This window comes from Bos mutus, chromosome 22 (genome assembly GCF_027580195.1).
Source record: "Bos mutus isolate GX-2022 chromosome 22, NWIPB_WYAK_1.1, whole genome shotgun sequence".
NCBI lineage: Eukaryota > Metazoa > Chordata > Mammalia > Artiodactyla > Bovidae > Bos > Bos mutus.
The window spans coordinates 69813066-69885154 of record NC_091638.1 but is presented as its reverse complement, the minus strand read 5'-3'; the positions used below and the strand labels follow the sequence as shown (position 1 = coordinate 69885154).

The window sequence follows — 72089 nt, the reverse complement described above, 5'->3', positions numbered from 1 at the left end:
ATAAACCTGCATTAAGAGTGAGAAGGATTCTCTTCTCAGCCTTCAGGCATCTTAGATAAATGTCTTATGTTTCCTCAGGGAACCCCTGGCTGAGGGAGGCTAAGGTCTGAGACTAGCCTGGATGCAGGGGAATGTGTTCCCTCTTTGATGCTCCAAATAGACCTTGGAGATTCAAAAGCCTTGAAAGAATTACAATCACCCTTATATTTTGTAGGGACTTTGGTTTATGAATCTGGTTGGAGAAAAAGGACACAAACTCAGGACAAGGCTGGACATCTCTGGGTCCCAGATGATTGTGAGTTGAGTTCCATCCACCAGGCTTCACAGTCAGGTGCTGATGTAATTCACAAGCCACCTTTGAGGAAGCAAAAGAGGAAAGAGTTTTTGGGCAGAGAGCAGTGTGGTCAAAGGGCCATGGGATTCACACAGGGCAAGATGAAACAAGAGTCATTACTTGTTTTTTTGCTCTATCAGTTCCTTGGCATTTCTACTCCTGAGAACAAGTACATGGAGATAGTCAGAGGCATTGGTGGTGCCCCTGGCACCTGATGCTCCTGGTGATAACCAGTTTGTGGACACGTCCCTGAGGTCCAGAGCATATTCAGCCTCGTGATAGCCCCAGATTCTCCTTCTTGGGAAGGCTGAAATGCCTCATTTCTGCTAACTCACAACTGAAGCATGGGATGAGTTCATGGTGGTTGACCTGTAGGCCAAGTTCCAAGCATGGAATAAAGGTTGACAGTGGAAGGGTAGCCATTCATTAAACTTGGTTACCTTGGTCCTTAGCAGGGGCTACTTCCCACATCTAGAATGTTTTTCTCCCAGGATTTTGCATGGCCAGGTCCTTCACAACATTTAGCATTATCTCAAATGAATCTCTCTCAGGCTTGCTTTCCCTGGCCACTGCACTCTCACAAAAACAGACCCTGATCCAACAAGTGCCTAGACACCCCCTCCATCAAAACAGTAATTATAGTTACCAATGTGGAAAGGTGGAAGAGGGATAAATTGAGAGTTTGAGATTAATATATGTATACTATTTTATTTAACAGATAATCAACAAAGACCTACTGTACAGCACAAGAATTCTGCTCAATAGTCTGTAATATCCTGTATGGGAAAAGAATCTAGGAAAGAATGGATACATGTCTATGTATAAGGGAATTAATTTCTCATACAATTAACATTAATATAATGCTGTAAATAAACTATACTCCTATATAGATTAAAAGTTGATTTTTTTTAAATGCTTACATGTAGAGACCAATGGAGTTTTTTAGACTCTCAGGATTTCAGATATGATGCTGGATATGGCAGAACGGGTGCAGAAATCTAGACATTTTCTGAGGTTACATTTTCCTGAGCTTTGGTGTCTTTTGCTTCTAGTGTCACCTTTGATTTGTCTTTGGAGGATCTAATACGAGGGCTTGGAGACACCAGCTGGGTGTTAGTTGAAGGATGAGAGGGAGGCGCTAGTGGGAGAGTGAAATCCCAGCTCCCTAGCCTGCATTGCAGAGAAGGCAATGGCACCCCACTCCAGTACTCTTGCCTGTAAAATCCCGTGGATGGAGGAGCCTGGTAGGCTGCAGTCCATGGGGTCGCTAAAAGTCAGACATGACTGAGCAACTTGACTACCACTTTTCACTTTTCACTTTCATGCATTGGAGAAGGAAATGGCAACCCGCTCCAGTGTTCTTGCCTGGAGAATCCCAGGGACTGGGGAGCCTGATGGGCTGCCGTCTATGGGGTCGCACAGAGTCGGACACGACAAAGTGACTTAGCAGCAGCAGCAGCAGCCTGCGTTGGGGCACGTTTGAGGCAAAACTTACATCCCAATTTCCCTATGAAAACAGGCTGTAGCTTCCCTCTCGATGACTTGCATGATATCAGACCCAGACTGGTTTCATCCTTTTTCATGTCCTGCTTCCCCTGAGACCTCACTGGTTTCTCTGGGAGAATATTTTAATATATATTTATTTATTTTAATTGGAGGAATTTTTTTAAAACATTTTCGCTTCACTAAGTTTTCATTGCTGCTCAGGACTTCTCTATTATCAGCGAGCAGGGGCTACTCTGTAATTGCAGTGCACTGGCTTTTCAATCCTGTGCTTCTCTTGATGTAAATCACAGGCTCTAGGCACTCAGGCTCAGTAGTTGTGGCCCACCGGCTTAGTTGCCCTGGGGCATTTACAATCTTCCCAAACCAGGACTCAAACGCATATCTTAAGCACTGGATCAAAAGGGAAAATACTCTGGAAGGAATTTGAAATAAATCACTTTTACATGAAACTTGGCACCATGGCCTATTTATGAGGAGAAACATAGAGGATTGTCCCTGCTTCAAGCAACCTCCTGAGATCAGGACTGATTGAGGTTCCCCTCCCAAGGGTTCCTACAGGATCTTGAAACTGTCCTGCCATGTGGCTTTGTTCTTGCTTGAGTTTCTGAATCCCACACTAGACTGCAGCTTCCAGAGGGCAGGGCTGTCACTTGACTCACTTCTAAGTATACGTTAGTAGATATTGTCTCATTCAGACCCTAATGTCAAGAAAATGCTAACACAAAGATCAGTTATTCTGAGTGTTAGGTTACAGGTTCAACAACGACTGCAATCAAACCCTAAATAACATTGTCTTAAATACAATACAATTTCAATTCTCTTTCATATAATCTTAGTGCAGGTCTCTCCACAGAGATGAGGGCCCACTTCTTTCTTGTCACATCTTCTACCTGTGCTACTTACCTCTGGTCTAACATGGCTGTTCCAGGCTCCTGTCATTACATGTGCATTCCAGCTAGTGGGACAGAAAATAATACTTCCATTTGGAACTAACATATCACCTCTACTCAAATTCCACTGGCTGAAGAATCTTCCATGGTCATGGCAAACCTGGGGGTGGTGGGCACACAGAAGGGCAGGGGAACGTGATCCTACTGAAGAACATTCATGATGAGTAGCAAGGGCCACCAACCTTCATTCATGTCCCTGTAATTCATTCTTCTTTTGTTCTCCCCACACAGCTCTTGGTCTGTTTTGGCCTGCAGATATGGATATAGATGAGGTTATGAGAGGAGATGGCCCAGGCTGTACAAATATGGAGAAAACAAGAAAGGAAAGAAGATAAGAAAGTATAAAAATGAGATCTAATCTTACTGCATTATGGTCAGAAAAGATGCTTGGAATGATTTAATTTTTTGAATTTACCAAGGCTAGATTTATGGCCCAGGATGTGATCTATCCTGGAGAAGGTTCTATAGATATCAATGAGTCTATTGAGAAAAAAAAGGTGAAATTCATTGTTTTGGGGTGAAACGTCTCCTATTAGATATCAATTAGGTCTAACTGGTCTATTGTATCATTTAAAGTCTAAATGTTTCTTTGTTAATTTTCTGTTTAGTTGATCTATCCTTTGTCTTTTGGTTTGTTCATTCAAACATTTATGTTTAAAGTAATTGTGTGTGATCCCATTTACTTTATTAAAGTTTCTCCCACTATTATTTGTTTGTGGGACAGCAAAGAGACACAGATCCTTGCTGGGTACAGTAATCTGGGCTGTAGGTTATTTTCTTTCATCACTTTAAGTATGTCCTGCCATTCCCTCCTGGCCTGAAGACAGATGTATCCTTTGATCAATCCCTTTTTGTGCTGTTTCTTTGCTGCTTTTAATACTTGTTCTTTGTGTTTGATCTTTGTTAATCTGTTGGATATCCTGTTTGGGAGGGTTTCTTGGACTTGGGTGATTATTTCCTTCCCCAAAAGGTGGGATGATTCTTTTTTGTCTTGAAGAAATGGCATTGAAACATCATTTCTTTTAATTTTTCATATAATTAAAAGAATCTTCTGCCTGTCTAGATTCTCCAGGTGTTTTTTAATCTCATTTATTGCATTATTCAGGATGCTTTCTTTCATCTTCTCAATCCTTGTCTCCAGGTTGCTGGGATGACCCAGATTCTTTATCAGGTAGATGGTATGGGCATTTATCCTGTTCCTTTACCTGCTGCATATTCCTCTGGCTCTTCATCAGGTTTATATTGTTGAGTTTAGGGGAACACATTCACCACTACTATTCAAACACCTCAGAGCAGAAAAGGATTCACTGTTTGTTGTTGTAGGCAAAACCAATACAGTAAAAGGATATAAATAAATAAAAATTTAAAAAATAAAAAATAAAAAAATAAAAAAAAATTTAAAAAATGCAAAATCTAAAGAAAATATATATTAAAACACACTGGAAAAGAAATCAAAGGGACACTAATAGATGGAGAAACATACCCATGGTTAAAATACTAATCTTTGCTATCAATACCAATTTTTTAGAACAAATAATTTATACAAAAAATGCCAAAGCAATCTTGAGGAAGAAGAATGGAATCAGGCTCTACTACAAAGCCACAGTCAACAAGACAATATGGTAAATACAAAAATAGAAAGATCAATGGAACAAAATAGAAAGCCCAGAGATAAATCCACACACCTGTGGACACCTAATGCAATGGAGAAAAGATAACATTTGCTGGGAAAACTGGTCAATAAAAGAAAAAACAAACACCATACACAAAAATAAAAATAAAGATCTAAATAAGACCAGAAACTATAAAACTCCTAGAGGAGAACATAGGCAAAACAACATAAATCAAGCAGGAAAAATGACCCACCTCCCAGAATACTGGAAATGCAAAAAAATAAACAAATGGGATCTAATTAAAATAAAAATCTTCTGCACAACAAAGGAAACTAAAAGCAAGGTGAAAAGACAGTTTTTGGAATGGGAGGCAAAATTAAGCAACTGACAAAGAACTAATCTCAAAACACTCCTGCAGTCAATTCCAGAAAAATAAACGACCCAATCAAAAATGGGCTAAAGAATAAAACATTTTCCAAAGAATTAAATTTACTAACAAGTTTAGGTATGTATGGTATACAATTTAGGTATAATGGTTGATGAATCAATTTATAAAATAAAAATTAAAAAATTCACAAACCCAAAAAAAAAATATAAATATATTCACTAAACCCAACAAAATAATAAGGCTAAAAATAAAAATGCAAAATCTAAAGGAAAATATATAATTTTACATTTATCATATTAAACACATAGTAGTATCAGGATTAAGTTTGGATGCACATTGCAGTGCAAAAAACTAAAAAAAACAACTATAACTTTAGCAAGATAAACTTGATTTTTCTCTCCCACTGAAACAAAGCTGGAGGTGGGCCAGCCAGAGCTTGGGTGGTATCCATCTCCAAGGTTACATGATTGTCCAATACAACTGCAGGAGTTCCAGCCATCAAAACTAAAATCCAGACAACAGTTAGGAAGTAGGTGGGGAAGGGAAGAGTCCCATCTCTCAGCTAAATCAGCTCCTTGAAAGCAGTCTTCCAAGAAATCCCTCTTACAGATCTGCTTGCATCTCAGTCACCAGTCATGACTAAGAGCATGGGTGGGCAGGAAATGCAGTCCTGTAGCTACTGGGCTCATGGCTATATAACAAACTATTTTCAGTTTTGAAAGAGAAGCAGAGAATAGATCATTTTGTAGGTAGCCTGCAGTGTCTGCCTTAAAGAACAAACCTTTTCTGAATGGATTAGGCTGAATGGCTGGGCACAGTGTGGGAGCCAGGAGGAAGGAACAGCAATGAGAAACAGCTAGATGGATCTGAACTGTGCTCCCAGAAAAAAAAAGAGGCAGACTGGTCAGTAGAGATCTTCTAAGGACTGAAGTGAGGATTATACATACCACATGACCCAATTTGTTTTGAAAACTGCTTTTCCAACTCAGGTCCCAAATCTCTCTCAATTCTTCAGCTTCTAAATACCTTGTCTTTGTTACCTCACATTCTGACCTACCTGTCTCACCTTCCTTATTTCTGTTCACATCACTTCTCCATCTAGTCCACCAGCATTGCAAGATCCAGTACTGAGGAGTTAGCAACACTTTCTAGAAGTGGGTAGAAACACAATGACTATTTCTACTTTAGTATTTGTTTGTCTTTATCAAGGTCTTTTGAAGGACTGAGATGGCTAGAATTATGGAGATCTCACATTTGAGGCTTTTAAAAAACATTTCTTGTTACATTGGTCTGTTGGTGGTGATGCAGTCTCATAGTTGTTGTAAGTCTGAGAAAGTATTTTATCTTGTTTTTGATATGTATTTTTCTTGGGTATAGAATTCTGAGTCAATTATATTTCTCTCAGCATTTTAAGATGTGGTGCCAGTGTCCTCTGGCTAACATTGTTTCATATGCCTAATCTGCTGTCTTTCCAATTTTTTGTTCTACTGTGTCTGTTTTTCCTTCTGGTTACATTTCTTTGGTTGATTGTTTTAAACAATGAATTATCATGCACCTTTGAATAGTTGTCATATTTCTTGTCCTTGAATTAATTGAACTTCTGTGTTAATGGGTTTAAAGCTTTCATCATATCTGGAAATTTTTCAGCCAGTAATTATGAAGTTCTTTTCTCTATTCTCCTTCTTTCACTTCCTGTGGGATTCCATTTACATATATTTTAGTATTCTTAAAGTTGTTTCAAATTTCTGTGATGCACAATTAATTTTTTCCCACAGTCTTTCCATTCCTATTTTCCATGTCTCTATTTAACATACTCAATATTCTTCAGCTTCATGAATATAAGGATTATTATTGTAGTAAGCATTTTAATGTCCTTCCCTGCTAATTATGTAATGTATATTTTAACTGTGTTTTTACTAATTGATTTTTCCCTCATTATGGATATTTTCTTGCTTCTTTATACATTGGAAAAAATTTTTTTTTTTTAAATTTATGTATTTATCTTAATTAGAGGATAATTACTTTACAATATTTTGATTGACCTAGGACAAATATTTTCACAATTCATATGGAAATTTTAAATTGGATATTGGATATGGTAAATTTTACCCTTTGGATGCTGGATATTTTTAATTTTTATAAATTATTCCTGGCACTGTTTGCAAACACTGTTAATTTCTTGGAAACAGTTGTATTTTTTGAAGGCTTGCTGTTCAGGTTTTTTAGCTGATATAAGACCAGCCTTTAGACCAGGTTTACTATTCCCCACTAGTAAGGCAATATTGTCTTCAGGGCCATACTGATGTCATGGGAATTATGAGTAATTTCCATGCTGGTGGGTGGGGACACCATTAGACTTGGCTGCAATTTGAGACTCAAGGATTGTTCCCTATAATCCTGACCAGTACTATCAACTCTCTGCTGAAAACTGGAAGGGTATCACCTGTACACTCCCACAGTTCTCTGTGTGTAGCTCTCTCCTGTGAACTCTAACTATCTAGAGTCTCAAATCTCTCTTCTTGAGGAGACCGTTTGTCTCTGCCTAGATAGCCCTTCCATGTATGTGTTGGAAACTATTTCTAGAGTTGGGGCAATTGTAGAACTCACCTTGCTTGCTCCCCTGCCTCAGGAATCCATTCTCTGCTGCCTGACATTTTGATGTAAAAAACTGCTCTTTCTTTTATCTCTTCTACTTTCAAGTTGTTTGAGACAGGAGGATAAATGTGTCCTTTGCTCCTCTATGTCTACCAAAATGGAGGTCCCCCTGCAATCAGAACTCACTGAATGCCTTGTGAATGCTAGGCAGTGACTTCTGTGCATGGGTGCAGACTAACTAGGGATATGTGTTGGGGCCTTTGGGGAGCCCTGTCTTGCTGGAGAAACATGACAATTACAACTAGCATTTGCTATGGGGTATGTTCAGTTCAGTTCAGTCACTCAGTCATGTCCTGACTCTTTGCAACCCCATGGACTGCAGCACGCCAGGCTTCTCTGTCCTTCACCAACTCCTGGATCTTGCTCAAACTCATGTCATCGAGTCAGTGATGCCATCCAACCATCTCATCCTCTGTCATCCTCTTCTCCTCCTGCCTTCAATCTTTCCCAGTAATAGGGTCTTTTCTAATGAGTAAGTTCTTCACATCAGTTGGCCAAAGTATTGGAGTTTCAGCTTCAGCATCGGTCCTTCCAATGAATATTCAGGATTGATTTCCTTTAGCATTGACTTGTTGGATCTCCTTGTAGTCCAAGGGACTCTCAAGAGTCTTGTCCAACACCACAGTTCAAAACCTTCAATTCTTCATTACTCACCATTCTTTATGGTCCAACTGTCACATCCATACATGACAACTGGAAAAATCATAGCTTTGATTATACTGAACTTTTTCAGCAAAGTAATGTCTCTGCTTTTAAAAATGCTGCTAGGTTTGTCATAGCTTTTCTTCAAACAAGCAAGCATCTTTTAATTTCATGGCTGCAGTCATCATCTGCAGTGATTTTGGAGCCCCCAAAATAAAGTCTCTCACTGTTTCCATTGTTTCCCCATCTATTTGCCATGAAGTGATGGGACCAAATGCCATGATCTTCATTTTCTGAATGTGGAGTTTAAGCCAGATGTTTCACTCTCCTCTTTCACTTTCATCAAGAGGCTCTTTAGTTTCTCTTCATGTTCTGCCATGAGGGTGGTGTCTTCTGCATATCTGAGGTTATTGATATTTCTCCCAGCAACTGTGATTCCAGCTTGTGCTTCATCCAGTTGGGCATTTCGCATGATGTACTCAGCATATAATTTAAATAAGCAGGGTGACAATATACAGCCTTTACATACTCCTTTCCTGATTTGGAACCAGTCTGCTGTTCCATGTTCAGTTCTAACTGTTGCTTCTTGACCTGCATACAGATTTCTCAGAAGGCAGGTAAGATGGTCTGGTATTCCAATCTCTGTAAGTTTTCCACAGTTTGTTGTGATCCACACAGTCAAAGGCTTTTGCATGGTCAATAAAGCAGAAGTAGGTATATTTCTGGAATTCTCTTGCTTTTTCTATGATCCAACAGATGATGGCAATTTGATCTCTGGTTCCTCTGCCTTTTCTAAATCCAGCTTGAACATATGGAATTTCACAGTTCATGTACTGTTGAAGACTTGCTTGGAGAAATTACTTTGGTAGCATGTGAGATGAGTGCAACTGTGTGGTAGTTGAACATTCTTTGAAATCGCCTTTCTTTGGGATTGCAATGAAAATGACCTTTCCAGTCCTGTGGCCACTGCTGAGTTTTCCAAATTTGCTAGCATATTGAGTGCAGCACTTTAACAGCATCATCTTTTAGGATTTGAAATAGCTCAACTGCAATTCCATCACCTCCACTAGTTTTACTCGTAGTGATGCTTCTTAAGGCTGTCTTGACTTCACATTTCAGGATGTCTAGCTCTAAGTGCGGAGAAGCCAATGGCACCCCACTCCAGTACTCTTGCCTAGAAAATTCCATTGATGGAGGAGCTTGGAAGGTTGCAGTCCATGGGCTTGCTGGGTTGGACACGAGTGAGTGACTTCACTTTAAATTTTCACTTTCATGCATTGGAGAAAGAAATGGCAACCCACTGCAGTGTTCTTGCCTGGAGAATCGATCCAGGATCAGTGGGGAGCCTGCTTTTTCTGCCTATCTTATATCTTTTTCTTACAGAGTCGGAAATCATTTGAAGTATTTTTTTTCTTCAGTGAAACACCATCATGGTTATCTGGGTCATTAATATCTTTTTTGTATAGTTCTTCTATATATTCTTTCAACCTCTTCTTAATATATTCTGCTTCTTTTAGGTCCATGCCATTTCTGTCTTTTATTTGGCCCATCTTTGCATGAAATGATCCTTCCCTACCTCTAATTTTCTTGAGCAGATCTCTGGTCTTTCCCATTCTATTTTTTTCCTCTATTATCTTTGCACTGATCACTTAGGAAGGCTTTTTTTTTTTTAAAAATCTCTTCTTGCTATCTTTGGAACTCTGCATTCAGATTGGTATGTCTTTCTTTTTTGCCTTTTGCTTCTCTTCTTTTCTAAGTTATTTCTAAGGCATCCTCAGACAACCATTTTGCCTTTTTTGCATTTCATTTTCTTGGGGATGGTCTTGATGAGGTATGTACAGATCAAAAAATGAAGATCACTGCATCCAGTTCCATTATTTCATGGCAAATACATGGAGAAACAATGAAAACAGTGACAGACTTTATTTTCCTGGGCTCCAAAATCACTGCAGATAGTGACTGCAGCTGGGGAAAAAAAAAAAAAAAAAAAAAGACACTTGGTCCTTGGAAGAAAAGCTATGAAAAACCTTGACAGCATACTAAAAAGCAGAGACATTACTTTACCAGCAAAGGTCTGTATAGTCAAAGCTATGGTTTTTCCAGAAGTCATGAGTGGATGTGAGAGTTGGACCATAAAGAAAGCTGAGCACCAAAGAATTGATGCTTTTGAACTGTGGTGTTGGACAAGACTCTTGAGAGTCCCTTGGACTGCAAAGGAGATCCAACCAGTCCATCCTAAAGGAAATCAGTCCTGAATATTCATTGGAAGGACTGATGCTGAAGCTGAACCTCCATTACTTTGGCCAATTGATGGGTAGAACTGACTCATTATAAAAGACCCTGATGCTGGGAAAGATTAAAGGCAGGAGGCAAAGGGGAAGACAGAAGACAAAATTGTTGGGTGGCATCATCAACTTGATGAACATGAGTTTGAGCAAGCTCTGGGAGTTGGTGATGGACAGGGAAGCCTGGCATGCTGCACCCCATGATATAGCAAAGAGTTGGACATGACTGAGAGACTGAACTGAACTGATGTACAGAGGACAATCAGGGAGCAGGCAGAAGTCTTTAAGGAAGGAGGAAGGAACAATTCCTGGATAGCTGACAATTTTGGGTCAGCAGGCCATTTCAAGCTGGAGAAGCTCTAGGGAAGCAATTCTATGCCAGGTGGAGAGAATGGTAAGAGAAAGGCAGGGTGGCAGTGCTGGGATTTCCCAGAGGACAAGATCCCTGTTCTACTAAACTTTATCAATGCTCAATATTGTTAGGTGATTGGAAACATGAGTTTTGTTTTGGAAGTGGTAGAGCAATATTCAATGGAAGGACTGATGCTGAAGATGAAGCTCCAACACTTAGGCCATCTGATGTGAAGACCCAGCTCTTTGGAAGAGACCCTGATGCTGGGAAAGATTGTGGGCAGAAGGAGAGGGAATAAAAGGATGAGATTGTGAGATGGCATCACCTACTCAAAGGACATGAGTTTGAGGAAACTCCACAAAATAGTGAAAGACAGGGAAGCCTGTTTTGTTGCCAAACATGTAATCACAAAGAGTCAGACATGACTTAGCAACTGAACAATACCAATGAGGACACAGGGTCCAGTGAAGGCTCTGGTCCTGGTTGGAGTGGAGAAAGATTTAGGTGGAAGGGGAGGCTTCCCATCCTCTGGTGCAGGTCCTTGAATCCAAGGCAAGGAGCACAAGATTTTGAATGTGTTACCAAACATTGTTTTCTAAAAAAAAAAAAAAAAAAAACTGTTTTCTGCAGGAGAGAGAGCTTTGACTGAGTTTGTTCTCTAGATTTTACTGAGGGATTGAAGGGATCTGGGGTGGGCTGAGTCTGCAAAAACCAGGTGACCAGCTGCTGGAGGGTGAGGCTTGTGGTAGACATTCTGCACTAGGTGGAAAACGAATCCAGAAAAAGTGTCCCTTCTGGAGTGTACATGCCAATGTATCACATTGTTTCAGCAGATCACTTCAATGTTGTTTTGGGGCAAGCAAGAAATGGATGGGTGGTTTGCTTTTGTCAATTCCTGTGGGTAGTTAGATGACTAAATGTCTGGTTACTTCATTGCATGGTTGGAATCATGCTTGGGAAAGAAAACTAGATCAAGTCCACACATATTTGGTTGTTAAACAGCAAGCATAGGAAGGTTTCTAAGGCAACTGTAGGTAATTTAAACATGAGGGGCCAAATGGGGACAGTTTCATTTAACAGGCTGAGATTGGACTGTACAGGTTGCCATAGTTGTTGCTATGACAAGAAGCCATAACAGCTACTTGTTGCTATGCTGGAGATGTGGGAAACTGAAAAGAGACCAAAAGCCTTACAACTCTCCTTGCAGTGTGATTTCAGGCTAGAAGTAGTTGACAAGGAAAGGCTGACTGGTAAGGCTGAGGAAGGAGTAATCTGAGCCAGTAATCATTAGCTCTTGGGGCCCAGAAAACAGAAGCATCAGCTCAGTCAGAGTTCTGTGTCATGGTTCAGAGATAGATGTCATTTGGCTTGAATCAATATTTAGCCTTGGGGATGGCAGCCATAACCTCTAAACAGAAGATTTCCTTCTCCCCAGGTGGCAGAATAATTCATATTTGTTCCAGACTCAGGAACCCAGAAAGCCCTCTCAGGGCCACTTGTTCTTAGCAGGCACACATGCAATCTAGAAGGTGGAACTATCATCATGGTGCCCATTTTCCAGATGAGAAAACTGAGGTTAAGGGACTTGATCAAGGTCACACAGCTAAGCATGTGAAAAGCCAAGCACAAACCCAGGGTAACAGTCCTCAAATTGTGTGTTTTTGCTCCACACCCACTGGGAGTGGTGGGTGGTGATCTGGCAACAATGCTTAGGCAGAAGCAAGCAGTATTCAGGCTTAAATTGAAGTAAGTAAGGAAAACCACTAGAACATTCAGCTATGACCTAAATCAAATCCCTTATGATTTTATAGTGGAGATGAAAAATAGATTCAAGGGATTAGGTCTGGTAGCCTGAAGAACTATGGATGGAGGTTTGTAACATTGTGGGAGGTGGTCACCAAAACCATCCCCAAGAAAAACAAATGTGAGAAGGAAAAGGGGTTGCCTGAGGAGGCCTTAAAAACAGCTGAAAAAAGAGAAGTGAAAGGCAAAGGAGAAAGGGAAAGATATACTCAATGGAATGCAGACTTCCAGAGAATAGCAAGGGGATATAAGAAAGTCTTCATAAGTGAACACTGCAAGAATTAGAGGAAAATAATAGAATTGTAAAGAGTATAGATTGCTTCAGGAAAATTGGAGCTACCAGAGGAACACTTCATGCAAGGATGGGCACAATAAAGGACAGAAAAGTCAAAGACCTAACAGAAGCAGATGAGATTAAGAAGAGGTGGCAAGAATGCACAGAAGAACTGTACAAAAATGGTCATAATGACTGGGATAGGATGATGCTTGGGTCACTCATGTAAAGCCAGATATACTGGAGTATGAAGTCAAGTGGGCCTTAGGAAGCATCACTACAAACAATGTTAGGAGAGGTGATGGAATTCCAGCTGAGCTATTTAAAAATCCTAAAGAATGAGGCTGTAAAAGTGCTGCATTCAATATGTCAGCAAATTTGGAAAACTCAGCAGTGGCCACAGTGCTGGAAAAGGTCAGTTTTCATTCCAATCCAAAAGAAAGGCAATTCCAAAGAATGTTCAACCTATCATGCAATTGTGCTCATCTCACTTGCTAGCAAGGTAATGCTCAAAATCCTTCAAGCTAAGCTTCAACACTACATGAACTGAAAACTTCCAGATGTACAAACTGGTTTGAGGAACCAGAGATCAAATTGCCAACATCCATTGGATCATAGAGAAAGCAAGGGAATCCCAGAAAACATTTCCATCTGCTTCACTGATTATGCTAAAGCCTTTCACTGTGTGGACCACAACAAACTGTGGAAAATTCTTAAGGAAATGGGAGTACCAGATCACCTTACCTGTCTCCTGAAAAGTCTGTATGTAGGTCAAAAAGTGGCAGTTAGAATCAGACACAGAACAACTGAAAGATTTAAAACTGGGAAAGAAGTGTGACAAGGTGTACATTCTCACTCTGGTTATTTAACTTCTATATAGGATACATCATTCAATATGCTGGACTGCATAAATCCCAAGATGGAATAAAGATTGCTGGGAGAAATATCAACATCCACAGATATGAAGATGACACTGCCCTAATAGCAGAAAGCAAAGAAGAACTAAAGAGCCTCTTGATGAGGAGAGGAGATGCAAAAACTGGCTTAAAACTCAACATTCAAAAAACTATTCACAAAAATATACTCAACATTCATGGCATCCTGTCCCACCACATCATGGCATATAGATGAGGGAAAAGTGGAAACAGTGGCAGATTTTATTTTCTTGGGCTCCAAAACCACTATGGACCTTGACTGCAGCCACAAAATTAAAAGACACTTGCTCCTTGGAAGGAAGAAAGGCTATGAAAAACCTGCACAGTGTATTAAAAAGCAGAGACTCACTTTGCTACAGAGGTCTGTAGTGTCAAAGCTATGATTTTTCCAGTAATCATGTACAGATGTGCGATCTGGACCATAAGAAAGGGTGAATGCCAAAAAATTGAGCTTTTGAACTGTGGTGCTTGAGAAGATTCTTGAGAGTCCCTTATACAACAAGGAGATCAAACCAGTCAATCTGAAAGGAAATCAACCTCTGACCCCTGCTGTCTCAGCTGAGGCATCTACTGAGGGCCTCCAGGTGGAAAGAATGGATGCTTCCACTGCAAAAGTGCCTAACCATGGCAGCTCCAAGCAAATAGTTTGTAGCTCCACCCCTGGAGGAAGCTCAGAAAGGCTGAAGGCTCTGTGTACCCTGGGTCCCCTGATACATGTGTTGCATTCTCCCCAGCAGCATTGGAGGCCAAGGAAGGGGCATTCTGGGCCCTGGAGGGGGATGGCTCAGGGATCCACTGGGGCCACCACTTACCAAGTAGGACTGGAAAGGACAGAGCAGGCATATGTGGCAGAGACCTGGTGACTGGGTGTGGGGCAAAAGGGAAACAAGCTCTCCATAAAGTACCTCACCCAAAATCCCCTGGAGGAGAAGCCCAGTGACAAGAATATCTGAGATGGGACAAAGAGAGTCTATTTCATTATCCCTTATAATTCCTCTGAATGAGGAGGTGGTGGAGTTGGTGGGTCATTACAAACTCTTCCATGATCTAGACCATCTGTCAGTCACTATCCTTGGGGCTGCCTCTTCCCAGCTTCAGTCATGCAGTTCTGGAGGAAACTAACAGTCATGTGTGCTTCCTGGTCAGGGCCAAAGACCATGTAAAGCCAGTCATAAGACCCCATGTCCCTGCCAGGATGGCTGATCTAGGGCTGTACATGTGAACTGAGGTGGGTGATTCAGAGAACACCCTTGAACTCTGATGTCTGCAAACTTTTTTCCTTACTAGGTGATGCCTTCAGGATTTAAAACCCTAGGGCAGGTAGCTTGAAATCCCTCACTAGGTGTAGAAGCCTTAAGGAAAAATGTTGCCAGGCTAAGACCATCAAAGTAGACTGAAGGGAAAGAGAGAAGGTGAGAGAGAATTCATGACTTCTGATTTCTTGGGTCTAGTCACTGAGATCTTTGTATTTGCTTTGATTCTTGTATCCTGGATTCCCAGAATCATTTAAATGAGTCTCTATTTTCCTTGAAGCCAGTTTGAGCATGGCTCCTTTCAATTTTGATTCAGACTTGGTTCTAGATCCTTCAGTCCCAGACACAAACAGAGGCAACCATTTGATTCAGCACCATTAAGAGTGAAACCCTTTATTCTTTACTAAGAATAGAGTGTGAAGACCACCAAATACAGTTCACCAGCATTCTGGGCAGGAGTGCCCAAAGTGTGAGTGAGTGTGTGTTAGGAGTGGCCTTACTGATTCCTGAACCACTCCAAGCATTCACACTGCCTGTGCCAGGCCAATTCTGTCCTTTCTTCGATCAAAGACTGAGAAATACAGCCTCAGAAAGACGTCACCCAGGATCCACATCTCTGTAGATGAACTCTGTTGATGCCCTTTAAAGGCAGTAAAGCAGCGGCCTCTAGAATCCTGGGGGAGTCAGAGACACACACCAGTCAGCATGAGCCCTTACCAGTAACTCCCCCCAATATCCAAACCCAGCATAATTCTTTGTTTTATTTCCCTCTTTTGGTAAGTATCAATGGGTTTTCTCAGCAGCAGGGGATATGACAGTTCATCCAAAAGCAAAGAGGGCCAAGACATGAGGTTGCCATGAGGAAGGGTGTGGTGAGTGGAGGACTGGCAGTTGGGGAAACATAGGAATGAAAAACAACAAAGTCCTACTGTAGAGCGTAAGGAACTATATTCAATATTCAGTGATAAACCACATGAAAAAGAATAGAAAAAAAAATATATTTTTATGTGTATAACTGAGTCACATTGTTGTGCAGCAGAACTTAATGCAACACTGAAGATTAGCCACACTTCAATATAATTTTTTAGAAAAGAACAAGTGTGTCCATAGTTCCCCTCACTCCCTGTTTCTTTTCTTCTGACTCCTGCTCCTTGTTTTCTCTGCAGAGAATGCTGGTTCTCCTCCTGCATCCCCACAATCCATACTTTATTAAAAAAAACTTTTTTTTGTATTGGAGTATAGCTGATTAACAATATTCTGAGTTTCAGGTGGACAGTAAAGGGACTCAACCATATGTATCCAGGTATCCTGGTCCCAAAGACACCCCTCCCATCCAGGCTGTCATATAACTGAGGGGAGTTCCCTGTGCTACAAAGTAACTCGTTGTTGGTTATCCATCTTAAATAGAGCAGTGCCCACAACACGTTCTTGAAGACTTAACTCAGGAACTCTGAGAAGCCTCCTTGGCCCACACTCACCCTCTTTGGCCACTCCAGGCTTGGGTGGGTAATGTACTCTGGTTCCCCATCCCCACTGGTCAGTCTGTAGCCCTCATCACCCCTAGTAAGTCCCCAGTGCCCCAGTGCAGACCACCTTGAGATGCCATTTGCATGGAATCCAGTGCAGTTTTGCCTAGAACCAAGCAACCCTCCATATGGCTCAATGAGTTTGTGGTTTTAGAATTCCTGAAATTCCCTCTCTTCCTCAAAGCCTTCTTTGAGCCCATCAGCCTGCTCTGAACTCCCACAGGGAGCTGACATGAAGCCTCCACCCTGTGCCAGGGCTGAGCAGTCACTGTGCACCCTTTATTCACCTTAGTATCCAACCTCCCCACAGAGGGGTCGGGTATCCCAACTCACAAAGGAGGCACCTGGCCAGAGCAAGGGGAAGATGCAGCTGAGAACTAGGCTGACCATGTAATTTATCATCCAAACCAGAAAAACTTTGAGAAGGGAAGGGAGACTGTTAACTTATGCTGGGACATCACACTGGGACTGTCCCCAGCCATTCTCCTTGTAACATGGCCTATTTCAGGGACTGCTAGAGCTGACTTTCATGTTCATGCACCTAAGGGTTCAGATTGAATTGAAGCTCTTTGAGGACTGAGGACCTTAGTGTTCCCCTCTCTCCTGACTCCCACCATGCCATATGGTGTGGCATCTCCACATTTATTTCAGGAAGATCAGTGTCCCACACGGCCCTTTAATCTCAAGTGATTGGTTTTGTGGGAGGCACTGGCCCAGCCACAGGGCTCAGCAGCATCTGCAATGGTGTGACATGGCCTCCAGAGGGCGCCCTCCTCCCAGCAGCAGCCCAAGGGTTCCTGCAAGCTCCAGTTTGAGAACCACCCTCAGTATTGTCCCCTCACCTTGAGGATGTAGGCTTGAGCTGGCACTGGGTAGTTGATGCCGTTGATGGTGAAGATAATAGAGGGCAGGGTATTGACCACAGAACATGAAACGTAGTGCTGTTAGAGAGAGAGGGAGAGAGGTTGGCCCTGGAGATCCTTGTTGTGTGTGGAGACTGGGAGTGACCCTGGGGCATGACCCTTCACCTTGGAACCCCGTGGCGTGGCACCGATGAGCTTCTGTATGTTATTGACCAGTCTTCTTGGGCCTTTGATCAGTGATGTCCCAGTGTCCACAAGGGCCTTGCAGCCAGAACAAGCAATAACCTTTCTTTTCATGGAGATGCTGAGAGACAATGGAAGAAAGCGGGCATCAAGGTCACTCTGAGTCTCCCCAGAGTTGCCCCCTTCCTGACTGTCTCCTAAACAGCCCTTTGTCTCTTGCCCTCTTTTCCTTTGCTCTCGACACAGCACCTTTCTTGACATCCTTGAATGCAGTACTTGAATACACCAGGATATTTTGTACCTTGACACAAGCTGGTCTTCCTTCCTAGAAGACTCCACTCCCCTTTGACTAGCAAATTTCTTCTCATCTTCCAGATTCCACCTTAATTGTATTGTTTTCGGGAAGTCTTTCCCCGGTGTTTATCAGTCTCCTGTCTTGGTCACTCTCTGTAGACCCTTCCTCATGTCTGCTGCTGCTGCTGCTAACTCACTTCAGTCGTGTCTGACTCTGTGCGACCTCATAGAGGGCAGCCCACCAGGCTCTGCTGTCCCTGGGATTTTCCAGGCAAGAGTACTGGAGTGGGTTGCCATTGCCTTCTCCTCCTCATGTCTAGCATGTACCAAAGTCACAATTCACTATGTGGGTGAGTCACTTCATGTACATCTGCCTTCTTAGATGTGAGGGCGAGTTTTATTCTCCTTGCCTCCCTAAAGTGCCTGGCACACAGTGGATGCCCAATGCTTGTCTGTTCAATGAGTGAATGAAGACTGAGAAAACAATAAGAAACATCCAGAGAGCTGTATCTGATGGGGAACAAATAATGGGTCACACACAGAGTGAAGATGGAGATTCACAGGGGCAGCAGATTCTCATAGTAGGGGAGAGAGGGGCTCCTCTGGGAGAGGGTGTCTCCCAGCACTGCTCCTACAACCAGCTCAGACCCTGAGACCCTGGCCAGGAAATACATGACTAGCCCACAGAAACTCCAAAGGACAGGTCAGCTTTTGTCTGAGGGTATCACACAGAATCCTATCAATTATGCCTCTTGTCCTCAGGTCACTCCTGGATCCCACCTTCCTGATTCTCTGTTATAGCCCCTGTCCCACTGTGTGCCCAAGAATGTGGTGTGTTTTTTATTAGTTGCTTTCACGTCTTAAGACTGCAGCCAACCTCTCTCCACTGCTGGGTAGCTGCTCCCTAAGAAGACCAGTTTTCCCCATTTTCTCAGGACTGTCCCTGTTTTTAAAATGACATTTATCTGTACTGAGAACTTCCTATGTCCTAGGTAGCCCTGGACAGTTGGTCATCTTATCATAACTCTGTTCAGGCTGGTGAAATTCTCCCTGATCCTCTGTTCACCACACTGTAGAGTCCTCTAACCATGCTCCCCACCTCAAAGGGCAGTGGGTGCAGCCCTCTCCCAGCTGCACAGACCTCTGGTGACCCTTTTAGGACCCTGGTCAGAGCCTTGCTCAGAAGGCCTGGGGATTATGAACCCATGGGTTGTTTGTGTATCTATGTGCTTGTGTGTTTGTTTGTATGTGTGTTTGTATGTGTCTCTGTGTGTGCTTGTGTGTCTCTGACTAGCTATGCATGTTTTTATGTGTCTCTGTGTATGTTTATATGTGTCTGCTTGTGTGTTTCCATGTGTCTGTGTGTCTGTCTGTGTCATTGTGGGTGGTGTATATGTCTGTGTGACTGTGTGTCTGAGAATGCATTTGTGTGTGTCTGCCTGTGTCCATGTACAGTAGTGGGAGCATCACTTGGGCTGACCCTCAGAGGGAGAGGCTTACCGGTCCATGTGTACACTCCAGTCTCCCCCTGCTTGGATCAATGGTACCCAGTTGAGCTCTCCCTTGTAGTAGCGGTGGTCCACCCCACCAAACATCACCACACTGCCCTCCTGCTTGTCTCTGTAGAGAGAAGAGAGGGGGGGGATCCTTGGAGGACAGTAACAACAGCACTGTCTGAGAGCTGTGCTTGTCCACCCATCAAGGCCCTAATAAGGTCCCCATGTACAGATGCAGAAATAGCGTCTAGGAGAGATTGAGATCCAGACTGAGGTCTGTTACTGGCTAGTGAGTGGCACAGAGGAGGTTAGAAGCTGAATCACTTGGCTGGGCTCCACCCACTATGTCTTCTGAAGATGCCCTGGACCTCCAGTGACCTGAGTGCTCAGACACCCTCAGAGGACAGGGTGCTGAAGTGTTTTGGCTTTCCCCTTGTCCACCTTGTCATTTTTCAGGAAAATCAAGGCCTGGGAGTTCTAAGGGTGTGGGTTCAGGTCACCCAGAGTTGGCTCCACTGGCCTGTGACCTCTACTGTCCAAAGGGCCCCACACTCAGAAGGGACCCCACCTCTGCTCTCCCTGTCTTGAAATGCCTAATATTTCTTGAACAAGGGTTCCAGAGTTTTGTGTCCCACACTTTCATTTTTCACTGGCTCCTACAAATTGGGTAGCTGGTCCTGGGCTCCCAGTGAAATGCTAATGAGGAAGGAAAGATATCCACCATCCTTCTCCTTCCTTCCTTATCAAATTCATAAGCAAATCCTAATGCCTTTTCCTTCAACTTGTTTCCTGTTGCCTTCCATTAGCCTTCCTCCTCACTCACCCCCTAGACCAAGTTACTGGTCTTGAGCCCAGGAGTAGGGTTGTGTTCCAATAAAATTTTATTTATAAAAGCCAGTGGTGAAGCCAGGTAGGGCCCTGGGGCCATAGTTATCCTGGGTTAGATTATCTCTCAGGATACTTCTTTATCAAGTGTTCTATAATTTTTGTGCAACTGAAAGCATCTTACAGCTAATTTGGAGAAAGGATTGTCCATCTCAGACTTACTTGCTCAAGTAGAAGGCAAAAACAGGCTCAGAAATGGCACCTTCATTCTTCAGGTTGTCAAAGATGGGGATGGCTCCAGAGAAGGATATGTTGGGGTAGTTCAAGCCCAAGATGCCATCAAATCTTCTGCCCTCAAACCAGATTCTTCCAGGCTTAGACAGAATGGCTGGTCAGTACTTACAAGGTCCCCAATCTGTGGGAGAGAAGAGTGTTCCCACTTACAGATACATGAAGTGGGGCTAGGACTGGGCTGGGGTGCATTGCCATTAGATCCTCAGAGAAGAATTGAGGCTGGGCTCTGTCTTTGGTGGCCCACAGATGGTTAGACCAAGCTGGGAGGGGAATTTGGGTTCCATTTGAGAGAGGCTGTGAATTTTAAAACATCTGCCCCTCTGAAAAACACCACCTGAGTGAGTCAAATTGGCCTCGTGGCTTCTGTACAGGTGGGGCAACCAAGAGTCAGGCCAGGTCCCATTGGTGCCACCTTATGGACAAAACAATCGAGAGCAAGATAGCCTTCTCTTTGGCATCACTGTGACCTAATGACAGGAATGGACTGCATTCTCTGTAATGTACTGTGGATTCTGCATCTGTCCAGGAAGACAGAAGCCAAAAACACAATCTTGCTTGCAGGGTTCTATGAAATTACTGCCTGGGAAATTCACTTTTGGGGATATGTGTATATTTCTGTGAGTGTGTATGAGAGAGAAAGAGAGAGAGGGGAACTACTCAAGTATTTTGGGGGAGGCAGGCCATAGGTTTATTAGACTCTCAAGGGTCCTCTAGAGTGAGAACTCATTTATCAGGCCCCTTGACTTCTCAGGCCTCCAGTTTCCCACTCTGGATACCTGAAGCCCTTGACTGCCCCCAGGGTCCCCAGATCAGTTTTATCCTGTCCCCAAACACCCCACAGCAACTTCAGTCCTGAAAAGCCAGCCTAACTCCACCTTTTACCACATGTGTGCCCTCAGCAAGGCCCTTGCTGTCTGCACCTCAGTTTCCTCATATGTCTCATGAGCTAATCAGAGTAACTGCTGTGTGGGGTTGTTGCAGGATTAAACCAGTTATCACCTGAAAGTGCCTGGAACAGTCTGTGAATATAAAAGTGGGTGCTTTTATCCCTTCTTCTCGCTCCCAGCAAAATGAACCTTGAACTGCTCATGGGCAGAGGAGCTGCAAGTCCACACCTCAAGCCACTCTCTGGGTTAGCTAATTTGTTTGCTCATGTGTCACCATGGGCACTGCCTCCCCAGAGACAGGATCCTGTGGATAAGATGGCCAATATCTATGGGAGTTAGGCTAGGAAGGGTCCTGCCAGATGGTCCTGCATCTGTTTTGCAAGCAGTGGTCACTCCATAGCCAGTCCTGACTCAGCATTTGTTACATTGTTACCCGAACTGTGTCATAAACAACAACTCCTTTCATTCTCCCAGATCCATAGGTGATCCTGAAGGTCTTATTGGTAGGCCGGAAGGTGGAAGACTGAAGATGTCTGAACCTAATGTGTGTAGCTGCAGACACAAGAGATGAGTGTCATCAGGTGCCAAGGGTGGAAACAGGGTGGCAGGGCAAGTGAAGGATGGTCCGGGTAGGGGGTGTCTGTACTCACAACAGGCTGAACTGTTGCAAAAGATGGAGGGCACCCACAAGTCAGATGAGCCTGTGTCAAAGACAACCTGGAATTCCTGAGGGGGTGTTCCAATGGTGATGTTACCCACGTAGAGCATCTACAGGGAGAAGGAGGGAGTGGGTTAGTGCAGAACTGGCTACCCTCTATTCCCACACTGATGCCTCCCTCTGGGTGTCACATATCTCTTGAGATCACTTTCTAACCACCGTGCAGCTCACAGACTTTGGTCACAGAGAGGTATCTGCATTTGATATATTTTTCCTGTGCTACATTGTATGCAGGATATTGATTCTATGACCAGGCATTGAAGTGGTACCTCCTGCATTGGAAGCCCAGAGGCATAACCACTGGGCCTCCAGGACCACTGGACACCAGGGAAGTCCTGGTGCCTTCATTTGAGAAGCTCTGTAGTCTCTTCAAACCCAGCCTTAGCACCCCCTTCTCCAGGAGGTCCTTCTTGATCAACCCCAGCCACTCCCTCTAAACTCAGACCACATCCAATCAACACCACACAGGTGACCCAGGCTCCTCCATTTCATGTGACATTTATTTCCAGGACTTAATGCAGGTTGCCTATCTCAGGCTGGCATGGGCATTCTTGAAGACAAAATAAGCCCTTTTCTAATCTAAAAACAGTAAACCAGATTATTATGTTAGATTACGGGTTCAGTAACTTTTTCCTGCTGTGGTTCCTGCATCTGTGGAAACTGAATACAGGTTCAGTAACTTTTTACTGCTGTGGTTCTTCTTCATCTGTGAAACTAGTTTGAGTGGGTTGCCATTTCCACTTCAATTCAGGAAAGTGAAAAGTGAAAGTGAAGTCACTCAGTGGTGTTCGACTCTTAGCGACCCCATCGACTGCAGCCTACCAAGCCTCTCCGTCCTTGGGTTATTCCAGGCAAGAGTACTGTAGCTGGTTGTCATTGCCTTCTTCTCAGAAGGAACAATCTCTCTCAAACTAATGACACATCTTTGACACAGAAATGGATGTTTATGGGGAGGAGCCAAGATGGCGGAGGAGTAGGACGGGGAGAACACTTTCTCCCCCACAAATTCATCAAAAGAGCATTTAAACGTCGAGTAAATTCCACAAAACAACTTCTGAATGCCGGCAGAGGACATCAGGCACCCAGAAAAGCAACCCAACTCTTCGAAAGGAGGTAGGAAAAAATATAAAAGACAAAAAAAGAGACAAAAGAGGGAGGGACAGAGTTCTGTCCTGGGAAGGGAGTCTTAAAAAGAGAGAAGTTTCCAAACACCAGGAAACCTTCTCACTGCCAAATCTATGCCGAGCTTTGGAAGCACAGAGGGCAACGTAACAGGGAGAAAAAATAAATAAACAATTAAAACTCGCAGATTGCGAGCCCTACGGTAACTCCCCCAGCGGAGAAGCAGTGCAGATGCCTGCACACGCCATTAGCAAGCGGGGGCTGCACAGGAAGGCGCAGCGCGGGCTGCATCGCTTAGAGTAAAATCTGGCCTGAATACCCTGAGCACTATCGGAGCGAAATAATTTGGGCTAGCAAACCAGACTGTGGAATATCTACCACGCGAAAAGCCAGCCCCAACCTGAGACACCGCCAGGCCCGCGCATGGAACAAAGAACTGAACAGAGATAGCCGGCTGCAGACCTTCCCCCTCTGGTGACAGGCAGCCAGAGCCAGAAGGGGGCAATCGCAGCCCCAGAGAGACATTATCTATAAAACTGTAGGCAGGCTTCTTTGCTAACTAAAACTGCTTGGGGGTCTGGACGGTTAACATCTGCCTGAGAAGGTGCATCGGTTTTACACCCAGATAACCGAGTGGCAGGGAGGCGATAAGTCGCAGTATCGGCGCTTGCCAAACACCTCATCACCTGAGCTGCTCGGACCTGGGAAGAGCACAAAACGCAGGCCCAACTGAGTCTGCGCCTCTGAGGACTACCCGAGTGCCTGAACCTGAGCGGCTTGGACCTGGGAGGTACATGCAGCCCAGGGCTGGCCTCGGATTGTTCCCGGTGGAATAACCTAGAGCCCGAGCAGTGTGGGCAGGGAGGCTACACGCGCCGTGAGCAGGGGCAGACCCAGTGTGGCTGAGGCACTGCGAGCGCATGCCAGTGTTATTTGTTTGCAGCATCCCTCCCTCCCTCCCCACAGCACAACTGAACAAGTGAGCTTAAAAAAAAAAAGTTTCCTCCACTGTCCCCTTTGTGTCAGGGTGGAAGCCAGACACTGAAGAGACCAGCAAACAGAAGAAGCTATAACAGAGGGAAACGCCCTGGAAGCTACAGGCAATAGATGAAAACCCTGTGATTACTACAGACTACATAGGAAGGGGCCTATAGATCTTGAGAAATATAAGTCGGACCAAGGAACTAGCCAAAAATGAACTGAACCCACAATACTCACAACAAAACCAGAAAAAGTCCTAGATATATTTTTACTATTTTTACGATCATTCTTTCTTTTTTTTTAATTAAAAAAAATTAAGTCCTCTATTGTTCCTTTAATTTTCACTTTTATAACCTATTACTTTGCAAAAAAAAAAAAAAGAGAGAGAGACCCTATTTTATTCTTCTTCAGCAAACTTCCTATATATATATTTTATAATTTTTTGACCTTGTTTTTTTTTTTTTTTTTTTCTTTTCTTTAACATTGTATTTTTGAAATTTCAAACTCTAGTTTTTAAATTTTAGCTTTTTGGTATATGTTATCAATTTTGTACCTAAATTTCTGTGACTTTTTTTTTTTTTTCTCTCTGTTTCTTTCTCTTCTTCTTTTATATAACATTGTATATCTGAAATTCCAAACTCTACTTTAGATTTTTAATTTATGCCTTTTGGTATTTGATATCAATTTTGTACCTGTATTTTCTTTATGATTTTTGTGACATTGTTTGTTTTTGTTTGTTTGTTTGTTTTCTCTCTTTATGGTTCTTCTTCCTTTTTTTTTAACACTGTATTTTTGAAATTCCAAACTCTACTCTAGATTTTTAATTTTTGCTTTTTGGTATTAGTTATCAATTTTGTACCTTTAAGAACCCAATTTTCAGGACCCATTTTTAACTAGGGAGCGAGATTACTGGCTTGACTGCTTTCTCTCCCTTTGGACTCTCCTTTTTCTCCACCAGGTCGCCTGTGTCTCCTCCCTAACCCCTCTCTACTCTACCCAACTCTGTGAATTTCTGTGTGTTCCAGACGGTGGAGAACACTTAGGGAACTGATTACTGGCTGGATCTGTCTCCCTCCTTTTCATTCCCCCCTTTTATCCTTCTGGCCACCTCTGTTACCTTCCTCCTTCTTCTCTTCTCTGTATAACTCCATGAACATCTCTGAGTGGTCCAGTTGTGGAGTGCACATAAGGAAGTGACTACTGCTACCCCACTCTCTCCACTATTGATTCTACCTCATCTCATTTGGGTCACCTCTAACTCCCTCCTCCCACTTCTCTTCTCCATGTAACGCTGTGAACCTCTCTGAGTGACCCTCACAGTAGAGAAACTTTTCATCTTTAACATAGATGTTTTATCAATGGTGCTGTATAGAAGGAGAAGTTTTGAAACTTCTGTAAAAATAAGACCGATAACTGGAAGCAGTAGGCTTAAGTCCAAACCCTGACTCCAGGGAACTCCTGACTCCAAGGAACATTAATTGACAGGAGCTCATCAAACGCCTCCATACCAACACTGAAACCAAGCACCACACAAGGGCCAACAAGTTCCAGGGCAAGACATACCAAGCAAATTCTCCAGCAACAAAGGAACACAGCCCTGAGCTTCAAAATACAAGCTGCCCAAAGTCACCCCAATACCATACACATCTCATAACTCATTACTGGACATTTCATTGCACTCCAGAGAGAAGAAATACAGCTCCACCCAACAGAACACCGACACAAGCTTCCCTAACCAGGAAACCTTGACAAGCCACCTGTACAAACCCACACACAGTGAGGAAACGCCACAATAAAGAGAACTCCACAAACTGCCAGAATACAGAAAGGACACCCCAAACTCAGCAATTTAAACAAGATGAAGAGACAGAGGAATACCCAGCAGATAAAGGAACAGGATAAATGCCCACCAAAACAAACAAAAGAGGAAGAGATAGGGAATCTACCTGATAAAGAATTTCGAATAATGATAGTGAAATTGATCCAAAATCTTGAAATTAAAATGGAATCACAGATAAATAGCCTGGAGACAAGGATTGAGAAGATGCAAGAAAGGTTTAATAAGGACCTAGAAGAAATAAAAAAGAGTCAATATATAATGAATAATGCAATAAATGAAATTAAAAACACTCTGGAGGCAACAAATAATAGAATAACAGAGGCAGAAGATAGGATTAGTGAATTAGAAGATAGAATGGTAGAAATAAATGAATCAGAGAGGATAAAAGAAAAATGAATTAAAATAAATGAGGACAATCTCAGAGACCTCCAGGAAAATATTAAACGCTACAACATTCGAATCATAGGGGTTCCAGAAGAAGACAAAAAGAAAGACCATGAGAAAATACTTGAGGAGATAATAGTTGAAAACTTCCCTAAAATGGGGATGGAAATAATCACCCAAGTCCAAGAAACCCAGAGAGTCCCAAACAGGATAAACCCAAGGCGAAACACCCCAAGACACATATTAATCAAATTAACAAAGATCAAACACAAAGAACAAATATTAAAAGCAGCAAGGAAAAAACAACAAATAACACACAAGGGAATTCCCATAAGGATAACAGCTGATCTTTCAATAGAAACTCTTCAAGCCAGGAGGGAATGGCAAGACATACTTAAAATGATGAAAGAAAATAACCTACAGCCCAGATTATTGTACCCAGCAAGGATCTCATTCAAGTATGAAGGAGAAATCAAAAGCTTCTCAGACAAGCAAAAACTGAGAGAATTCTACACCACCAAACCAGCTCTCCAACAAATACTAAAGGATATTCTCTAGACAGGAAACACAAAAACGGAGTATAAACTCAAACCCAAAACAATAAAGTAAATGGCAACGGGATCATACTTATCAGTAATTACCTTAAACATAAATGGGTTGAATGCCCCAACCAAAAGACAAAGACTGGCTGAATGGATACAAAAACAAGACCCCTACATATGTTGTCTACAGGAGACCCACCTCAAAATAGGGGACACATACAAACTGAAAGTGAAGGGCTGGAAAAAGATTTTCCATGCAAATAGGGACCAAAAGAAAGCAAGATTGGCAATACTCATATCAGATAAAATAGACTTTAAAACAAAGGCTGTGAAAAGAGACAAAGAAGGTCACTACATAATGATCAAAGGATCAATCCAAGAAGAAGATATAACAATTATAAATATATATGCACCCAACACAGGAGCACTGCAGTATGTAAGACAAATGCTAACAAGTATGAAAGGAGAAATTAACAATAACACAATAATAGTGGGAGACTTTAATACCCCACTCACACCTATGGATAGATCAACTAAACAGAAAATTAACAAGGAAACACAAACTTTAAATGATACAATAGACCAGTTAGACCTAATTGATATCTATAGGACATTTCATCCAAAACAATGAATTTCACCTTTTTCTCAAGCGCACATGGAACCTTCTCCAGGATAGATCACATGCTGGGCCATAAAGCTAGCCTTGGTAAATTCAAAAAAATAGAAATCATTTTAAGCATCTTTTCTGACCACAATGCAGTAAGATTAGATCTCAATTACAGGAGAAAAACTATTAAAAATTCCAACATATGGAGGCTGAACAACACGCTGCTGAATAACCAACAAATCACAGAAGAAATCAAAAAAGAAATCAAAATTTGCATAGAAATGAATGAAAATGAAAACACAACAACCCAAAACCTGTGGGACACAGTAAAAGCAGTCCTAAGGGGAAAGTTCATAGCAATACAGGCACACCTCAAGAAACAAGAAAAAAGTCAAATAAATAACCTAACTCTACACCTAAAGCAACTAGAAAAGGAAGAAATGAAGAACCCCAGGGTTAGTAGAAGAAAAGAAATCTTAAAAATTAGAGCAGAAATAAATGCAAAAGAAACAAAAGAGACCATAGCAAAAATCAACAAAGCCAAAAGCTGGTTCTTTGAAAGGATAAATAAAATTGACAAACCATTAGCCAGACTCATCAAGAAACAAAGGGAAAAAAATCAAATCAATAAAATTAGAAATGAAAATGGAGAGATCACAACAGACAACACAGAAATACAAAGGATCATAATAGACTACTATCAACAATTATATGCCAATAAAATGGACAACGAGGAAGAAATGGACAAATTCTTAGAAAAGTACAACTTTCCAAAACTCGACCAGGAAGAAATAGAAAACCTTAACAGACCCATCACAAGCACGGAAATTGAAACTGTAATCAAAAATCTTCCAGCAAACAAAAGCCCAGGTCCAGACGGCTTCACAGCTGAATTCTACCAAAAATTTAGAGAAGAGCTAACACCTATCCTGCTCAAACTCTTCCAGAAAATTGCAGAGGAAGGTAAACTTCCAAACTCATTATATGAGGCCACCATCACCCTAATACCAAAACCTGACAAAGATCCCACAAAAAAAGAAAACTACAGGCCAATATCACTGATGAACATAGATGCAAAAATCCCTAACAAAATTCTAGCAATCAGAATCCAACAACACATTAAAAAGATCATACACCATGACCAAGTGGGTTTATCCCAGGGATGCAAGGATTCTTCAATATCCACATATCAATAAATGTAATACACCACATTAACAAATTGAAAAATAAAAACCATATGATTATCTCAATGGATGCAGAGAAAGCCTTTGACAAAATTCAACACCCATTTGTGATAAAAACTCTCCAGAAAGCAGGAATACAAGGAACATACCTCAACATAATAAAAGCTATATATGACAAACCCACAGCAAACATTATCCTCAATGGTGAAAAATTGAAAGCATTTCCTCTAAAGTCAGGAACAAGACAAGGGTGCCCACTTTCACCATTACTATTCAACATAGTTTTGGAAGTTTTGGCCACAGCAATCAGAGCAGAAAAAGAAATAAAAGGAATCCAAATTGGAAAAGAAGAAGTAAAACTCTCACTCTTTGCAGATGACATGATCCTCTACATAGAAAACCCTAAAGACTCCACCAGAAAATTACTAGAAATAATCAATGACTATGGTAAAGTTGCAGGATATAAAATCAACACACAGAAATCCCTTGCATTCCTATACACTAATAATGAGAAAACAGAAAGAGAAATTAAGGAAACAATTCCATTCACCATTGCAATGGAAAGAATAAAATACTTAGGAATATATCTACCTAAAGAAACTAAAGACCTATATATAGAAAACTATAAAACACTGGTGAAAGAAATCAAAGAGGACACTAGTCGATGGAGAAATATACCATGTTCATGGATTGGAAGAATCAATATAGTGAAAATGAGTATACTACCCAAAGCAATTTACAGATTCAATGCAATCCCTATCAAGCTACCAACAGTATTCTTCACAGAGCTAGAACAAATAATTTCACAATTTGTATGGAAATACAAAAAACCTCAAATAGCCAAAGCGATCCTGAGAAAGAAGAATGGAACTGGAGGAATCAACCTACCTGACTTCAGGCTCTACTACAAAGCCACAGTTATCAAGACAGTATGGTACTGGCACAAAGACAGAAATATAGATCAATGGAACAAAATAGAAAGCCCAGAGATAAATCCACGCACATATGGACACCTTATCTTTGACAAAGGAGGCAAGAATATACAATGGATTAAAGACAATCTCTTTAACAAGTGGTGCTGGGAAATCTGGTCAACCACTTGTAAAAGAATGAAACTAGAACACTTTCTAACACCATATACAAAAATAAACTCAAAATGGATTAAAGATCTCAATGTAAGACCAGAAACTATAAAACTCCTAGAGGAGAACATAGGCAAAACACTCTCTGACATTCATCACAGCAGGATCCTCTATGACCCACCTCCCAGAATATTGGAAATAAAAGCAAAAATAAACAAATGGGACCTAATTAACCTTAAAAGCTTCTGCACATCAAAGGAAACTATTAGCAAGGTGAAAAGACAGCCTTCAGAATGGGAGAAAATAATAGCAAATGAAGCAACCGACAAACAACTAATCTCAAAAATATACAAGCAACTCCTACAGCTCAACTCCAGAAAAATAAATGACCCAATCAAAAATGGGCCAAAGATCTAAATAGACATTTCTCCAAAGAAGACACACAGATGGCTAACAAACACATGAAAAGATGCTCAACATCATTCATTATCAGAGAAATGCCCTCCCAATTTAGAAAACACTCACATCCATGATGTTCTTATGGACTCTGGGGTGAATAGTTATATTTAGAAGAAATCTGAGACAGTCTGTAAGCATGTTCCTTGAGGAAATTGTTCAGCATTTTTTTTTCACTGAGGGTATTTCTCATGGTCTTCACTTTCCTTAGAGGTATTCTTTTCACTGAACATTTGACAAAGAAAACAAAGAAGATGCTACAATTAGCTGTCAGTGTTAAGGTATAACTGTCATTGTAATGGCACTGTGTATTTTCTAATCATTTTTATGAGTCACCTTATTATAAGAATTTTATGCATATTCCATGGAAAAGACATAGGTTTGAATAAAGATTCTGTTCTGTAATGTTGGGTAAGCCATATGACCATGTGGGGTCTCAGTCTCCCCTTTGGTAAAATGGTGGAATGTAATGATTCAAACCCTCCAAATAGGATATCTTGGGGATAAGTGAAGTGATGGATATAAGGTGCCTGATAAATAGGAAGTCTCAACAATGACAGCCACTAGCATTGCTGTTGCCATCCCACTGTATCCTTCTCATAGAAGCTCAGGGAAGGAGGTAGAAGGGGGATTCCTATCCTCTTTTACAAGGGAGGAATTTGAAATGCAAGAGGTTTGTGAATTGGCTGTGGTCACACTGCTTGTCAGATATAAAACAGTGTATAAGTAGCTCTCCCAATCTTTCTCCAAGTTGAAAGAGAAGAGAGAGTTGAAAGAAGAATCCAGGAGATAGGGAACAAGTTCAGGAAATGTAGAAAATTAAAAGAAAAGTTAAAAGAAAACACCACAGAGAGAAATACACTCACAGAGACTTCCAAAGGGATGGAGAGATAAATGATAGTGATACAGAGATGCAGACATAGACATATACACACTGAAGTAGAGAGGGAACAAAGAACATGCTAAATAAAAGGTAGAAAAGTGCTATTCCACAGGACCACACCTACATCTGCATTGACTGTGCACTGAACAATTGCAAGGAGTTCCAATTTCAATAGGTCATGACATGACTGGACCCCAGAGTTGTGCAACTATGCAAATCTACACCAAGAACCTTGGGTCCCACAGTTCCTATAGCAAGGTACTTATCAATATTTAAGGGTTGAACTTTAAGATTGTCAGGGAAATATTCCATTCTGTTCTAAACCTGATGAGTAGAAGAATAATCAGATGAAAAGAAAAATCACAGAAAGGAAGATGATGTGGCTTACAGTCTCCATACTTACATGACTCTGCAATCTGAGAAGGCCACCAGCCTGAGGAGCACAAGCCACTTCATGCTTCTTTCCTGGCTCCAAGTACTCAGGAAGTTCAGGTTCTTAGCATGTAGTGGTGACCAGGAGCCCCTAGTTATATATGCTCTGACATGCCCTAGTTTAGCCCTTTAGGCCAATAATAGGTCTGAAAAAAACACAAAGGTCTCGATAAAATCTTTACCTTCATCAGTGTCCTTGGTGAGTGGACTTTGAAGCTTTTTGGAATACAGAGAATTGAACTGTAATCTCTTCCTTGAAGCTTGGCTGGAAAATCAAACTGATCTGCATGGACATCTAAGAAGATGGAGAACCTTGCCTACTTGGAGAGAAAACTGCTAAGAACATCATAAAAATGGATACTAAGGGCCATGCTCAACATTCTTTGTTTCATGACATCTTCCTAGCCACTTCATGAGATATGCATGGCTGTCCTCATTGGCGAGAAGATTGCTAGGAGGATAGGTTGTCAAATGGCAAAGTGAAGACTTCAGGCAGGGACATAAAGCCCAGTTGGCTTTAGGTAGTGGGTCTGATGGCAGACATCAGGGGCACCTATGATGCCAGTCTGCATCAAAGATTTAGGGCAGAGCAGTATTTAAATTGCATGGTTTCAATATTGGAAGAAATGTCATACACATCCACAAGATATTTTATAGCATCCAACAAACGTACAAGGAAGAACTGTGTGCTAGGTTCTGGGTTAAAGGTTTCAAAGTCAAAGTTGATGAAAACAAAGTAGTCTTTATCTTAAGAGACCTATCAGTCTAGTTCTCACAGAGTCATGGCCCCAGGAGGCAGGAGATATGATACTAGGACTAGGTGGCCATGTTGAACCCTGGGCGGCACAGGCCTTACAACTGGGAGCAGCCTTTCCTCCACTTCACCCATGCTGGAAAGCAGACCAGTTGGCCATGTTTTCAGGAGAATTGGAAGTTTGGATATTTATGTACAATCTACTGATTTTAATGTTAGCAACTGATTTTTTCCACACACACACAAAAAAAAAAAAACAGTGGGAACAAAATCTCCACAGCAATGTGCTGGAATCAGCATTCAGTCTCTGCAGGTTTTTATTTCTCGCCTAGAGTTGGGAATGCAGTGGGGACGGAGAGGAATTTAATTCATGTCAGTTGATATAAAAAGAGACTGAATGCATACTGAACATGTGTGTTTCCTTTCTATTTATAAAGAAAGATCACCGGGGACATACAAACCAACGAATTTAACTGCTGAAAATAAATGGATATATTTCTGATATAATTTCCCCATAGGGTCTATGCCGTGAAAAATTTTGTCTGCCAAACCAAACATACAAAAAAAAATAATTTTGAAATGTCTTCCCAATCAAAGAAGACAAAACAACTGTGGCAGCCAAGTAAAGACAATCGTGTTTAATGACTCATCCAGGACTCCCAGGGCCTATTCCTGCATGAGATCTATCAATGACTGTCCCTTGAATACAACAGGAGCCTCTCCTAGTCACCAGATGTGTGTAGATGGGACACTGTGTCATAACACTCATTTTTGCACATTGTTTAAATTCAGTTCTCGTGGTTAAATCCCAACAGGGGGAATATGACATCACTGACAAATGACACACATATATGCCCTTTAAACTATGGTGTTGGATAAGACTCTTGAGAGTCCCTTGTACTGCAAGGAGATCAAACAAGTCCATCCTAAAAAAAAATCAGTCCTGAATATTCACTGGAAGGGCTGATGCTGAAGCTGAAGCTCCAATTATTTGCCCACCTGATGGGAAGAACTGACTCATTGGAAAAGACCCTGATATTAGGAAAGATTGAAGGCAGGAAGAGAAGGGGAAGACAGGATGAGATGGTTGGATGGCATCACCAAGTCGATGGACATGAGCTTGAGTAAGCTTCGAGAGTTGGTGATGGATAGGGAAGCCTGGCATGCTGCAGTCCATGGCATTGCAAAGAGACGGACACGACTGAAGGACTGAACTGAACTGAACAAATTGAGAACAAAGACTGATAAATCTAATTGCATCAAGTTGGTGACTAGCTGCCCATAACAACACATTACTTAAGTGGCTTTAAAATTCAGAATTATGACTACATTCAGAGTGGAATATCTTCTAAGGAAAAACAAAAATACTGCCCATCCAAAACAAAACCAAAAAAAAAAAAAGAAAAACAGGAAAGAAATCTGAAACTATATTCAACAACTTATTGTTCCTCATAACTTCTGTTATTGTGACAGAATCATATATGTTAACAGGTAAAAGCAAGACAATAATTAAAACTAATGTTCTGAAGTAAGCCTTTCAGTGGCTAGAAAAAGAGGTTCACACATAACATAAAGAAGTTTAATTAAAACCCTGCTGTCTTAAATCTTGAACTGAAAGCATAAGTTTGTACCAACTAATTATATTCATTTTTATTTTATTTTTTTAAGGAAAATGTGTACTTCCTACTCTGACCAATGTAAAGCCTACAAGCAATGACAACTTGATAACAGTGACTATTCTGAGGTCTAACATGTAGCTTCTAAATACATTTCCCATCAGACAATGCATGGATTCTTAAAGAGATGGCTGATTTCAGGACTGGGTAAAGAAATGCACAAAATAATCTTGGGAATCGTGAAGGACCAGAAAGCTAAGGGACTTCAAAGACCAATGGGGACTGGACAGAAAGTTTAGGAATCCAAATGAAAAGGCCAAACATCTACCAGTTTGTTGGGCAGAATGATGTTTCTGCTTCTCAACACACTGTTTATGTTTCTCATAGCTTTCCTGCCAAGAAGCAAACATCCTCTGATTTCATGGCTGCAGGCACCATCCACAGTGGTTTTAGAGGCTAAGATGAAGAAATCTGTCACTGCTTCCACCTTTTCTCCTTCTATTTGCCATGAAGGATGGGGCTGGATCCCATGATCTTAGTTTTTAATATTTAATTTTAAGCTGGCCAAATGTGTCCAAATGTTAATAGGCAACATCTAATTTGTCACTGTGATAGATTGCTAGGGCACCAACTCACCATTCTGAGCACTGAGAAAGGAAAATAATCATCAATATTTATGCTATTTTTGTTTCTATTAAGCATAGGTTATGTAACTACAAACAGTTCCAGGAAAACAAGCTAGACTGTCCCTTCTGGGGGTGATGAGAGAGTGATGGGGAGCAGCTATAATACAGATGAAGCCTCACTCACTGGCCTGCAGCTCACCTCCTGCTGTGGAGGTCTGGTTCCTAATAGACCAAGGACTGGTACTGGTCCTGACCCACTGTGCTGGTATTGTGGACTCCTGCTCTAAACCCAATAGTGGGACATTCTGTAAGACAAACCACCCTGCTTCCTCCCAGTTTCTGAACAAATAAATGGCATTAAAATTGGGAGAGGAACAGTTATTTCATCTTAAAGGAGAACAACCAAGTGCAACATATGACTACATTCTTTCAATAAACTGTGAAAACTGCTTTTTGAGAATCAGGGAAATTTGTACATGGACTGGATATTAGATGTTAATTTTATTGGGAACAAATGAGCATTTTTTTCACATCCTATCATTTTACCCCAAATACTCATTATGTATTTTGTGAAATGTTCATCTTGTCCCTAAAACACTTCAGGAAAAATGAATAAGGAGTAAAAGAGAGAATGAAATGAGGGTCTGTCTTGATTTAAAAACAGATCTGCATAGCTGCTATGGATTGAATTGTGTCCACCCTTGACTCCCAATGTGATGGTATTAGGAAGTAGGGCCTTTGGGAGGTACGCAAGTTGACATGGGGTTTTGATGGTGGTCCCTCATGATGGGATTATCCTCTCCCTCTTTTTCTCTCTTATTCTCCCTCTTCCTCCTTCCCTTCCCCACCACAAATGAGAACATAGCAAGAAGAGAAAGACCTGATGCAAGTCAAGAATGTCTTCACTGGGAACTCAATTGTCCACCACCTTGATGTTGCATAGTCTCCAGTCTATGACAACCTGTGGGACTAAGAGGTTAGTTTTGTAGTTATTGATGCCAAATGATGAAATATAGGGTTCATGACACTCTTCTTTCTTATATTTGTTATGTTTGAAATCAGTTTTGTAGTAAGAAGTTTATAGAATGAAGTTTCTGTCTTAGTGATACCCTGAGGGGCCCAAGATAGCAGATTCAGGCAGGTCCCCAATGAGTGAGTGTTTGGAGGACCACATGCTCCTTACTCCAACTCTTCTCTTGTCATCTGAAAACCATCCCCCCATACCTGACAACCTTACCTCCAACCTATCTGCATCTCCACTCCCCTGCTAAGCTACTGAGTCATCTAGTTGGAGATCTTGATGATTCAGGACAGGGTCTGGAAGGAGAAGGAATGCAGACATTTTTAGAAAGAATGATCTGGGCAGACCCATCCTTGGTTTTCCCTTCCTTATTGCCATCTGCAGGTGAGGGATAGGGCCTGGGTAGAGAGGAAGTCACAAGTGAGACTGCATGGATATTTGCCAGAGAAGGCAGGAGGAATTCACAACCCAATAACCAGGAGGCGAGCAGCTGCACAGGACCCAGGAGGGAAGGAAGAAGCACTGGGGAAAGAATAGTGTGTACCTGAGGGCCAGACCTACCTGAGTCTTCCTATTAAACTTGGAGGTTGTATCCTTCCTGCTTTAATTTCTGCTCCAGATGTGGAGGGGATAGAGCTGTAGTCACTGCTAATGAGTCACAGGGAGAGGGACAGCCTCCCCAAGGAGACCTTGGATTTCACTCTAACTGTGGGTATCATCTCAAGCCAGAGAGCAAACGGCAGGTCATCCAAAAGATGACCTACTTTAAATAGTATTCAAAATACTACAAAATTTGTCTAAGAGTCCTGGCATATCTTGTTCCCAGAGTTTTTTAGGAGAGATGATTCATTAGCTTAATTTGGGTTCTGCTGAGGAATCTACAAGCTTCCCATTGGTAACTTCTGACTTATAACTACCTGATCTCATCCCACAGAACCCAAATGATGGAAAGTTCCAGTGGGCAAGGCCTCTAAGGTCCTCGGTGTCACAGCAGCTGTGTGCCAAGTGGTCTACCACTCCCAGTCCTGAGCCCAGGACCCATGAACATCACCAGACAGTTACAGCCCCCTGCCCACCAGAGGCAGCCTCAGCTTCCTCAGCAACACCCACCTCTGAGCCACTTGTCCACTGATTGGCAGTGAGCTTCAGTCTGTAGCAAGTGCTCTGGAGCAAGTCCAGTGTCCCTCATCCAAGAGATGGGAAACTGAACCCTGGGGTGTATGACTCACCTTAAGGCTGCAGGTAAGTTAGTGAAGATTTGGGACCCAGGAACTCTGGTTCCCAGTCTAGGAGACTTCCAGGAAGGGAAAGATGAGAGAAAGCTCAATTGCATCCATTGCTGGGTAGCTCTTAGATGTCTGCAAGCACCAGAGTGGAAGTTCCTTTCCATTTGCCCCTCAAGTCTGGTTCTGATTTTATCAGCAGAGCTGCCTCCATGTAGCAGCAGGAAAACAATATTCAGGGCTGTTTCTTCTGGGTTGCAGGCACAGTGGGGGAGCCCCAGCTGTAGTGACCCCAGGAGGCAGTCCTGCAGGTGGTGACTGACTCACTCCCAACTCAGAATCCCCAGAGCTCCCTGCTCCTCATTCACACAACACAGACCTTGGGTGACTGGATAACATGCACCTGCATTCAAGTGAGAAGCATTCCTTTCTCAGCCTTCTGGTAACTTAGATAAGTGTCTTATGTTTCCTCAGGGAACCCCTGGCTGAGCGAGGCTGGGGTCTGAGACTAGCCTGGATGAAACGGATGTGTTCCCTCTTTGATGCTCAAAATAGACCTTGGAGATTCAAAGGCCTTGAGAGGGTTACAATCACACTTATGTTTTTTCAGGACTTTGCTTTATGAATCTGGTTGGAGAAAAAGGACAGAAACACAGGACAAGGCTGGACATCTCTGGGTCCCAGCTGATTGTGAGTTGAGTTCCAGCCACCAGGCTTCAGAGTCAGGTGCTGATGTTATTCACAAGCCACCTTTGAAGAAGGAATAGAGGAAAGAGTTTTTGGGCAGAGAGCAGTGTGGTCAAAGGGCCATGGGAATCACATGGGGCAAGATGAAACAAGAGTCATTACTTGTTTCTTTGCTCTATCAGTTCCTTGGTGTTTCTACTCCTGAGAACAAGTACATGGAGATAGTCAGAGGCATTGGTGGTGCCCCTGGCACCTGATGCTCCTGGTGATAACCAGTTTGTGGACACGTCCCTGAGTCCAGAGCATATTCAGCCTCATGATAGCCCCAGGTTCTCCCTTCTTGGGAAGGCTGACATGGCTCATTGCTGCTAACTCACAACTGAAGCATGGGATGAGGTCATGGTGGTTGACCTGTAGGCCAAGTTCCAAGCATGGAAGGAAGGTTGGCAGTGGAAGGGTAGCCATTTATTAAACTTGGTTACCTTGGTCCTTAGCAGGGGCTACTTCCCACATCTACAATGTTTTTCTCCCAGCTTTTTGCATGGCCAGGTCCTTCTCAACATTTAGCATCATCTCAAATGAGTCTCTCTCAGGCTTGCTTTCCCTGGCCACTGCACTCTCACAAGCACAGACCCTGATCCAAAAAGTGCCTATAGACACTTCCCTCCATCAAAACAATAATTATAGTTACCAAAGTGGAAAGGTGGGAGAGGGATAAATTGAGAGTTTGAGATTAATATCTGTATACTACTTTATTTAATAGATAATCAACAAAGACCTACTGTACAGCACAGGAATTCTGCTCAATAGTCTGTAATAACCTGTATGGGAAAAGAATCTAAGAAAGAATGGATACATGTGTATGTATAAGGAATTAATTTCCCATACAAATAATATTAATACAATACTGTAAATTAACTATACTCCTATATAAATTAAAAGCTGAATTTTGAAAAATGCTTATGTCTAGAGACTCATGGAGTTCTTTAGACTCACAGGATTCCAGATATGATGCTGGAGATGGCAGAGTGGGTGCAGAAATCGAGACATTATCTGAGGTTGCATTTTCCTGAGCTTTGGTGTCTTTTTGCTTCTAGTGTCACCTTTGATTTGTCTTTGGAGGATCTAATACAAAGGCTCTGAGACACCAGTTCAGTGTTAGTTGAAGGATGAGAGGGAGGTGCTAGTGGGAGAGTGAAATCCCAGCTCCCTAGTCTTGGGTTGGGGCACGTTTGAGGCACAACTTATGTCCCAAGTTCCCTATGAAAACAGGCTGTAGCTTCCCTCTCCATGACTTGCATGATATCAGACCCAGACTGTTTCATCCTTTTTCATGTCCTGCTTCCCCTGAGACCTCACTGATTTCTCTATGAGAATATTTTTAATATAAATTGATTTACTTTAATTGGAGGCTAGTTACTTTACAATATGGTAGTGGTTTTGCCATACATTGACATGAATCTGCCACAGGTGTACATGTGTTCCCCATCCTTAACCCCCCTCCCACCCCCTCCCCATCACATCCCTCTGGGTCATCCCAGTACACCATCCCCAAGCACCCTGTCTCATTCATCAAACCTGGACTGGCAATCCATTTCACATATGATAATATACATGTTTCAATGCCATTCTCCAAAATCATCCCACCCTCACCCTCTCCCACAGAGTCCAAAAGACTGTTCTATACATCTGTGTCTTTTTGCTGTCTTGCATATAGGGTTATCATTACCATCTTTCTAAATTCCATATATATGTGTTAGTATACTGTATTGGTGTTTTTCTTTCTGGCTTACTTCACTCTGTATAATAGGCTGCAGTTTCACCCACCTCATTAGAACTGATTCAAATGTATTCTTTTTAATGGCTGAGTAATATTCCATTGTGTATATGTACCACAGCTTTCTTATCCATTTGTCTGCTGATGGACATATAGGTTGCTTCCATGTCCTGACTATTGTAAAAAGGGCTGTGATGAACATTGGGATACATGTGTCTCTTTCAATTCTCTGTTTCCTCTGGGTGTGTGCATTCTCCCAGCCCAGCAGTGGGATTGCTGGGTCATATGGCAGTTCTAGTTCCAGAAGCCCCAGGCTAAGACCATCAAAGAAGCCCAAACAGAAAGAGCGAGGGTGAGAGTGAATTGATGACTTCTGGTTTCTTGGGTCCATTCACTGAGATCTTTGTATTTGCTCTGATTCTTGTGTCCTGGATTCCCAGAATCATTTCAATGAGTCTCCCTTTTCCTTGAAGCCAGTTGGAGTAGGGCTCCTCTCAATTTTGATTCAGACTTGGTTCTAGATCCTTCACTCCCAGACACAGAGGCACCATTTGTTTCAGCATCATTAAGAGTGAAACCCTTTATTCTTTACTGAGGATAGGGTGTACAGACCACCAAATACAGTTCACCAGCATCCTGGGCAGCAGTGCCCAAAGTGTGAGTGACTGTGTGTTAGGAGCGGCCTTACTGGCTCCTGAACCACTCCAAACATTTACACTGCTTGTGCCAGGCCAATCCTGTAATTTCCTCGATCATAAACTGAGAAGTACTGCCTCAGGAAGACATCACCCAGGATCCAGGTCTCTGTAGATGGACTCAGTTTGCTGTCCTTAAAGGTGGTATAGCAGTGGCCTCTAGAATCCTGGGGGAGTCAGAGACACACACCAGTCAGCATGAGCCCTTACCGGTGACTCCCCTCAGTATCCAGACCCAGCTCAATTCTTTGTTTTATTTCCCTCTTTTGGTAAGTATCAAGGGGGTTTCTCAGCAGCAGGGGATATGAGAGTTCATCCAAAACCAAAGAGGGCCAAGACATGAGGTTGCTATGAGGAAGGGTGTGGTGAGTGGAGGACTGGGAGTTGGGGAAACAGAGGAATGAAAAACAACAAAGTCCTACTGTAGAGAGTAAGGAACTATATTTAATATTCAGTGATAAACCACGTGAAAAAGAATAAGAAAAAAAATATATTTTATGTGTATAACTGAGTCACATTGCTGTGCAGCAGAACTTAATGCAACACTATAGATTAGCCACACTTCAATATAATTATTTAGAAAAGAACAAGCGTGTCCATAGTTTCCCTCACTCACTGTTTCTTTCCTTCTGACTCCTACTCCTTATTTTCTCTCCAGAGAATGCTGGTTCTCCTCCTGCATCCCCACAATCTGTACTTTATTATCAAACTTTATTTTGTATTGAAGTATAGCTGATTAACAATATTCTGAGTTTCAGGTGGACAGTAAAGGGACTCAGCCATATGTATCCAGGTATCCTGGTCCCAAGGACACCCCTCCCATCCAGGCTGTCATATAACTGAGCAGAGTTCCCTGTGCCACAAAGTAACTCGTTGTTGGTTATCCCTCTTAAGTAGAGCAGTGCCCAAACACGTTCTTGAAGACTTAACTCAGGAACTCTGAGAAGCCTCCTTCAGCCCACACTCACCCTCTTTGGCCACTCCAGGCTTGGGTGGGTAACATACTCTGGTTCCCCATCCGCACTGGTCAGTCCACAGCCCTCATCACCCCTAGTAAGTCCCCAGTGCCCCAGTGCAGACCACCTTGAGATGCAATTTGCATAGAATCCAGTGCAGTTTTGCCCAGAACCCAGCAACCTTCAGACGGTTCAATGAGTTTGTGGTTTTAGAATTCCTGAAATTCCCTCTCTTCCTCAAAGCCTTCTTTGAGCCCATCAGCCTGCTTTGAATTCCCACAGGGAGCTGACATGAAGCCTCCACCCTGTGCCAGGCCTGAGCAGTCACTGTTCACCCTTTATTCACATTAGCATTCAGCCTCCCCACAGATGGGTTGGGTGCCCCAACTCACAAAGGGGGCACCTGGCCAGAGCAAGGGGAAGATGTAGGCGAGAACTAGGCTGACCATGTAATTTATCATCCAAATCAGGAAAACTTTGAGAAGGGAAGGGAGACTGTTAACTTATGCTGGGACATCACACTGGGACTGTCCCCAGCCATTCTCCTTGTAACATGGCTTATTTCAGGGACTGCTAGAGCTGAATATCATGTTCATGCACCTCTGGGTTCAGATAGAATTGAAGCTCTTTGAGGACTGAGGACCTTAGTATTCCCCTCTGCCTGACTCCCACTATGCCATATGGTGTAGTATCTCCACATTTATTTCAGGAAGATCAGTGTCCCACACAGCCCTTTACTGTCAAGTGATTGGTTTTGTGGGAGTCACCGGCCCAGCCACAGAGCTCAGCAGCATCTGCAATGGTGTGACATGGCCTCCAGAGGGCGCCCTCCTCCCAGCAGAAGCCCAAGGGTTCCTACAAGCTCCGGTTTGAGAACCAACCCTCAATGTTGTTCCCTCACCTTGAGGATGAGGGCTCGAGCTGGCACTGGGTAGTTGACGCCGTTGATGGTGAAGATAATAGAGGGAAGGGTATTGACCACAGAACAATAAACGTAGTGCAGTTAGAGAGAGAGGGTGAGAGGTTGGCCCTGGAGTTCCTTGTTGTGTTTGGAGACTGGAAGTAACCCTGGGGCATGACCCTTCACCTTGGAACCCCGTAGCCTGGCGCCAACGAGCTTCTGTATGTTACTGACCAGTCTTCCTGGGCCTTGATATGTGTTGTCCCAGTGTCCACAAGGGCCTCACAGCCATCAGAACAAGCAATAACCTTTCTTTTCATGGTGATGCTGAGAGACAATGGAAGAAAGAGGGCATCAAGGTCACTCAGATTCTCCCCAGAGTTGCCCCTTCCCAACTGTCTCCTAAACAGCCCTTCGTCTCTTGCCCTCTTTTCCTTTGTTCTCGACACAGCACCTTTCTTGACATCCTCGAATGCAGTACTTGAATGCACCAGGATATTTTGTACCTTGACACAAGCTGGTCTTCCTTCCTAAAGACTCCACTCCACTTTGACTAGCAAATTTCTTCTCATCTTCCAGATTCCACCTTAATTGTATTGTTTTCTTTCTCCCGGTGTTTATCAGTCTCCTGTCTTGGTCTCTCTCTGTAGACCCTTCCTCATGTCTGCTGCTGCTGCTGCTGCTGACTCACTTCAGTCGTGTCCGACTCTGGGAGAACTCATAGAGGGCAGCCCGCCAGGCTCCGCCATCACTGGGATTTTCCAGGCAAGAGTACTGGAGTGGGTTGCCATTGCCTTCTCCTCCTCATGTCTAGCATATACCAAAGTCACAATTCACTATGTGGGCGAGTCACTTCATGTACATCTGCCTACTTAGATGTGAGGGCGAGTTTTATTCTCCTTGCCTCCCTAAAGTGCCTGGCACACAGTGGATGCCCAATGCTTGTCTGTTCAATGAGTGAATGAAGACTGAGAAAACAATAGAAACCTCCAGAGAGCTGTATCTGGTGGGGAACAAATAGCGGGTTGCACACAGAGTGAAGATGGAGATTTGCAGGGGCAGCAGATTCTCATGGTAGGGGAGAGAGGGGTTCCTCTGGGAGAGGGTGTCTCCCAGCACTGCTCCTACAACCAGCTCAGACCCTGAGACCCTGGCCAGGAAATACATTACTAGCCCACAGAAACTCCAAAGGACAGGTCAGCTTTTGTCTGAGGGTATCACACAGAATCCTATCAATTATGCCTCTTGTCCTCAGGTCACTCCTGGATCCCACCTTCCTGATTCTCTGTTACAGCCCCTGTCCCACTGTGTGCCCAAGAACATGGAATATCTGTTTTATTAGTTGCTTTCACGTCTTAAGACTGCAGCCAACCTCTCTCCACTGCTGGGTAGCTGCTCCCTAAGAAGACTAGTTTTCCCCATTTTCTCAGGACTGTCCCTGTTTTTTAACTGACATTTATCTGTACTGAGAACTTACTATGTCCTAGGTAGCCCTGGACAGTCGGTCATCTTATCATAACTCTGTTCAGGCTGGTGAAATTCTCCCTGATCGTCTGTTCACCACACTGTAGAGTCCTCTAACCATGCTCCCCACCTCAAAGGGCAGTGGGTACAGCCCTCTCCCAGCTGCACAGACCTCTCCAGACCCTTTTAGGACCCTGGTCAGAGCCCTGGTCAGAAGGCCTGGGGATTATGAACCCATGGGTTGTTTGTGTATCTATGTGCTTGTGTGTTTGTTTGTATGTGTGTTTGTATGTGTCTCTGTGAGTGCTTGTGTGTCTCTGACTAGCTATGCATGTTTTTATGTGTCTCTTGTAACATATGTGTAAGACACATATGTTTATATGTGTCTGCTTGTGTGTTTCCATGTGTCTGTGTGTCTGTCTGTGTCATTGTGGGTAGTGTATATGTCTGTGTGACTGTGTGTCTGAGAATGCATTTGTGTGTGTCAGCCTGTGTCCATGTACAGTAGCGGGAGCATCACTTGGGCTGACCCTCAGAGGGAGAGGCTTACCTGTGCATGTGTACAATCCAGTCACCATTGGATCAATGGTACCCAGTTGAGCTCTCCCTTGTAGTAGCGGTGGTCCACCCCACCAAACATCACCACACTGCCCTCCCGCTTGTCTCTGTAGAGATAAGAGGGGCAGGGATCCTTGGAGGACAGTAACAACAGCACTGAGAGCTGTGCTTGTCCACCCATCAAGGCCCTAATAAGGTCCCATGTACAGATGCAGAAATCGAGTCTAGGAGAGATTGAGATCCAGAACAAGGTCGGTTACTGGTTAGTGAGTGGCACAGAGGAGGCTAGAAGCTGAATCACTTGGCTGGGCTCCACCCACTATGTCTTCTGAAGACGCCCTGCATCTCCTGTGACCTGAATGCTCAGACACCCTCAGAGGACATGGTGCTGAAGTGTTTTGGCTTTCCCCTTGTCCACCTTGTCATTTTTAAGAAAAATCAAGGCCTGGGAGTTCTAAGGGTATGGGTTCAGGTCACCCAGAGTTGGCTCCACTGGCCTGTGACCTCTACTGTCAAAGGGCCCCACACTCAGAAGGGACCCCACCGCTGCTCTCCCTGTCTTGAAATGCCTAATATTTCTTGAACAAGGGGTCCCACACTTTTGTGTCCCACACTTTCATTTCTCACTGGCTCCACAAATTGGGTAGCTGGTCCTGGGCTCCCAGTGAAATGCTAATGAGGAGGGAAAGATATCCAGCATCCTTCTCCTTCCTTCCTTATCAAATTCATAAGCAAATCCTAGTGCCTTTTCCTTCAACTTGTTTCCTGTTGCCTTCCATTAGCCTTCCTCCTCACTCACCCCCCCTAGACCAAGTTACTGGTCTTGAGCCCAGCAGTAGGGTTGTGTTCCAATGAAATTTTATTTATAAAAGCCAGTAGTGAAGCCAGGTAGGGCCCAGGGGCCATAGTTATCCTGGGTTAGATTATCTCTCAGGATATTTCTTTACCAAGTGTTCTATAATTTTCATGCAACTGAAAGCATCTTACAGCTAAGTTATAGAAAGGAATTATCCATCTCAGACTTACTTGCTCAAGTAGAAGGCAAAAACAGGCTCAGAAATGGCACCTTGATTCTGCAGCTTGTCAAAGATGGGGATGGCTCCAGAGAAGGATACGTTGGGGTAGTTCAAGCCCAAGATGCCATCATAAGCTCTGCCTTCAAACCCGTATTCCTTCACGCTTAGACCAAACGGCTGGTCAGTACTTACAAGGTCCCCAATCTGTGGGAGAGAAGAGTGTTCCCACTTACAGATACGTGAAGTGGGGCCAGGACTGGGCTGGGCGCATTGCCATTAGATCCTCAAGGAAGAAGTGAGGCTGGGCTCTGTCTTTGGTGGACCTCAGACAGCTAGACCAAGCTGGGAGGGGAATTTGGGTTCCATTTGTGAGAGGCTGTGAATTTTAAAACATCTACCCCTCTGAAAAACACCACCTGAGTGAGTCAAATTGCCCTCTTAGCTTCTGTCCAGGTGGGGCAACCAAGAGTCAGGCCAGGTCCCATTGGTGCCACCTTATGGACAAAATGAACGAGAGCAAGATAGCTTTCTCTTTGGCATCACTGTGACCTAATGACAGGAATGGACTGCGTTCTCTGTAATGTACTGTGCATTCTGCATCTGTCCAGGAAGACAGAAGCTGAAAACACAATCTTGCTTCCAGGGTCTATGAAATTACTGCCTGAGGAATTCACTTTTGGGGATATGTGTATATTTCTGTGAGTGTGTATGAGAGAGAAAGAGAGAGGGGGGGAACTACTTAGGTATTTTGGGGGGGCAGGCCATAGGTTTATTAGACTCTCAAGGGTCCTCTAGAGTGAGCACTCAATTATCAGGCCCCTTGACTTCTCAGGCCCCCAGTTTCCCACTCTGGATACCTGAAGCCCTTGACTGCCCCCAGGGTCCCCAGATCAGTTTTATCCTGTCCCCAAACACCCCACAGCAACTTCAGCCCTGAAAAGCCAGCTTAACTCCACCTTTTACCACATGTGTGCCCTCAGCAAGGCCCTTGCTGTCTGCACCTCAGTTTCCTCATATGTCTCATGAGCTAATCAGAGTAACTGCTGTATGAGGTTGTTGCAGGATTAAACCAGTTACCACCTGAAAGTGCCTAGAACAGTCCGAATATAAAAGTGGGTGCTTTTATCCCTTCTTCTTGCTCCCAGCAAAATGAACCTTGAACTTCTCATGGGCAGAGGAGCTGCAAGTCCACACCTCAAGCCACTCTCTGGGTTAGCTAATTTGTTTGCTCGTGTGTCACCACAGGCACTGCCTCCCCAGAGACATATCCTGTGGATAAGATGGCCAATATCTATGGGAGTTAGGCTAGGAAGGGTCCTGCCAGATGGTCCTGCATCTGTTTTGCAAGCAGTGGTCACTCCATAGTCAGTCCTGACTCAGCATTTGTTACACTGTTACCCGAACTGTGTCATAAACAACAACTCCTTTCATTCTCCCAGATCCATAGGTGATCCTGAAGGTCTTATTGGTAAGCCAGAAGGTGGAAGACTGAAGATGTCTGAACCTAACATGTGTAGCTGCAGACACAAGAGATGAGTGTCATCAGGTGCCAAGGGTGGAAACATGGTGGCAGGGCAAGTGAAGGATGGTCCGGGTAGAGGGTGTCTGTACTCACAACAGGCTGGACTGGTGCAAAAGATGGAGGGCACCCACAAGTCAGATGAAGCTGTGTCAAAGATAACCTGGAATTCCTGAGGGGGTGTTCCAATGGTGATGTTACCCATGTAGACCAGCTACAGGGAGAAGGAGGGAGTGGGTTAGTGCAGAACTGGCTTCCCTCTATTCCCACACTGATGCCTCCCTCTGGGTGTCACATATCTCTTGAGATCACTTTCTAACCACTGTGCAGCTCACAGACTTTGGTCACAGATGTATCTGCATTTGATATATTTTTTCTGTGCTACATTTTATGTAGGATATTGACTCTATGACCAAGTGTTGAAGTGGTACCTCCTGCATGGGAAGCCCAGAGGCATAACCACTGGGCCTCTAGGACTGCTGGACACCCAGGGAGGTCCTGGTGCCTTCATCTGAGAAGCTCTGTAGTCTCTTCAAACCCAGCCTTAGCAGCCCCTTCTCCAGGAGGTCCTTCTTGATCAACCCCAGCTACTCCCTCGAAACTCAGACCACATCCAATCAACACCACACAGGTGATGCTTTCATTTGACATGTATTTACCCTTTGCCTATCTCTCAGACTGGCATGGGCAGTCTGTAACAGAGTTCAATTGTCTTTTTTTTTTTTTTTTTTTTTACTGCATCGAGTCTTAGTTGCAGCATACAGAATCTTTTGTTGCAGCACATGGACTCTCTTGTTGGGCTTCCCTTTGTGCTCGGCTGGTAAAGAATCTGCCTTAGAAAGATGGTAACAATAACCCTGTATATGAGACAGCAAAAGAGACACTGATGTATAGAACAGTCTTTTGGACTCTGTGGGAGAGGGACCAGGTGGGATGATTTGGGAGAACGGCATTGAAACATGTATGATATCATATATGAAATGAGTCACCAGTCCAGGTTTAATGCACGATACTGGATGCTTGGGGCTGGTGCACTGGGACGACCCAGAGGGATGGTACAGAGAGGGAGGAGGGAGGAGGGTTCAGGATGGGGAACATGTGTATACCTGTGGCAGATTCATGTTGATATATGGCAAAAACAATACAATATTGTAAAATTAAAAAATAAAACAAAATAAAAATTTAAAAAAAAGAATCTGCCTGCAATGTGGGAGACTTGGGTTCGATCCCTGGGTTGGGAAGATCCCCTGGAGAACGGAAAGGCTACCCACTCCAGTACTCTGGCCTGGAGAATTCCTGTACAGTCCTGGGATCACAAAAGTGATCCAGTCCTGTACAGTCCATGGGATCATAAAAGTCGGACACAACTGAGCAACTTTCACTTTCACTATGGACTCTCCAGTTGCAGCATTCGAGCTCCAGAGGGCCTGGACTCAGTAGTTGCCCCACTCAGATTTATTGCCCCGAGGCATGTGGGATCTTAGTTCCCCAACTAGGGACTGAACATGTGCCCCCTGCTTTGGAAGGCAAATTTTTCACCACTGGACCACCAGGGAAGCCCTCAACTGTGTCTTTAATAGAATCATGCTAGTCTGCATTTCCCCAAATAAAATCTTCCTGTGCTTTTATTGAGTTCCATTAAAATAAGCCTAAATGATCACAAAACAGGGAAATCAATAAACTAAACTCCATGCCTGCTAGCTAAGCAAGATTTCCCTATAGTAACTGGCTGCCTTCATGACAACTCCTCAAACTTATTGCTTTTCCCTCTTGCTTCTGCAGGATCGCAGTGAGGCAGGGACCAGGCCCACTTGTACAATGACACCTGCTGTCACACCTGCAGTCATGAGCACATCAGTGACCTGCAGCAAGAAGAGAAGCGGGGTAACACTCAATACCAGGGGTCTGACCACAGATACATAGAACACCAAGAACCTTCAGCTCAGGGAAGACCATCTGATCTGGTCCTCTTCAAAGCAATTCCAGCAGGAATAAATACAGCCATGAAAGGGGACATCCGGAGAAAGCCGGACACCCAGGAAGGAGGGCAGAAACTGGCTGGCCAGAGGGGAAAGAGTAAGTGCGAGGAGGAGATGAGATATGAAATTCAGGGAAGGGAGGGATCAAAGGAGGGAAACTCAATGGCCCTGTGGGTGTAATACCCCCAGAGGGCATGGGTGCCCAGATGACGTAGGTCAGGGCTGACCAACTGGGAGCCTGGGAGCCAGTGTAAAGGGGAGGAAACCACCCCGTGCCCTCTTGCTGCCCAGAGTTTGTGGGCAGGAAGCTCGCCTGGACCACCCTGTGTCCCAGGTGCCCAGCCACCTCCAGGCCCATAGCAGGCTTGTGACTGACCTGCTGAACAAGTGACTGAACTCTGGGTAGCACTGAGGTTCTGCTTTTATGAGATAATATTGTCTCATTTGTGTGCTGTTGGGGAGAGGAAATTTCCCCTCTCTGCCTCTTGTGTTATTGTGGCTGAACTAAAGATAAAACTAATGATAAAATCAAAAACAGTGGAAACCATGACAGACTTTATTTGCTTGGGCTCCAAAATCACTGCAGGTAGTGACTGCAGCCATGAAATTAAAAGACGCTTGCTCCATGGAAGAAAAGCTATGACCAACATAGAAAACATATTACAAAGCAGACACATTACTTTGCGGACAAAGCTCTGTCTACTCAAGGCTATGGTTTTACCAGTAGTCATGTATGGATGTGAGTGTTGGACTACAAAGAAAGCTGAGCACTGAAGAATTGATGCTTTTGAACTGTGGTACTGGAGAAGAGTCTTAAGAGTCCCTTGGACTACAAGGAGATCAAATCAGTCAATCCTAAAGGAAATCAGTCCTGAATGTTCCTTGGAAGGACTGATGCTGAAGCTGAAACTCCAATATTTTGGCCACCTGATATGAAGAACCAGCTCATTGGAAAAGACTCTGATGCTGAGAAAGATTGAAGGTGGGAAGAGAAGGGCATGACAGAGGATGAGATGGTTGGATGGCATCACTGACTCGTGGACATGAGTTTGAGTAGGGTCCGGGAGTTGGTGATGGACAGGGAAGGCTGGCATGCAACAGTCCATGAGGTCGCGAAGAGTCGGACATGACTGAGTGACTGAACTGAACTGAATGATAAAATCGACTCAAGATAGACTCATAGAAAAAAAGAAAAACATTTTAATGCATACACAGAGCCTCGTGGAAACGGTCCCTAAGAAGTAGCCAAAGCAGACAGCTTTTAGACATTTTAGACAAAGAAACAATACATTTGTGAGAAACTGACAGGGCAAAGAAACTACTGTGTTCTGAGTATTGGGTGGTTTGTGTTGTCGTTATTGTTGCCGTTTGTTTGTTTGGCTGCCCTTCGTCTTTGTTGCAGCACAAGGGCTCCTGGTTGTAGTGCACAGGTTTCTCTAGCTGAAGGCTTGCTCTGGTTGCAGGCTTCTGTCCATTGCACTGCGCAGGTTTAGTTGCCCTGAGGCATGTGGGATCTTAGTATCCTGACAAGGGATCGAACCCGAATCCCCTGCATTGGAAGATGGATTCTTTTTTTTTTAACTTTACATAATTGTATTAGTTTTGCCAAATATCAAAATGAATCCGTCACAGGTATACATGTGTTCCCCATCCTGAACTGGACCACCAGGGAAGTCCCCAAACTTAGGTATTATGTGTTCAATTAGTGAGGAATCTAAGCAGAGTTTGCGCTTGGGGTGGTAAACTAAAGAAGTAACGAGGCGTTTATCCAGGCTTCTTTCCCCGGATTCCCTGTCCCTGGCAATAAGGATGTCCTTCTACGTCCAGGGGCAGCGGGGGCACCTTTCACGAGGGGTGTATTTCCTGCTTTCAGGGCATCAGAAAGGAGAGTCAGAGCATCCCTCTTGCCTTGGCCATTTCTTAACTTTAATTCAAAATAAGCAATGTTCCATTGTAATATATTTGGGAGTAGTCCACCCCAAGTCCCAACAGCACTGGTCAGAAAATGAATCTAGATAAAGACATGGATACTCAGAAAAACAAAAGGATGCAGTAGCTATGTGAGGATGACCCCGGAGACCAGTGTACTCAGCCCAGCTCCACTGTACTCACGGACAGTGACATGGACGGGTTGGGCCAGCTGGTAAGATTGGAAGCTGGGCTTCTATACCCAACAGAGACTTGGAGACAGTGGCCCCATCCTTCCTGGGGATGACGTTCAAAGAGATGGCTTCAGGTCCTGGCAGTATTGAGCTTTTTCAGGCAGGCATCTGAGGGGTCATCCTGCAGATATGGCCTTATGTTGCCAGAAGCCCTGCTGGAGTTTGACGATCCCTTGGTGCAAAAGTCTGGATGCGTTTCTTCTGTGACTCGAGTTCCACGGCTCTCACAGGCCCACGTTCTCACCTACAGAGAATGAGACAGAGGAGAGTCTTTCTAGAGAAACAGGTGATGAGAAGGAAGAGGTGAGGGAGAGAAAGAAAGGCAAGTTAGTGAGTTACCTTCAGTGGGAAAGAGTTCAGAAATAGAGATGCCAGGGCCAGGGAAAATGAACAGATGAACATACACACACCCTCAAGCGCCTCCTGCATTCTTGAGGGCCTCTTCTTTCCCCAATAGAGGCGTGTGCTCCTGCAGTGCTGTGAGGTACTTGGACAACAACTGGGTCATTTCTTATAATAAACATTCACTTACCATTGTTGTTGTTCAGTATCTAAGTACTGTCCAACTCTTTGTGACCCCATGGACAGCAGCATGCCAGGCTTCCTTGTCCTTCACCACCTCCTGCAGTTTGGCCAAATTCATGTCCATTGAGTTGGTGATGCTATCTAAACATCTCATTCTCTGCCACCCTCTTCTCCTTTTGCCCTCAATCTTCCCCAACATCAGAGTCTTTTCCAATGAGGTGGCTATTCGCATCAGGTGGCCAAAGTATTGGAGCTTCTGCTTCAGCATCAGCCCTTCCAATGAATATTCATTGGAATGTTCATTGATTTCCTTTAGGATTGACTAGTTTGATCTCCTTTGCAGTCCAAGGGACTCTCAAGTGTCTTCTCCAGCACCACAGTTAGAAAGCATCAATTCTTCAGCACTCAGCCTTCTTTATGGTCTGACTCTCACATCTGCACATGACTACTGGAAAAACCATAGCCTTGACTATATGGACCTTGGTCGGCAAAGTGATGTCTTTGCTTTTTAATATATATATTGTCTAGGTTGGTCATAGCTTTCCACCCAAGGAGCAAGTGACTTTTAATTTCATGGATGCAGTCACAGTCTGCAGGGATTTTGGAGCCCAAGAAAATAAAATCTGCCACTGCTTCCACTTTTTCACCCTCTGTTTGCCATGAGGTGATGGGACTTCACTAATCTTAGTTTATGATTCTGCAATCCTACACCTAGTGCTTACCCAAAAGAAATTAGAATCCACGTTCATGCACACAAACAAACCTGTATGGGAATATCTAGAGTGGCTGTAATAATTATTGTCAAATATCAAAAACTACACAAATGTCCTTCAGCTGGTGAATAAAGAAAGGCTGGCCCATGCATGCAGCAGGATACCACTCAGCAGTAACAAGGAACAAAGCATGTCACATGCTACAACAAAAATGAACGTCAGACACATTCTGCTAAGTTAAAGAACCCAGACACAAAAAGCAAGCTTCTATATGATTCCATTTGTATGACATTCTAGAAAAGGCAAAGCTATAGGGAGAGAAAAGAGATCACAGGAGCTGAGGTGTGGAGCTGGGGTGAGGGGCTGGCTGAAGACAAATGGGCCTGGGGAGCTTTAGGGGCGAGTGACTCTCCTGTGATCTGTGTTCTCCTGATGGTCACATGGATATGTGAGAGTGTCAACAGGCAAAGAACTATATACAAAAAGGGTCAATTTATAACTACTAAATGTTTTTCAATAAGTCTAAATTTATACTTATTTTGAATATAAACATATATATAAACACATATGCCTACATGTGTACACACACACAAGTGCTGTCCATCTGTTTTAATGGTTGAATAACACGCCATTAAATGCAGACATCTATTTTATTTGGCCAGTTTCTTGCTATTGAGTGGTTCCCAGGGTTTGGACATTCTCTTTAATGCTGCGATGCTATGGAAGGCAGTAAGGAGTTGGTCCAGGACTTGGCCAAGCCTGCCCCAGTGCCTTCCCACGCAGGCTTTCACTCCATCCCTACAGAGCCTAGAGGTAGGGATTATTATCTGCTCTGCAGAGGGTGCAGCTGAACTTAGCAGGGGGGGGGGAAGTCACATGTGCAAGTTGCACAGTCAGGGAGCAGGAGACTGAGGATCCCCAACTGCTTCTGTCCAGTTGGGAGGCCCACGCTCCTTTCCTTACACTGTGCAGCCAGTTGTTAACTATTGAAAGGAAGTAACTGTGTCTTATTTCTGTTCATCACTCCAAAACAACTAATATATAGGAGACTGGACCCAAGATGTGATGCTTCCCAAGAACCAGGGGTTGCCTTGAACTGAATCCCCCTCTCCAATGGAATAAAGTCAACAGTCTGCCCATGAACTCACTTCTAATGAAGATGAGCCCTTGGTACACTGTGGGGTGGGAGCATGATGAAGTCAGCAAATGGCCCTTGAGTGCCTGTTGTGCCAGGCACTGAAGGGAGAACCAGTGCATGATGGTGCAACTGTTCCCCCTCTCCACCTCAACCCTGGGGCTTAAACAGAGAACCTGTCCTTGCTTGAGGGAGACAGATGGCTCACACAGCCCCTGCTCACACAGAAGGCCCAGTGTTCACAGCCAGAGGCAGAAATCTCAGTCAGGTCTCCAAGTCTCGGTTTTGGCTTGGCCTGAGACAGGAAAACCAGAGACAGGCAGAGGGGAGCCCTGGCAGGGAACATTCTAGAACCTGACCCTCAAGGAGCTCCAGTCCAGCCTGCAGGCTCCCTCTGTTAAATCACCTGCAGTCAACAGTTGGGAGCCCTTCTTGCACTGGTGAGAAGTCCCTCTCTTTACTGGGATGACTGGGCTGGAAAGGTGCTCTTTAGAGGACAAAGGCGAGATGGAGAGGGGTCCAGAAGGCAGTGTGGGTGGACATGCAGCAGGGGAGTGAGTCCGAGTGATGTACACAGGTTGGGTGTGAGTGCACTGTATGTGCAGAGTGTGTGTGTGTCAGAGAGTGAGTCCTGACTCCCAGGAGGTCTGAAATGCCTCCTAAAGGGCCGTCTGCCTCCTACCCTGGCATGGTCAGTTTTCATAAGCATTCCCTTGTGTGCAGTCAGAAAGAATCTGTATTTCCTAGTTCACTCTATGTGCTCATTGAATCAGCTTGTCAGTATGTTTTGCGAAGTTTCTGTATCTTAACTGATTTTTGTGTCCCCTTGATTTATCAGATCCTGATAGAGGCATAGGTAGATCTCCCACTCTGGTGAACTGGTCATTTTCTCCTTACAACAGACCAAAATTTTTAATATCTCTTTTAGGATTTTTATTAGATGCAAACAATTTTAGAATTATTAATATCATACCTTCCTAGGGAATTGAAAGTGTTTTCAGGATCTTTGTGGAACGTTTCTCGACACCAGCAGTTAATTCTGAGTTTCCAGACACCAACTGGGTGCTCACTGAATCGGTTCGATTTTGACACTAAACACAGACTTCATAGCCTAAGTGCTCAGTCCCCTAAGACTGTCTTCCTTCACATCAGATGTCCTTCACCACTCACCTGTATTTTTGTCAAAACCCCTCCTACATTTCAGCAGTTTTCCAGAAAGGCTCACAGAACTCAGAAAAGCAGCTTAAATGTTTACCAATTTATTAGGATGGATACAATTCAGAAGCAACCAAATGGAAGAGAGGTGGAGGGCAAGGCGTGGGGGCAGAAGATGCAAGGAGCTTCCCTCTCCTCTTCAGGCAGCCACTCTCTGGACACCTTGGTGTGTTCACCACCAGGAAGTTCATCAAGTCTCCTCGCTGAACAGTTTTTATAGAGCTTAATCTTCAGCAACCCCTCCCACGTTCCCTTCTTAGAGATCAGCAGCCTGAAATTTCCAACCCTCTAATCACTGGGTCTTTCTGATGACCAGCCCCATCCTAAGGTTATCTTAGGGTCTAAGTCACCCCATTAGCACAAACTCAGGTTGATCAAAGGGGTTCCTCAGAAATAGCAAAAGATAAAGCCTATCAACAAGGAAATTCTGAGGGTTTTAGGAGCTCTGGCCCAGAACCAAGGACAAGGACCAAGTGTATTTCTTATTATGCCACTTTTTCACACTTTCTGTCTACTACTCATTTTTTGGTTTTAAAGCTTATATTTTCTGATATCAATATAGCTATGCCAGCTTTCAGTTAATTAATATCAATGAATTAACCAGTTTTTAGCTAGTAATTGCCTAGTATATCTTCTTTTATTAAAAATATTACTATAAAATTTATTAAAATAATTTGGAAAGTTTTCTTGTGTTTAAATTTTCAAGTTTCAACTATTTATAAGTATATAGCATGTAAATGTTTTAATATACAAAGGTAGCAGTAAAATTGCCACCCATACACCTAAGGCATGGGTTAAAATCTGATTTTTGGTCATTTTGCTTTATCTGCATCTATTTTTTATGCCATGTGTTTTACATAAACCTCATACCTTTATCACACTTAATAAGATTCATGATTCCTTAATATTATTCATTATCCAGTTCACATTCAAATTTCCCCAGGAAACCCAAATTGCTTTTAGAGTCCTTTCTCACATTTAGTTACTTTGTCCTCAACATGTCTTTCAGTCTAGGACACTTTATACACACCCTCAATTTTTTTTCTTGATAACATTAATGTTTCAGGATGTCAAATGATGTGTCACATAAACTGTCCATCTTATTAACTTCAGTCTTTATGTCCTTATATTTCAATTGTATCTGCTGTAGACAGTATTCCCTGGATTCATTTTCTAATCCAGTATGTTTGTCTTTTACTTGGCAACTTTAATCCATTTCTATTTATGGTCACTATCAATACATTTGGAATGAGTTCTTCCATCTTATCTGATTATTTCCACAAATCTCACTTTTTATAGGTAATGTTTCATTATTTTTTAATTGAACAGGCTGCTTTTGTTTTGCTTTCTTGTGTTTAGTCTACCTCATTCCTTTTTATTCCATAATTAATTTGTAGATCAATACTCCATGGGTCCACATCACATTCTGCCCATGGTGAGAGAAGGGCCTTCAAGAGACTCCCCTTTAATTTTGGCCTGTGTCCCTTGAGCTTGGCACACTTGAAAACAGGCATGAGATGTTATATCAATAGAGCTAAGATAAAACGAAAAGAAACTAACTGGGAGAAAACTATGCTTATGTCAACACTGGGGAAAGAATGAGCATAAGCTTTTCCTAGACCAGGTATGGTCCAAGCAGGAGCAAACTAGAAAGGAGCCATTTATAAGTCCTGTCCAGGATTCCACACACACATGGTCCCCAGACAACCAAGGCTGCCAAGGGAAACACTGGCAACCAGATGGAGGAGATGACTTGCCTTGTGGAGGGAAGAACAATTGGCCCCAGAAGGGTGCTTCCCAGGAGCCCACAAAAGCCCGTTTCAGGAAAATGGTCACTTTGAACATCTGCCAAGCCCAGCTAGTAACAGAGGCAAACCTCAAGGAACCAATCACGAATGGTCATACGTCCTTCCCTAACCCCTCCCCAGAGGCCTCAGCAGCAAGCAGGTCAAGGATAAGACCATCCACACCCACACTCCGTAAGGTCTGAGGCAGCCTTTGTACCACGTGACCTGGCTCCGCTGGGCAGAGCTGATTGGTCTAGTGGGCCACATGACCCAATGGCTGTCAGCCAATCAGTAGACAGCTCAGTGTGGTGAGGGAGCCAATCAGGTTCTCTCTCAGGAGCTTCTGTTAGGAGGCCTCGAAGGCCACAGGGAGGGATGAAGCTGAGCGCATATGGGAAAAGAAGCCACAGGAGTGAGTGTGGGTTCAGAGACTTGGGCATCATAACAAGCCCCAAGAGGAGAGGATGCAGGATCATTGAGGGGTGGAAGTGATCAGGCAGAGAAAACTGTGGAGAGCAAGGAGGTTTTAAACAAGATTGGGCAGAGCATATAATTTTCATTATGGCTGTGGTTTGGTTTGGTTTCAGTCCCACCTGACATACAGACTCCAGCTGCTGACTCCTGGAAGCCAGCCTGGGTCTAGTTCCAGGTCAAGGGTCCTGGTTTCCCTTGATTCCTGTTCTTGCATATCACTCACGTTTGTCTGTCTCTCTTGCTGCTGACCTGTTCCTACACAACTGGAAACACCCATTACTTGAGATAACCAGAGCTGGACTTTGTTTCCTGCAGGCAAAGAACACCGCCCACAAATCGAAAAGTAAGAGAAAATCACCAAAGAGCCAGAGTACAGCCTGCAGCAGGAACAGAGCCTCGCTGCAACCTCAACAGACTCCAGCCAGGCAGTTCTTGATGCATGTCCCCCAATAAAATCCTCCCTTATTGGGTTTTGTTTTTATTATTGTAAGAAAAAATGAAATCCACAAACCAAACCAGAAACTGATAGCTTATGGTGTTTGGTGTCAAATTTGTGGTCTCCAAAGGAGAAGATTTAACTCCAGGACCAAAGATGCAGTCTCACTCACTCAGAGTTTTGTGCAGCAAAGATTTTTATTTAAAGTAAAAGGATAGAGAAAGCTTCTGACATAGATATCAGAAGGGGGTAGAAAGAGTGCCCACCTACCTCACTAGTTTAAGCAAGGCATTATATACTTTTCAACTGGCTGCTGAGAATAGATAAAAAGAATGCCTCAAGACTGAGAAAGTTTTATCCAGACCCTCTCCCCAGCATACATCTTGAGATAACATTGGCCCAAGACTAGTCTGGTAAAATGGGTTTCAAGCACTCTGTCCCTGGGAGAGATGTGTTATGGCTGTGTAGGCAGTGAGGAAACAGGCTCCCAGGCAACATTTGTTACAGTTATAATGACTAACATAGAGACCTAGAGTCTGAGAAAAGCATACCCAGCAGTAAGATATATTATGCTTAAAAGGCCAGTTTTCAAATGAAATAGACTGTTGCAAAATTAACACAGAGCTTTTAAAATTAGCCCATCCTTGGAAAGATATATCATAGCTTTACAGAGCCTAAGAGACTAAGGCAAAAGAATATGAAAAAAAAAGAAAGTTTACTTCCTCCTTAAAGGGGCCTTGGACTCCCTATCAACCTGCCTGTTAACTCTCTCAAAACTGTATAGCAAAACAAGACTCCCCTCAATGTATAATGTCACTGCTGACAAGACACTCCCTTCAGGTCATTGATTTTGCTTCTTGTTTATTGAGAACATGATTCCAGCGGATAGGGCTATCAGGCCCACTCCAGAGATGGTAGCTGCTGTGACAGCATCTCTGCCCTGCAAGAGAGAGGAGAGTGAGTCAGACTCTGTGTCAGTAAGCTGAGTACACACTGTACATTCAACAAGGATGTCCAGCTCAGGGAGCTTCATGTGCCTCATAGCCTCCTTGACAAACTCAGGAGTCAACAAATATTGGCAGGGAAATGCAGAGAGGAGGGCAGCATGAGGAAGGAATTTGTGAATGGGGCAGCTGGCCAATGACATACACAGGCCTGAAGAGGGAAATTCCCTTCAGCCTGCTGGTTTTTAAAGCAGACAGATCCCCAGAGGGTGCCTGTGGAAAGGACAGGGAGATGAAGCCAGATGGTTGAAATCCTGGCTGATCAACAGGGAGCTCTTGAGATACATATAAAGTTGAAGAGGAATTGCTATTGAACCTCAGTGAACTCTGACCTGGGTCCTAGCAGAGCCCTCACTTGTCTTCATCTTTGCTGTATCCCCAGTGCCCAGACCTGCCAGGCGCCAAGTGCTCTCTGCACATTCTTCAATAAATGACTCAACTATGAAAAAGAGTGGTGATGTTATACTTTAAATTATTAAGATATCTTACTTATATTGCTTGTAGTAGAAAAAAAACAGCAAAAAGAAGAGTAAGTTTCAGGGTAAAAACAGAACATGTATCAAATTTCACTCCTTCCTGAACTCCAAATAAAAATAAAGTAAGACATTAGTTTTAGGCATAATTCCACTAGGACTCAGAGAACACTAAAGGCTAAGGCAGCTGTGGAAAAAGCTGAATATTAATCCTAAATACAGTAAGTCCCTTACATACTAACCTGATCAGTTCTGAGAGGACGTTCTTAAGTCCAATTTGTTCATAGGTTCAACAAAGTTAGCTTAGGTACCCAAGTAACACAATCAACTATACAGTACTGTACTGTAAAAGATTTATAATACTTTTCACACAAAAAATACATAAAAAACAAAAACAAAACTGTACAAATTAATAAAGGTCAAAGAGTAACACAGTTTTTGCTTTTACCTTATTATCAGACTCAAAAAAACTTGATTCTCAAGCTAGGGGCCACAAAGCATTTGGATCTAGTGATCTGCAGCCTTTTGGGTGCATGAAACTACAGCTGCCAAGGCCTTTAAAACATCTCTTAATTCCAGGGAATAAAATGTCTGGGCTGATTCTCAAAGCAGTTATTTAGGCTCTTCAACATTTAAGAGACCACACCTTCAATCTTTTGACTGACTCCAGATATATTGTAGGGTTGTTTCCTCATATAGAGACTGCTAATATTCCAGAAAATAAAACTACTATTTTATCCTTGTTATCTGATTTACAGAAAGAGATTAAACACACACACACACAAATATTTTGTGGGACATATTGGAGCCCATTGGGGACTCCTCTTTTTCATGAAAGAAATGCTTTGGCAGATACATTGACTAAACTAATCACTTTAAACTTACATAAAAAGATTGATAAGGCCAAAAATTCTCACAAAATTCACCATCAAAATGCAGCTGGTTTGACCATGGATTTCAATCCCGCCAGATATGTCCCTAACTTGTGGGGAGGGTATGCTTGTATTCTTCCTCAGGACACAGATTCACCGATTTGGATTCGGACACACTAATTTTTAATGTCACAGCCCCCAGAGATCAGATCAGTTGCTCAGTCGTTGTCCCACCCTTTGCAGCCATGAATTGCCTCTGCGCCCCAGGCCTACCCTGTCCACCCTCCTTGCCCGGCGGGTTAGAACAAAGAAGTTTGTGTCCATCGAGTGAGGGCCAGAGCCATCCAGCCATCTCATGCTCTGTTGTCCCCCGCCAGCCTCCTGCCGCCAATCTCTCCCAGGCATCAGAGTCTTTTCCAATGAGTCAACCCTGCCCCTCCGCCCGCCATAGGCATGGTACTGCCCACAGCCTGGGGCTTAGCATCATTCCTCCTGCTCCCTGGGGACACTCTCCCCCCAGAATGGGCAGAGGCCTGCAGCTATTCCCGGTGCACCCACAACAGACTTTTGCAATGCAGACATAGTGATCAGGGCTAAAGCCTTCAGTAAAAAGAGGTCCAACTAACATAGTAACTTGTGAACAGGAAAAACTCTCATCTTGTTTAAACCCTCAATATAATGTTTGCTAATGTTCTGGTTTTGAATATGCGTCCAGGTTATCTTATGATGTAACCAGTTATTGGTATGATAATTATGGACTTGCTGTCCCCATCAACTGTGATTTTTAATGCAGAAAAATGGTTTGTGGGTTTACATTATTTTAGGAATATCAGCTTTAATAGCAGCAATTACATGATCTGTTACTTTCTGCAGCAATATCATTGACTCAACTTTTTTTGCATACTGCCCAATATCACCTTCATGTCAAAAATGTTTTTAAATCTAGCAACATAGGAAGCTATAGATAGAAAGTTGAGATGAGGGTAGATGATATGGAGGAGGCAATAATGCATATTGGGACTCAGTTACAGGCTTTAAAAGTGAAAATTTCTGTCATGCCATGCTGATTATCGTGGATATACGTGACATCTTTGAAGGTAAATAAACAGATTATGAATGGGAGAAAATTAAAAATCATATTTCAGGTGTTTGGAACAGTCTGACATTGGCCTGTCCAGGGAAACTTCATAATCAAATACAGACCTTGGAAATTTCTCAGACTGGAGATCAGGTGGTCTGGAGCAGCTAATCTTTTTCTCACATTTTCTCTAAGTTCATTTCATCCACAAAAACATTCTGTCTAATATCTCAAGTTATGCTGCTGTTGATGCTCTAATTTTTTCTCATAATCATTCTTCCTTGTTTGTCATGATTCCAGCAGAACATTCAGAAGCTTTGATCTGAGCTGCATCTGGCTTTTTTAAAGAAATAAGAACATCGGGAGGTGCCATGGAGCCAGCATCTGCTGAGGAACTCTGCGGTGGAAAGGTTTGAGGAAAGAGGCTTACTTTACTAAGGCGGGATGAGCCTCAGGAGTCCACCTGGAAATTTTGAGCATCTACCTTTGGCAGAGTCTGCCTACTTTACTGCTTTGAACTCACCTACAGTTCTCTGACTTTACTGGGGCTGTCCCCACCACCTGTCTCTGAAAAAGAGTTAACTTACATTCCAGTTAATAAAGTTCCTGGACGTGACAAGAGTGTTTCAACTCACAAAATCCTTCACCTCCAGTTCTCTAGCCTGCCTGAACAGGTTCTTCCAGCCACATGTGATTGTTCAGGATGTCTCCCAAGGTCATGTGAGACATGAGATGATTAAACTGTCTAAATACAGATTCCTTTGAGCAGTTAAAAGATTGATTAGAAATTGTATTGGTTGCCATCTTTTCACTTGTTGGGCCAATGTTTGCTGCTAAGTTTCCATATCCCTTATCTACTGTGTCCCTGGGAGTGTATTGATTAATATAATTGGTGAACAGGAATGTTCCTTAGTTTAATATTTTTAACCTTGGACCCTTGAGTTAATTCTTTTCTTGTTATAGTTTTCCTCTATTTTTTTGCCCTATAGAAATGCAACTTTATCTAATGCTTTTGGTGGGTGGCTTATCTGACTTTAGAATAATTCTTTAGAGAAAAATAAGTTTTCAAAAAGGGTCATAAAATGTTAACAGGCCTCCTGGCCAGAAGATGATGTAAATCACCTAAACTTTTGCATATGATATTTTTGAAAGCCCTTTATAGGGATAGGACTGCTGTTTTGCATTTTTTACCCCTTCCCCATTATTTATTGCACAACTTAAGGTATAAAAACTACTTTGGAAAATAAAACCTGGGTCTTGTTCATCAGGCACTCTGGTCTCCCATGTCCTTCTTCTTTCTCTCACCTTCTGGCTGAATTCCACTGAAGAATCATGGAGGCTTTGATTTAGATTTTGCCTGGGAAAGATCTGAGTGGGGAGGCTACTTTAGTCAATTCTCCTCTGAATTTGGAGAACAGGAGGAGTTCATGGTCTACGAGGTGATGCAAACTCTTGAATTGGAGTTTTGTTTTTGCTGACTGTGTAAAACAAGTTATTCCATCTTTTCTTCAATGAATTTCTTCAATCTGATTATCCTTATTTAACCATCTTTGGTTTTTTTTAATTTTATTTTATTTTTAAACTTTACAATATTGTAAGTTTTGCCAAATATCAAAATGAATCTGCCACGGGTATACCTGTGTTCAAAACTCTTTATATCTTTGCCCTATCATTATCCTGATTCAAAGGCCTCCTTCCTGTTTCCTGGATCCACTTGACTGGACTTTTGCAAAAGAACACATTTTTACTTCAAAAGGACATCTTTTTTCATATGTTATTCTTATTGTCTTGTGAAAGCATTAGCTGCTCAGTTGTGTCTGATTCTTTGCAACCTCTTGACTGCAGCCTGCCAGGCTTCTCTGTCCATGGAATTCTCCAGGCAAGAATACTGGAGTAGGTTGCCACTCCCTTCTCAAGGGAGACTTCCTAACTCAGGCATTGAACCCCAGTGTCCTGCATTGAACGCAGATTCTTCACAATCTGAGCCATCCTTTTAATAGCTTTCTCATACATTTTTAAAAAAAGATTTATTCATTGATTTTTGGCTGCAGTGGGTCTTCATGGCTGTGTTCAGACTTTCTGGAGTTGCAGGAAGTGGGGACTCCTCTTTGTTGTGGAGCATAGTCTCTAGAACTTGGGCTCAGTAGTTTTTGGCTCAGTAGTTGTGGCACACGGGTTTACTTACCTCACCTCACATGGGATCCTCTGGACCAGGGATCGAACCTGTGTCCACTGCATTGGCAGGTGAATTCTTTACCACTGGGACTACCAGGGATGTCCCTCTGATATATTTTTAATCTTACAGTATATTACGTTGAAAAGTACAGTAGTAGAAGAACAACAGCTGGCATTCAAGGGCTGGTGTCACATGAACAAGCAAGAAGAGTTACTGACTGGAGAGGAGGGAGAGGAGGTGGAGATGGTGGAACTGAAGGATCATCAGCAATAGGAGATGGAGGGCACGCTTCAATGTCACTCATTCCTGACTTTGCTGGGACACAAATTGGCATCTTTGAAAGTTCAAAACTTGAATGTTTATATGTCAGGGGCTAACTGTGTACATCACTTCATGGGAAATAGATAGGGAAACAGTGGAAACAGTGTCAGATTTTATTTTTGGGGGCTCCAAAATCACTGCAGATGGTGATTGCAGCCATGAAATTAAAAGACATTTACTCCTTGGAAGGAAAGTTATGACCAACCTAGATAGCATATTCAAAAGCAGAGACATCACTTTGCCAACAAGGGTCCAGATGTCTAATCAAGGCTATGGTTTTTCCAGTGGTCATGTATGGATGTGAGAGTTGGACTGTGAAAAAGCTGAGTACTAAAGAATTGATGCTTTTGAACTGTGGTGTTGGAGAAGACTCTTGAGAGTCCCTTGGACTGCAAGGAGATCCAACCAGTCCATTCTAAAGGAGATCAGCCCTGGTTGTACTTTGATAGGAATGATGCTAAAGCTGAAACTCCAGTACTTTGGCCACCTCATGCGAAGAGTTGACTCATTGGAAAAGACTCTGATGCTGGGAGGGGTTGGGGCAGGAGGAAAAGGGGACAACTGAGGATGAGATGGCTGGATGGCATCATCATGGACATGAGTTTGAGTAAACCCGGGAGTTGGTGATTGACAGGGAGGCCTGAGGTGCTGCGATTCATGGGGTTGGCAAGAGTCGGAAACAACTGAGTGACTGAAATGAACTGAACCAAATTGTGTACAACAGAATCCCTAAAAAAGATCACATATTGACATCACCAGGTATTTCTGGAAGTGGGTGAAAGAGAGAGAGAGCTGAGGCCCCTCCTTAACCACAATGAAAATCAGAAGATTTGGGGGTCTGAAAACAGAAGCACATGTGAGGGTGTGGGTATCATACCTCCAAAAAGGGATTGTGAGGCCATAAATATGCTAAATGGAGACTCTTGGACTTCCCATCCCCTCTGCTCCCAGTACTTTACCCTCTACATAAGAATCAGGAAAACTTTTCTGGGGAATCGGACTGGCCCAAGTGGAAACAATGAAAGGTACCAATATGAGGGTTCCCAGTCTACTCTGAAGTGAACCTCAAAGTCAACAAGACACTGCCCTCTGAGCTCACTCCTCAAGCCCCCTATTCTTAATCATGAGCCCACAATCCAGATGTACCAGACATATAGCTGCTGCTGCTGCTACTGCTAAGTCACTTAGAAGTGTCCAACTCTGTGCAACCCGATAGACAGCAGCCCACCAGGCTCCCCTGTCCCTGGGATTCTCCAGGCAAGAACACTGGAGGAGGTTGCCATTTCCTTCTCCAAGGCATGAAAGTGAAAATGAAACTGAAGTCACTCAGTCATGTCCAACACTTTGTGACTCCATGGACTGCAGCCACCAGGCTGCTCCAATTCATCAGGTATTTTTGCAGGCAAGAGTACTGGAGTAGGGTGCGTTGTCTTCTCCAAGACATCTAACAGGACCTCTGAAATAGAAGACAGAGGCAAAACAAAAAGGAAACAGCAACCTGGAGAAAGAAAAGAAAACATATTTTTTAAAACTGTCTTTAGAGAATAGAATGTTTACAGTAAAGAAGAGGGATTTCCTGGTGGCTCAGTGGTGAAGAATCCACCTGGCAATTCAGGATCCCCAGGTTGGGAAAATCCCCTGGAGAAGGCACTCCAGGATTCTTCTCCCATGGACAGAGGCACTGGTGGGCTATGGCCCATGGGGCTGCAAAAGAATCAAATATGACTTAGAGACTAAACAACATCAACAATAAAGAAGAACACAGTGCTATTAAAAATAACAGAATGTTGAAAGAAAAAAAGCAATTCTCAGAAAATAAAAATATGATGGAAATTACAAACTCAATAGACATTTTAGAGATAAAGGTGGAGAAATCTCTCAGAAGGAACAGCAGAAAAGATGAAGCTATAGAAAACAGCTTCCAAAGGTAAAAATGAAGGAAAATCCAGTCAGTATAACATTTGAATAATAAACTTTCCAGAAAGAGGGACTAGAGGAAACTCAGAGGAGGGGAAGCAAGAGTGAAATAACTCATGAAAATTTACTAGGACCAAAGGATATATGTTTTCAGATTGAAATGGTGTTTTGAGGATAAAAGCAGACCTATGTCAAGACACATTAGTGTGAGATTTTAAAACACTGGGTAAAGACAAGACATTACATCTTCTAGAGCAGGAGAGAAAAACAGGAAACTGAGAAAAGATCAGGAATCAGAATTACTTTAGATTTCATACATAGCAATGCTGGAAGCAAGAAGACAATGGAAGAATGCCTTCAAAATCTTAAAGTAAAACAATTTCTAACCTAGAATTACATACCTATGTGCTTAGTTGCTCAGTCGTGTCCGACTCTTTGTGACCCTATGGACGATAGCCCACCAGGCTCCTCTGTCCATGGAGAATCTCCAAGCAAGAATACTAGAGTGGGTTGCCAGGCCCTCCTCCTCCAGGGGATCTTCCCAACCCAGGGATTGAACCCAGGTTTCCCACATTGCAGGCAGACTCTTTCCTGTCTGAGCCACCAGGGAAGCCCAAGAATACTGCAGTAGATAGTCTATCCCTTTTCCAGGGGATCTTCCTGACCCAGGAATCAAACCAGGGTCTCCTGCATTTCAGGAGGATTCTTTACCAGTTGAGCTACCAGAGAAGCCCTGGAATTCTATACCTATACACACTATTAAATCAAGTGGGAGGGTAAATTGAAAAATAATTCAGACATACAGGATCTCAAAAAAATTCTTCCATGCATCCTTTTTTAGGAAGCTGCTGAAGGAGTTTCCACCACAAGAACTGTGTAAACCAAGACAGGGCTTCCCAGGTGACTCATTGGTAAAGCATCCACCTGCCAAAGCAGGAGACATGGGTTTGGTCCCTGGATTGGGAAGATCCTCTGGAGAAGGAAATGGAACCCCCTCCAGTATTCTTGCCTGGGAAGTCCCATGGGCAGAGGAGCCTGGAGGGCTAAAGTCCTTGGTGTCAGAAAAGAGTCAGACACAATTTAGCTATTCAACACTAAAAACAAACCAAGAAAGAGGACATGAGAAATGGAAGATGGTGCTCTGGTGCAGGAGACAAGAGAGGGAAATCTTTCTAGAATAACAGCAAGAGGATCTCCCAGGACAATAACTGTACCCAGTGTAAAGAGTAACTGGTAGGCAGAAAAATAGCCCCCAAAGATGTCTAGGTCTTAATTCCATAATATGTCCTCATTCCTAATACTTGTAAATACATTATGCTACATGGAGAGAGAGAATTAAGATTGCAGATAGAATTAAGGTTGCTAATCAGTTTACCTTAGGGTAGAAAGATTATTCTGGATTTCCAGGTAAGCCCAATGTAATCACAAAGTTTCTGATGGAAGGGGAAGGAGTAGAGTCAGCATCATAGTGATGCAATTGAGAGAGACTCAACCAGCCATTTCTAACTTTGAAGACGAAAGGGAGCCACAAGCCAAGAAATGCAGGCAGCCTCTTGAAGCTGGAAAAGACTAGAAAACAGGTTGTCTTTGTGAGAGCCTCTATAAAATAACACAGCCTTGCTGACACCTTGATTTTAGCCCCGTGAGACCTGTTTCAGATTTCTGACCTCCAGAAGTATAAGACAATACATTTGTGTTGTGTTAAGCCACTGAATTTCTGGCCATTTGTTACAGCAGCCACAGGAACTCATACAACAACCAATTCAAGTTCAAGCCTGGCATGTAGAGCTAACTGTTGTCACCATTATCCTCTATATCTTAAGGCAACTTCTGGGGCATGTGGCCTACCTGAGTGAGAGAAGCAGCAGAGAAATAAGAAACTAAGAGACCATGGAGCTAGGGACACACTGAGGACCCACCTGGTCGCTGCGGGAGACCCCGTAGCGCAGCTCATTGACGAAATGCTCGCAGTTGGTGTGGAGCAGATGGTAGCAAAACTCGCGACCCACCAGCTTCTCCGCCAGCTGAACGACTTTGCTGGGAGGGAATGGGTTGTACTTGTCATCGTGCTTGTTGTTGACCCTATACGGATCTTTGCCAACCACATCACACAGCCGCTCCTTCTTTACTCTGGCCCTGTCGGCCAAGGAAGACATGATACTGGACCAACCAGTTCCAGAGATTTTGCCTGTGGATTCAGGATGAGGAACACGATTGGTCCTGGGCCAGCCCCCAGCCTAGCGTCCACCACATCCACAAGGGGATGAGCAGATGAGTCAGGGTCAGAGCTGTGTGGCTTTGGATAAGACCCTTGTGGTCTCTGGTCCCTGGTCTCCTTATCTGAAATGAGGAATGAAGTTCCATAATTTGTTGGGATTTTTTTAATCTACAGCAGCTGGCCTTGCACACCCTGTGACACCCCAGTGGCCCTCTTGATTGTGCAAATACAGGCTCTGAGCACACCCACCTCCCTGGGAGAATAGAGTGTGAATTTGTTGTGATCCTGCCAAGACTCCACTTCCCTGACACACACAAAGCTGATTACTGCACAAAAGGTGGATGGATTTGGGGAACAGATCCATTCTTGATGTGTAGAGGTATCTCGTGGCTTTAATTTGTATTTCCCTAGCAGCTAAAGATGTTGAGCATCTTTTCATGTGCTAATTTTCCATCTGTGTGTTCTCTCAGAAGTACTGTCCCCTTCTCTATTTCCTGGAATTTTGTAAAAATTGGGACTGTTTCTTTAAACTGTTTATGAAATTTGCTGGGGAAGCTATCTAGACCTGGATATTTCCATTTGGAAGATTTTTTAATTAAAAAAACACTGATGTATAGAACAGTCTTATGGACTCTGTATCTATTTTATCTTGGGAAGCTTTTGGGAGAATTGCATTGAAACATATAAAATATCATTTAATCTAGATGCCAGTCCAGGTGCATGACTATACTGGATGTTTTACTCTTTGCACTGGGATGACCCAGAGGGATGGTATAGGGGGAGGAGGGAGGAGGGTTCAGGATGGGGAAACACTGACTCCTGTCGGATTCATTTTGATATTTGGCAAAACTAATACAATTATGTAAAGTTTAAAAATAAAATATTTTTTTAAAAATTCATTCCTTTAATAGGACATAGAAATAGACTGTGTATCTATTTTATCTTGTTTTTGATAGTTTCTATTTTAAAATTGGTCCATTTAATGCAGATTCCATATATATACATTTTTGCAATATTTGTTTTTCTTTCTGCTACTTTCAAAACAGGAACCTGGTTCATCCACCTCCTACAACAGATTCAAATTCATTCCTTTTTATGGCTGATTAATATTCCATTTTGATTTTCACTATTTCTTTATCCATTCATCAATCGATGAATATCTACCCACTTCCATGTTCTTCCCTATTATAAATAGTGCCTGTGGGCTGCATCACTGGGGTACATGTGTCTTTTGAATTGTGACTTTTCTCAGCAGAACATATGCCCAGTAGTGGGTTTGTTGGTCATATGGTAATTTTATTCCTAATTTGTTAAGGAATCTTCATACTGTTCTCCATAGTGGCTGTACCAATCTACATTTAATCTTAGTCATCAAATGTAATACATACACTCAGTACATAAGATTTTCTTATCTTTTCAATGTCTGTGGGGTCTTTAGTGAAAATCCTTCTTTCATTTCTGATGATGGTAATTTGAATCTTTTCCCCTTTTTTTCTTTGTCAGTCTCACTAGAGTTTTACCAATTTATTGGTATTTTCAGAAAAACAGCTTTGACCCTATTGATTTTCTCTACTGGTTCCTGTTTCCAACTTTATAGATGTCTGCCCTTATCTTTTCTATTTCCTTCTTTTTACTTGCTTTGGTTTATTTTGCTCTTTTTTCTAATTTCTTCAGTTGAAAACTCAGAGTACTGATTTTAAACTTTTCTTCTTTTCTACTATAAGCATTTAAGATAATACATTTTTTCTCAGCACTTTATCTATACCACACAAATTTTGATATTTTGTGTTTGCTTTTTTGTTCATTTTAAAATGTTTGCTAACATCCATTGAGACTTCCTGCCAGATGAGTCTGGCAGGCTAAAGGTCATGGGATCATAAAGAGTCAGACATGACTGAGAGTCAGACAGGACTGACATTTAGACAGAAAATCCTTCCTTGCTTTCAGGGACCAGATGGACCACGTTCTTGTCTAATAGCCACTTTGAAAACATCTCAGCCAGATCTCCAGGTAGAGCGTTTGGCCTGCCTGCTCTAGAAAAACCAGATGAACATGAACCTAAGCCATCCATCTCCCAGAGAGTGGCTTCTTTGGGGAGAAGGGGTGATGCCTAATCTTCATCACGTGATGGGCAACCAGGACGGTGCAAGCACTTGTCTTGGGCACCAGCCCCCACCCCTGCTGAGACATGGGAAAGGAGGGAGGGTCCTGGGACTGTGTTGGCTGAGTCTGTGTTCACTCAGGTGTACCTTCACATGCCCGGGCTGTGTGGATGTGTTTCTGCACGTGTGTACTCAAGACACAGCATGCACAGCATTTTCCCAACATGTCCCAGCACCAGGCCCACCCAGGGCAATGCTGGGCAGTCAGTCTGTGGACAGACCCCCAAGCCCATCACCCTGTGCTCATGGTGCCCATGGCCTCCTTCAGCCCCATCTTTAGGTCCCCTCCTGCCCTCAGGATGCCCGTTTCTCATACCTGATGTCTTGAGAGATGCAAGTTGGAGAGATCTTAATGTGACCCAACGCAGTTCAGTTCAGGGACCAGAACCTTGTGGGATCACACAGCAGTCAGCAATGGGGTGGACACATGCCACAGGGCCCTTCCACCCACAAAACAACCTGACAAGAAGCATCATCCCATTGTGGAGGCACAGGAACCAGGGTCCCTGAGGGTGATGCCCTGCTCAAGGTCACTTGTGCCAAGAGCCCAAGCCGGGCCTTTGTCCACATCACCCACTAGGCACCCCACAGTCCTGCCTGATTCCCTTTCCTCACCCCATTCTTCATGGTCTGTGTTCCACCCCAGGGCACCCCAGCTGCAAAAACGGATCATTTTTCTGTTCCCTACATTCCTGATCTGGGGAATGATGTTCCCTGTTCCAACCCCTCTTCCAGGTTTCCTAGTCCCCAGAGAGGGCCATCCGAAGTCCCCCAGCTCCCTTACACATCCTTTCCTTCTTCCCCACACTCACACCCACCCCTGCCACCTGCATCCAACCACAAAGTCCAGTCAGTGCCCACCCTGGAAGTTTATCCTGAATTCACTGCCTTGCCCATCTTCCATCCACTGACTTGGTCCAGGCCAGCCCCTACCCTGCCTCTGTGACCCCCTCTACCCTCTGACTGCCCCCAAGACCTCCTATCTCCATCATTCAATCCCCAAATGTCCCCAGTTGTCTAAGACCACAGCTGGGATGGTAACAACAGCTAACAACAGCTAACAATAGCAGATACTAACAAAGGCAGTCAGCTGTGTCTCTACTTAGAAAGGAAATGGACAGGATGAAGGTGCAGAGCACCACAGAGCAAAGCCACACAGGCCCGCCCTTCTGAGAAATATGATACCTTTTCCAGGAATTGACTGAGTTTCAGTAACTCAGGGGCTCTCTACATATCCACAAGCCTGCTTTGCATCCTCCTCCCATTCCCAGTGAGTCAATCGCCCCTGATTTTCCATCCAGATGCTGTCTGATTGTTGGAGAACTGGTTCCTGTCTGTTTGTAGCCTTGAAATAAGTTGGTTTTCACCCAGATGAGAAGCAAGTGAGTGCATCCCATATGTTGATTGGATAGTCAGTAGCCATCCCTCCCCGTGATGCACGTATATACCACAGTCATTCACCTTCTCCCAGGCTCACAATCCTGCTGTTCATCAGGCAGCAGGCAACCCTCCAGCTCCAGTTGATGCACCGTGAGTGGTCTGAAGCTGCTCTGGAAGCCCCTTTCTCTTTGCCCACGATTGGTTTGGAAGGGGAAGCATGACTCAGTTCTGGCCAGTGAAGAGGGAGAGCAGGCCAGCCAGGGGGTTATAGGAAAGACTATTCCCTGGAGAAAAAAAAAAAAAAAGACAAGTGATGGGAAAGATCTTCCTTTAGTGCATTTGGACATCGCCAGGAAAAAATGTGCCCCTTGAGGCTGCTGCAGCCATGGTGACCACCAGGGTGTCACTGGGGACACAGCACCAGCATGATGGAAAAGCCTAGGTCCTTAGTGGCCTCGATGAGCTACTGAAATGGATCTGAGTCACCAGCTTCTGTCTTCCTATTACAGAGTCAGTGACTGCCCAGGCTGTCAAAACCTGTTTTAGTTAAGTTCTGCTTCTTGCAGCCAAACGCATCCTACAGGGGCATCGAGGTCCTGGGTCCCACATGCCACGAGGCACCCACCTCCTGAAGGCTTGTCCCGTGGAGTGCAACACCCCATCTGGCCCACCCCATGGCTTCTGCCCCAGTGTTTCCTAGAGTCGTTACAATGGCCTAGAAGGTGTACTAGGGGGTTGGCACCTCTGAGCCTCTAAATGCCCCTCTTCCTGGAGTAGGAACAGTCGTCCAGGATTTTGTTGAAAGAGACCTTGGGTTTCTCAAGCAAGGCCAGATGATAGCACCAGCCTCCTACTCTACTTCCAGGGGGCTTTAAAGTCCCAGTGACTTTATGTTTTGAGCTAGGTAATCATTGACCTTTCCACTTACAGCAAATCAAATCATAGTCTCCTTCAGTCGTGTCCAAAAAAAAAGAAAAAAAGTCTCCCCGTCCCTGGGTTTCCAGGCAAGAACAATTTGCCATTTAGTTCCATTGCAGAAAAGAAAAGAAAAAACTCTTAGAGACCCCATGGACTGCAATTCTTAGCTTTAAAAACAAAAAGTTTACAAAAGCTGGTGCATTGAGAGAGCAGAAAGATTGCAGTACTACTCTGGCTTGTGATGGCTTCGGTAAGTCCCCTAAAATTCCCCACCACTGACTCTAAATGAGAGGGCAGCTCCCCTCCTGTAAAGGCCGGATCTTACTCTTCCCAGAGCCTGTCTGGAGATGGCTTTCATAGAAAAATATATTGGTTGTTTAAAACTCCCTTTTCCTGCTGGAACCGCGAGGTCTTGGGGCAGAGTGAGCTTCCTGTCTGCACCCAGTGCAGTCTGGGGTAGGGACTTCCATGGGGAGGAGTGGTGGGTGTTCTGGGGGCTGCAGGGAGGAAGCTGGGGTGGCAGCAGAGGGGCAACCCTGGGACAAGGGAGATGAATGCGGCCCACCTGCTCTGCCTCCTCCATCACCCAAGGCATCAGTCCTGCTGCAGAGAATGCACTTGCATTTCAGCGTTCTGTTACTGAAAAGCTCTCTCCCAAGCAGCCAGTGTTTCTGAATGAGAGAAGTTTCCGTGGGGGGCAGGCTCCATACCTAGGGTGCAGCTGGAAAGGAACAAGCCAGAT

The 72089-nt window shown here is 43.4% G+C and overlaps 2 protein-coding genes across 2 annotated transcripts; both read right to left on the bottom strand.

The window, feature by feature from the left end:
* Positions 1–15514: 15514 nt before the first annotated feature.
* On the bottom strand, positions 15515–31613 carry LOC102285961 (pregnancy-associated glycoprotein 1-like). Its single transcript, XM_070359080.1, is given in 11 exon segments — positions 15515–15664; positions 17359–17457; positions 17545–17683; positions 19357–19476; positions 20400–20541; positions 20544–20592; positions 21792–21910; positions 22009–22126; positions 30344–30386; positions 30388–30492; positions 31561–31613. Coding segments are annotated over 11 exon segments (1137 nt in total).
* An 8392-nt stretch (positions 31614–40005) lies between these two features.
* On the bottom strand, positions 40006–66825 carry LOC102283380 (pregnancy-associated glycoprotein 1-like). Its single transcript, XM_070358989.1, is given in 11 exon segments — positions 40006–40155; positions 41846–41945; positions 42033–42096; positions 42099–42172; positions 43860–43889; positions 43891–43974; positions 44894–45087; positions 46282–46400; positions 46499–46616; positions 48214–48264; positions 66589–66825. Coding segments are annotated over 11 exon segments (1221 nt in total).
* Between the last annotated feature and the right edge of the window lie 5264 nt (positions 66826–72089).